The sequence below is a fragment of the Ahaetulla prasina genome, chromosome 1, assembly GCF_028640845.1.
Source record: "Ahaetulla prasina isolate Xishuangbanna chromosome 1, ASM2864084v1, whole genome shotgun sequence".
NCBI lineage: Eukaryota > Metazoa > Chordata > Lepidosauria > Squamata > Colubridae > Ahaetulla > Ahaetulla prasina.
The window spans coordinates 342,783,573-342,855,661 of NC_080539.1; the positions used below are offsets into that span (position 1 = coordinate 342,783,573).

The 72,089-nt window shown below is 39.6% G+C and overlaps 2 protein-coding genes across 8 annotated transcripts; both read right to left on the reverse strand.

The window, feature by feature from the left end:
* Positions 1 to 278: 278 nt before the first annotated feature.
* LOC131187978 (SERTA domain-containing protein 2-like) lies at positions 279 to 23,272 on the reverse strand. Of its 5 annotated transcripts, XM_058162864.1 has the most exons (5): positions 22,974 to 23,248; positions 12,051 to 12,132; positions 9,979 to 10,091; positions 8,388 to 8,458; positions 279 to 2,431 (listed from the first exon to the last, which is right to left on the reverse strand). In XM_058162864.1, exon 5 carries the CDS (start codon positions 2,425 to 2,427, stop codon positions 1,573 to 1,575), a length of 855 nt encoding a protein of 284 aa, XP_058018847.1. In that variant the 5' UTR covers positions 2,428 to 2,431; positions 8,388 to 8,458; positions 9,979 to 10,091; positions 12,051 to 12,132; positions 22,974 to 23,248; the 3' UTR covers positions 279 to 1,572. The 5 variants fall into 5 exon arrangements, with proteins under 5 accessions (XP_058018847.1, XP_058018845.1, XP_058018844.1 ...); XM_058162862.1 differs by lacking the exon at positions 8,388 to 8,458 and having other exon boundaries at positions 22,974 to 23,272; XM_058162861.1 differs by lacking the exons at positions 8,388 to 8,458; positions 12,051 to 12,132 and having other exon boundaries at positions 22,974 to 23,272.
* A 117-nt stretch (positions 23,273 to 23,389) lies between these two features.
* Positions 23,390 to 58,347, reverse strand: LOC131187980 (cell division cycle-associated protein 4-like). Of its 3 annotated transcripts, none has more exons than XM_058162868.1 (4): positions 58,199 to 58,347; positions 54,645 to 54,795; positions 44,788 to 45,484; positions 23,390 to 23,406 (listed from the first exon to the last, which is right to left on the reverse strand). In XM_058162868.1, coding segments are annotated over exons 2-4 (738 nt in total). In that variant the 5' UTR covers positions 54,684 to 54,795; positions 58,199 to 58,347; the 3' UTR covers positions 23,390 to 23,404. The 3 variants fall into 3 exon arrangements, with proteins under 3 accessions (XP_058018851.1, XP_058018850.1, XP_058018849.1); XM_058162867.1 differs by lacking the exon at positions 23,390 to 23,406 and adding an exon at positions 42,383 to 44,250; XM_058162866.1 differs by lacking the exon at positions 23,390 to 23,406 and having other exon boundaries at positions 42,383 to 45,484.
* Positions 58,348 to 72,089: the final 13,742 nt, after the last annotated feature.

A 72,089-nucleotide genomic window follows, 5' to 3' on the forward strand; every position in this document is an offset into this window, starting at 1 on the left:
TTTTCAAACTTAACTGGACTCCTCTGGGATGCAATGTAAGAACATAGAGTGGTCATGTCTTCAATAAGAAGTGAGCAGGTGCTACTTCTATGACCATAGAACAGTACAGGTTTGTGACTGGAATGTCAACATTTTGGCAATACAGAGCCATCCCCAAACGGTGCCAGCACTGAGACAACCTGCCAAGTAGCACCAAAGCTGGACTAGGACAGGCTTTGTACACAATGAACTGAACACTTCAGCATATTATATGCAAATGTCAAACCCATCTTGTGATATGGCAAAAAACACGATTTCTTTAATTTGAAGTGTAATTCTTATAGGCAGACTACTAACTCTCAAATGGCAGCATGATTTGCTGGACTTCTACTCAATTAGAACTTTATTTGGCCAAACCAAGATAAAAAACTGCCACTAAGAAGATACAATCCATTGCAAGCACTTTGGACAACTGAAGTTCCATTTTAAGAAAAAGAAATATACAAAATTAGAATGGTGCTTAGGCAAGCCATATTCAACTCTTACAAATCTCGCACAAAGCTGCCAGCAGACAGAATTGCATGGTATACCTCTGATAACACACTAATATAAATTTCCATCATCTAGATTTTATGTATTTTCTTATAATACAGGGTGTGCAAAAGTGGCCTGCGTGATATATTGCACATAAAATCTAAAATTCTGTTTCAGAAAATTGAAATAGCTCTAACTATACAGAAAATACTAAACTGTAAAAAGCCATATTACCTCCAAATTGATGCACGTAATACTGACAAAGTTTTAAAATTGGGACAATATACATATAAATTACAGTTAAATAGCATAAAATTTAACCAATCAGCAAATTGCTGTGTTTGCTTCTACCACCAGAAATATCATCCAAGAAAACTAAAAGATCTGCAGTGTTAGACAAAGCAAAGTATTAAAGCATTTCTGCTAACAGAGGTAGTGCCAGCCACATCCAACCAGAAATTCATCTCTGATCTAGAATATTGTAATAAAATGTAAAAAGACTATAAAATTTACAAAAATAAATAATTTTAAATGTTTTACAAAATGCAAGAGATTTTGCTGCCAAGTATCTAGTATCTTCAATAAAGGGGAAGAGATCTGTAATTTCTTAAATACTTTAAAAATATACTGTACTGAGGTTGCAAATCCATGTATGCAACTTTAGTGAATGCCAATAAAGAATGTAATTTAATACTAAAAATAAATCTTTAGACTTCAGGCAATGTTTCCCCTTATGAAAATCACTGTTCTGCAAATTCTTCACACAGATTGAAAATTGCACATTAAAAAGTTAGAAACACATGAGAAATACTCATGTATAGCCTAAAAGAGTTAAAAAGATTGCACAACTGATTTAATTAAATACTCCATTTTATATAACAGGCTGTCATTATTATTATTTTTTTTTTTGGTTTATAGGAATTCTAGGGAGGTTTTGAGAACCATTAAAGACAAATGTCTGTAGCTGCCCTTTCTGGCATAACACTTTGAAGTTCGCTCTCCTCTGGGACTTATCTTCAACCCAGCTTAGGAAAACGTATCTTTGGGCTAGCAAAGGTGTCAGGACCCTACAAGAATTTCCATAATATGGTCTAAATCAGTGATATCACTTCTGCATATTGGGATGTTGTTTGCTGAGGAAGAATTACAAGAAGGGAATGTCTTCAATGTGTCTTCTGTTGTTGCCACAGACAGTGTTCTTGGAGGAGTTGGTGAGGGGCAATCGAAGTCTGAATCATACATTGAAGTGTCAATATCTTCAAATATGTCATCAATAGCTAAGTCCTTCAAGTAACTAGTTGAATTTGAAATTTCAAAGGAACCAAATGCACATTCTACTCCTTTCAGGTCTTGTCTATCTTCTTCTAACTTAAGAACTGACATTTCAGAAGTCTTGAATTGATCATCTCCAGATCCAGCCAAGTAAGAAGGTGGACTCACATCTTCCATGAAGTCCAAATCTTTTAGAATAGAGGAAATGGCTGATGACATGTCATTATCTGAAACCATCAACAAGCTATTTTCAATTGGACTTTCCATAGACCGTGGTTCATAACCATATGATTCTGGTTGAATAATACCAGGCAAAAAGTGTGAAGGCATTCCAAAGAAATCAAAACCTAAATAATTGGAAGGGGTAGTACTTAAGCCATTGCACATGTTAACAAACTGTTGGCTAGTTTCTTGTCTCATCTCTTCTTGGATTTGTCTGACAGTATTGGCTATAAGCACAGAACGATGTAAATTTGGTTCCACCAGCATCTTATATGTCTGTAACTTGGCAAGGCAAACATTGAGCACCAACTGACGCTTGAGTGGATATGGCAGGTTTCGACTGGAATCAAAGGCACTTGACACACCAGCCATGTTCTCTTCATAATCACTCAACTTGCGTTTCAAACCTTTTCCCAACATGAACCTGGAAGGAAAAAAATGAACCAATGAGCATTTCTGACTTTATAGTATTTATTTTTATCCATTCATTTTCTATTCCTTCATTTACTATAACCTTAGGGATGGGTTCATATCATAGGTGGGTTTCAGCAGGTTCTGACCACTTCTGGAGAAGCGGTAGTGGAAATTTTGAGTAGTTCAGAGAACTGGTAGTAAAAATTCTGACTGGCCCCGCCCCCATCTATTCTCTGTCTCCCAAGTCCCAGCTGATTGGAAGAAAATGGGGATTTTGAGTGGGGTGGAAATGGAGATTTTACAGTATCCTTCCCCTCCCATGCCCATCAAGCCATACCCACAGGATCAGTAGTAAAAAAATTTGAAACCCACCACTGGTTCATATACTTTTTCAGAAGGCTTCCCCTTGACACATAACTTGGAATAGTTGTAACATTAATAAGCTGCATCTTCTTCATTTAGACTGATTAATCTTGGACAAGGGAAAGCATCTGACTTGTTCTAACCGATAATTTGGGTAAGACAGAATAGAATTTAAGGAATTTTAGATTATTTATACCAGAAAAAAGAATTATGAAAACTTCAATTAAAAAAAAACCCACCAGGAATTCTGGCCAGGATCATGTATTTAGCAGCATGTAGGCAAGAGCAACTGAAATCCTACAAACCTATGTCCCTGAAAAGTTAGTTTCTTTGTTCTTCCTTTGACAAGTAGAGAAAAAACTCCTCCATATTGTGTTAATAAAAATGCATATTGTTAATTTTCATTAAGAACTTAGGATGCAGGCTCATGATAAATAACCTCTTTCACAAGTTCTGATTTCAAAGCTAATATAAAAAGATTGAGAATTCCTTCTTCTTCCCCTCCACTTTACCAAAAGAGATAAAGCATCAATAATCACTTCCCCTTATTTGAATTAAAATAGTTGGGGTTTTGGAGAGAAGTTGGGCTCTTCAATGAATGCTTTTAATATTGATCATGCTGATAGTCTTGACCCCTCCCCAGCCAATTCAGAAGGTAGACTTTTTGAGTCTTGATGCACACCGGGGAAAAATGATTTGAGCAAAATTATTACTTGTTCTAATTCTTCTTATACATTTTAATTTAAATCCGCAGCTTGGTTAAAGGCTTTAATAGACAACAAATACAGCTAAACAGACAAATATTTTTCAAAGCAATAAGGTTTTCCTCATGATTATAATTACATAGTATTCAGAAGAGGGCTTTAAGCCACTCCTGGCATATAAAAAACACTTATGTTTAAGAAAAGAAAAAAGAAAAGAAACAGCATAGAAGCTACATACAAAATACAATTTCTGGAACTCTTACCAGCCCTTTAATAGGAACTCCATTTTGGATCATGTGCCTGAGAAGAAAGAAGGCCCCAGAATGGAAGAGTGGGCAACATTCCAGTCCACAATCAAACTGTTTTTCCAAAATGGATGGATATACGGTAATGGAGAATTTTTTTTTATTTACCCAGCCCATTTCTGTACCTGATCTTTCTGTTGTTATTGGCTTCTCCCCCTACACCAGCTTGAATTACCTTGCTGGCAGTCTTCAGCCCATTCAAATAATTGATTTTCAATATTCCATTGGACTAAACTGAAAAAAATGGGAATGAGTTGGAGTAGCAATCCTGCCAAAACATCTCAATGAAGGAGAGGAAATAAACTCTTGATAGCCTTCCTCTGAGCCAGATGCATAGGATTGTAATTACAATTGCCATCATCAGAAGCCAGAAGGCCTCTTACAACTGCTCCCAACCCCACCTCATCTTTAGCATATGATTTCTATGGATTTTATTATATGAACCACCATGGCTATATAGAATAGAATAGAATAGAATTTTATTGGCCAAGTGTGATTGGACACACAAGGAATTTGTCTTGGTGCATATGCTCTCAGTGTACATAAAAGAAAAGATACGTTCATCAAGGTACAACATTTACAACACAATTGATGATCAATATATCAATGTAAATCATAAGGATTGCCAGCAACAAGTTATAGTCATACAGTCATAAGTGGAAAGAGATTGGTGATGGGAACTATGAAACGATTAATAGTAGTGCAGATTCAGTAAATAGTCTGACAGTGTTGAGGGAATTATTTGTTTAGCAGAGTGATGGCCTTTGGGAAAAAACTGTTCTTGTGTCTAGTTGTTCTGGTGTGCAGTGCTCTATAGCGTCGTTTTGAGGGTAGGAGTTGAAACAGTTTATGTCCAGGATGCGAGGGATCTGCAAATATTTTCACGGCCCTCTTCTTGATTCGTGCAGTATACAGGTCCTCAATGGAAGGCAAGTTGGTAGCAATTATTTTTCTGCAGTTCTAATTATCCTCTGAAGTCTGTGTTTTTCTTGTTGGGTTGCAGAACCGAACCAGACAGTTATAGAGGTGCAAATGACAGACTCAATAATTCCTCTGTAGAATTGGATCAGCAGCTCCTTGGGCAGTTTGAGCTTACTGAGTTGGCGCAGAAAGAACATTCTTTGTTGTCCTTTTTAATGATGTTTTGATGTTAGCTGTCCATTTGAGATCTTGCGATATGATAGAACCCAGAAATTTGAAGGTTTCTACTGTTGATACTGTGTTGTCAAGTATTGTGAGAGGTGGAAGTATGGAAGGGTTTTTCCTAAAGTCTACCACCATTTCTACGGTTTTGAGTGTGTTCAGTTCCAGATTGTTTTGGTTGCACCACAAGGCTAGTCGTTCGACCTCTCGTCTATATGCGGATTCGTCATTGTCTCGAATGAGACCAATCACTGTTGTGTCATCTGCGAACTTCAGTAGCTTAACAAATGGATCATTGGAGATGCAGTCATTGGTATACAGAGAGAAGAGAAGTGGGGAGAGCACACAGCCTTGGGGGGGCCCTGTGCTAATTGTACAGGTATTTGATGTGATCTTGCTTAGCTTCACCTGCTGCTTCCTGTTTGTTAGGAAGCTTGTGATCCACTTACAAGTCTGTTCCGGTACCTGTAGCTGGTTTAGCTTAGTTAGAAGAATGTCTGGAATGATGGTATTGAATGCTGAACTAAGGTCTACATAAAGGACCCTTGCATAGGTCTTTGGAGACTCAAGATGTTGTAGGATGTAGTGCAGAGCCATATTAACAGCATCATCTGTTGATCTATTTGCTCGGTATGCAAATTGCAAGGGGTCTAAGAGCGGATTCGTGATGGTTTTCAGGTAGGAAAGCACTAGCCTTTCAAAGGTTTTCATGACTACAGATGTTAGACCAACTGGTCTGTAGTCATTCAGTTCCTTGATGGTGGGCTTCTTCGGCACTGGGATGATGGTAGAGCGTTTGAAGCAAGAAGGAACATAGCACATCTCTAGTGATTTATTGAAAATATGGGTGAAGATGGGGGCCAATTGGTCAGCACAGACTTTTAAGCAAGAAGGAGTTATCTTGTCTGGGCCTGGAGCTTTTCCTGGCTTTTGTCTGTGAAATAGGTCCTGCACTTCCTTTTCTGTGATCACTAGGGGTTGTGAACCCAATGAAATGGGGTCAGTTGTAGGAGGCTTGGCTGTTGTTGGTGTGTCTGAGATGGGGTTGTGGAGATAGGTGGCGGTAGTTTCCTTTCAAACCTGCAGTAAAACTCATTCAGGTCATCTGCCAGTTGTTGATTACCTTCAGCCTGGGAAGGAGGTTTGCCATAGCCGGTGATATTTTTAAGAGTTTTCCACATGTTTGCTGGTTCATTTGCTGAAAATTGATTCTTTAGCTTTTCAGAGTAGCTTCTTTTGCTGCTCTTATCTCCTTGTTAGTGCATTTCTGGCCTGATTGTACAGCATTTTATCACCTTTTCTGTAGGCTTCCTCTTTGGAATGTCGTAGCTGCTTAAGTTTAGGTGTAAACCAAGGTTTGTTATTACTGTGTATTCGCAAGTTCCTTGTAGGTACATAGGTCTTCACAGAAGCTGACATATGATGTTACAGTATCTGTGAGTTCATCCAGGTCTGCAGAGGTATCTTTAAAATATTCCAATCAGTGCAGTCAAAACATGCCTGTAGCTTTAATTCTGATTCCTCCGTCCAGGTTTTCACTGATTTAATTATTGGTTTTATGGCTTTAAGTCTTTGCCTGTAAGCAGGTACAAGGTGAATCATGCAATGATCAGAGTGTCCTACAGCTGCACGTGGTAAAGACCGATAGGCATCTTTTAGTGTTGTGTAGCAGTGGTCTAGAGTATTCTTGCCTCTGGTGGGACAATTGACATGCTGAAAGTATTTTGGTAGTTCTTTCCTTAAGTTTGCCTTGTTTAGATCTCCCAAAACAATGGCCAGTGAATCAGGGTGTTTGGCTTCAGCCTCCATGATTTGGTCAGCTAGAGTTCGTAATGCCTCATTTACACAGGCTTGTGGTGGGACATAAACAGCAATTAGAAGAAATGAGGAAAATTCACGAGGCGAATAGTAATACTGTATTTATGCTAGTTGTAGTGGAACGTTTTATCAAAATGGCTCATTTCATGCCTTGCAAATGTTTGCCCACTATTAAAGAAACAGCTCAACTCTTTTTGGATCACATGGTGTCTATACTGGTACCAGACTGGGACAGTCAATTTATTCCGAGTTCTGGAAAGCACTGTTACTACAATTTTTGAATCTCAAGGTTAGCTAGTTCTCAATCACCCTGCCATGAATGGTAAGGCTGAGAAAACTAAACAGATGCTCCAGCACACTAGTGGGTTGCCCCCGGTTTGCAAGAAGCAGTAGTAAAACTGGCGGGAGGCTCCACCAACTGACCCGAACATCATCAGGAAGTTTCTGCATATGCGCAGAAGTGGGCATGCGGCCCCATTGCGAACCAGTAGTAAAGGTAAGTAGAACCCACCCCTGCTTCTGCAATACTTAAAATGTTACTATACCTGCACTGAAGGTGACTGATCCTCATAGCTTCCCCTAGCAGAATTTTCCTACAATAATGATTTGCTCACATTGATTACTATGATCCCCCTTCAAGCTCTGCATCGTGGCTTCTGGGAATGGTAGGCAGTCAGGATGTGTGTGTTTGTATGTGCACGTGCACACACATATTCCTCCTAGCTCTCTGTGAGCCTTCTGTTGCTTTTGATAGCATCGATTATGATATCCTACTTAACTGAATGTGGAGGTTCAGGAAGGGAGGGGGTTTCTCCTTTCTCTGGGGATGATTCCACTTTGTGTTGGACAGGGGAGGAGAGGCCAAACATGGAAGCCTTTCACACTGGGGTGCCTCAAGGCCTGATGCTCTTGGCCCTTATGTTTATAATATGTAGAGAACCACTGAATGAGGTACAATTCGAGGTACTGGTTACCCACTTATAAAGCCCTTCACATGGCACATGGTCTGACTATCTGAAGTACTGTCTATCTTGCCTTTCAGATCCCTTCACTCAAACAATGCCATCTATTGGGACCTAGGAAGCGTGCCTTCTCTGTTATAGCACCTCCCCTCTGGAACTGCATCCCTCCCCACCCCATGGGTTTCCACCTTGATGACATTGAAAACCTGGCTATTCCCCCATCTGTACTGTACTTGCGGTACAGTAATGTTGAGCTCTTGTTTAAAATTGTTGAATGAAATAGCTATCTTTTTGTCAGACATGCATTAAATTTGTTCTCATTGTTTTATAGTGTCCCTTGCTTACATTGCCATAATATGTCCAGAGCTGGGTGGCATCTAATTTGAATGAAACTTTTAAGAGAATCTCAAATGGTATTAAACATAGTGTTACAATAACATCACAAGAAAGACTTATAACAGCTTACTCTGATTAATTGATGTGGAACTTGAACACTATTCAACACTTTAATTGTACTTTAATTGTACTTTAAACTAAACATTGTATCTTGCATCTACTGTACTATTCTATGTTTATATGAATCCCAAACTACAATAGGAGAGACTAAAATGTTTACATACAATTATATATGTGCCCCTTAGCTCTTCTAATATGTTTCATTCATCCTTTACCTAAAAAAGTGATCGGAGAACTTGTGTTGTAAGGGTCCATTTGTAGCTTCTAAAAATCTTTTTTTCAGGCTCTATAAAACATGATGCAGAAATTCAGCAGCAAATCAAACAACTATGGTGCAATACTTCTGTTTTTGGTAAGAAACAAAAAATGGGAATACAAGCACTCAAATAAGCTATTTTTTAACCATTCCTTTAACAAACACAATCCTTACTGGGACATGTCAAATTAGTGCATCACCATATGACCCACTATCGGTCTTGCTTCAACCTGCAATTGGTTGATTAGGATACTTAAAATTCTTAATTATGTAATTTATGAAATGATCCATTCAGAAGTTTAACCACTTGAAACAAATTAACCAAAAAGTTGTCCTTTGGATTGAAAAATAAATTTTGAACTGCTCTGAAATTTTTATGTATGTTCATATTATGGCAAGCTACAATTCAAGTCAGCTGTGAAAAGAAAAAAACTGTTGATTCTGAAGCACCCAAAAATGTACAGCTGTTAGCACAGGGCAACTGTCAGAAATGTCCATCCTTGTGAACTTTTCAGTTTTATCTTATTACAATTGGTGACCTGGATTTGGAAAAACAGATCACATTCTAAATCAGTGATCCCCAACCTCTCTGGCTTTGTGGAATGGCAGGGGGCGGGGGGTGGGAGAGGGAATGGATATACGCGAGTGGTGGGCAAGCACATGTGTGCACTCCATTTGCATGAGCAGCGGGCACATACACCTGCTGCTTGCACAAATGGAGATGCACATGCATGCTCATCCGCTGCTTGCGTAAGTGAAGCTTCGCACGCCTGTGCGCGTTCCCCTGCCGCTTCCGTGGCCCAGTTCCAAACGAGCTGCAGCTCGGGTGTGTGTGTGTTGGGGACCCCTGTTCTAAATAGTGATGGGGGAAAAGAGAACCAGAATTAAGACCAAAACCAAGATGAATGATATTTCAAATGGAAAAAAAATGGAATTTGGAAACAGATAATCTCTTATTACTATCTGCTTTATGCAGGAGAGTACAGGTCCATCAGCAAGAAAGCATTACTGATATATCTTAACTAAAAGGCCAATTCCCACCTTAGTCAATATAAACTGTCAAAAGGATAAGACATGTTGTACCATGAGTCATGCTTAAGGAACCTTTTCTGTTCCCAAAATTTGAAGACTTGCCCCAAGCGAGAAGAACGCAGATAAAAAATTGCAAATAAATTACTGATGAAGAAGAATACATTGGTAAGAACCTTAAAAACCAATTAATAAATATATTTAAAATCAATATGCTCCAGTGCAACACATAAACATTTGTGCATCTTTTGTAGGAAGTTACGGTTATTCCTACCATTAATTGCCTCCCATGATAGGAAAGGAAATTTTTTTGGGTTCTGTTCTCTCCACTGACACAATAACTTCACTAGGTTTCCAGCAGCTGAAAAGGTGAGGGTGCCAATTTGAACTCTTCTGAAAACACTGGCAAGACTAATCTCATCAAAAGTTATTTCACCTATGATAATAGACAACAATAAACTCTTCCAGCTTTGCAGCACTAGAGAAAGCTAAATAGGACTTAAATTCCAAGTATAACTTACTTCAGTTGGGCTGTGTAGAAGTCAGAACAGGCCTGTATCATGGAAGCGGCCTTGAAATTTTGAGCAAATCCTGAGCTACTCCTGACCAAGAAGCTCAGATCCAATACTAGCTCCTGCAGAATAGAGAATCCCCAAGATGCCATGAAAACCCAAGGGCAGGTTCATACAAAGTTTGTCAAATATTCAAATATGCTTTTGATCAGTAAAACATTTCTGCTACTCTACTATCATGATACACAGGCTACTGTACCCAATGAGCAAACGTGAGTGAGAAAAGTTCACCTTCATCCCATAGGCAAATATTTTGCAACTCAGGATAAGCCCTGATTTTCAATCAATCCTAGATGAATAAAATTACAGTAAAATGTGGGTTTTTAAACTGACTTGATCCGTCTCTCAAAACATTTTTAATTTTTTAAAACAATTGTTTCCCTGGGACAAAATAATTACTAGTTTATTGAAGCATGTTTATATATTATTATATTTCATAATTGTTATACATTACATAATTGTAGCAGCATTATTTGGAATACATAATATCAACATTTTATGAACCAGTAATTATTTTAGTAATTCTTGCTATTATCTTCTCTTTTGTAAAATGCATCAATTAGAACATATTCCAGGGAATACTGTGAAAAAAAAAGCAACTCCAGAAATTAAAGAGTTCCCATTAGTGATGTTCTGACTTCCATAACCTGAATTATGTATTTGATTTATCCGAGCTATTTAAAACATAATAAATGGGAAATTAATGTGTTTTTGAAAGAAGCCAGAGATGTTATCTTTTATGTTTATTGTTGATGTAAAGACAGAAGACATAGATAGAATATAATTACTATTAAATAATTTGAGCTGTAAAATAAATGAAATAGCTGGTACAGTCAAAGTAATCTCACAACTACAGAGGAATTTGCCTATGTTTTATATTGTTACTATTGCTCATTTAATCTGAAAATTAAATATATTTGCACTGATATTAAATTTGGTTAATAAAAATCAATTACATGTTTACTTAAAAGTGAGCATTATGCTCAAAACCTATGAGTCACATAAATAGTATTTTAATTTCTAAATGAAAAGAGAAATAAACAAGATGAGTGTAGTTAGTCATGGCTCAAGAACAGCTTGAAAGCACACAATATAGACTGTAGGAACCAAGCAAGTTTGATTCTGACTAGCGTCTACATTAGAGCTCACCAAAGAACTACATGTATGCCAGTTTGTCTCTTTGTCTGAAAACTGACAGAGACAAAGAACCTTGACAGAAAGATTCAAAGCTTTCTTTTCCAATGGAGTTAGTCAGTAAAACAATAAAATGCTAACTCATTTTTTGCAATAAGCAAATAAGTATCAATATACATATATACATACAAAGAACTAGGTCAGTGATGACTAACCTTTTTGTCATGGTGTGCCAAGTGCAAGTGCACATGTGTGCATGACCCCCCACGCTCTGCTGCCCTCCCCGCACATGTGCTCCCCTGCCGCCCATTTTGAGCCTAATAGATCTCCCTGCAGCCTCCTGGGACCAAAAACGGGACACGCCACCCCCGTGCTCCCCCTACACATGCCCGCACGACCCCCATCCCCCCACGCATGTGTGCATGACTCCTCATGCATGCGCATTCCTATATGCGCCTCGCCAACTGCACATCCCGGAAATCAGCTGGCTGGCGGGAGGCACATGTGTGTGTGATGGAGCTGAGCTGGGCGACGGCTCGCATGCTTGCAGAGAGGGCTCTGGGTACCAGTTGTGCCACGCATGCCATAGGTTCACTATCAGTTCTTGCTTGTTGACTACTTTGTGCAGCAACCATTCAAGGTTACAGTGGTGTTAAAAAAACTAACTTTGTGACCAATCTTTGCATTTTCAACTGTTGCAATGTTCAATGTCCATGGTCACATGATCACCACTGCAACACTTTGCAACTTGGCTTGCAACAATCCTACAATCACATGGTTTTCCATTTAGCAACTTCAGGCCATAGCAATCAAATTACGGGTCCCAATTATGTAGCCTAAGCAAGGGCTACATGTAAACAAAATTTCAGTGCACTTAAGACATTCACCTGAACACACGAAGGCTTGAAAGTACATAAAAAGATGTCCCTGTCCAAACTCTCTTTAACTTCCACAGGTTCATTGGAAGATCTGAAAGAAAACAGTATTCCCCATTGTTTGACTATGAAAACAGCTTTCCATCTTTATAGAATATTTTATTAATGTGAATATACAAGTTGTTTATTTTATTAAACTTGTATGCTTCTCATCTTGCCAGAAGTGACTCTAGTGGCTTATAAACATTCTGTTAAAACACACTATAAAACGATAAAGGATCATAAGTTTAAAATTTAATTAAAACTAATCAGGATGAAGAGGGAGGGAGCAAAGTGAGGTGAGGTGCTATCTACTCCATTACCCATCTCCAAAGTTGTTAATAAGAAAATATAGCTCCTCATGTAATCTGGGACTTGAAAGAATAAAGGACAGGGTAATCTAGTAGTAACTCATTTTCAAGGAATCTTGCATTCAGCAAACACCTGAATAAATTTTTCAGTGTTTTTGTCTGTGCACTTAAAGTAAGATTGGTTAAAAAGAAACTCCAGTCAGCACTCCTTGAATTGTTTCAAATGAGGAGTTCAGCTGCTCTTTAATGGCCACATGAAAGGATGTCAAAAGTGCTGCACGTGCAAAAATTGTTATGAATCAATGTAACAACACTGACTTATTTCAAATGTGTATTACAACAGAAAAACAAAAGGCAGTGTCTGAAGTGGTGGAAGCAAGGACAAATGCAAGAATATTTTGTTTAATGCCTAAATTTCTGTGGCCTACTAATTTTTCTAGGACTGTATATACCTGTGTTTTCCCGAAAATAAGCCCTAACCAGAAAATAAGCCCTAGCTTGATTTTTTAGCATGCCCCTAATATAAGCCCAACCCCAAAACAGTGCCTGGCAGCAGCTGCAGCCCGCGCAGTGCAGGTGATGAGCCTCCCACGGCCACTGGGAGCAACCAACTCTCAGCTTTCTCCATGGCCCACATGTCTGGATTGTGTGCCTCCCTCACGCCTCTGCCTCCATCTGCTGCTTGGACAAGTAATCCACTCACCTGCGCTGTAGGGGCTGCGCAACCCCCAAGTGTATCAACCAAGGGGCCAACAAGCTGCAGCTGCTGCCAGACACCATCGGCCCTATATGCTCGCCATCTCTTGTGTGCGCACCTGAGACTGGGGTGCCCAGCCAGGCTGATCATCCTGATATTGTGTTTCCCTGAAAATAAGCCCTAATATGTCTTTTTTGAAGCAAAAAATATATATAAGACTGGGTCTTATTTTTGGGGAAACACAGTATGTATGATAGCACAAAGTTAAAATTACAAGTTAGAATTACATTATGATCCAAAACGATCCTAGTAAGGTATATTAACAATAACTTGATCCAGTTATTTGGTCTGTACAGTGATCCAAATTCAAAGAACAAAAAGCAATTCAGAACTAAATCATATGTACGTTCATGCACTATAGACCAAATTGCCAACTATTTGTCTGATAAATCCAGAGTTGCTCCAGACAGCAAGATGGGTAGCATCTATGAAATTTTGGCTGTAACATTATATATTGACTGTGGCTCAGATCATGAGATTCTTCTTGCAAAATTTAGGCTTAAACTAAAGAAAGTAGGGAAAAAGATACACCCAGTTGAATGCAGAATTCCAGAGACTAGCTAGAAGAGATAAGAATGCATTCTTAAATGGACAGTGCAAAGAAATAGAAGAAAACAATAGAATAGGGAGGACCAGAGATCTATTCAAGAAAACTGGAGATATGAAGGGAACGTTTCATGCAACGATGGATATGATAAAGGACCAAAATGGCAGGGACCTAATAGAGGCAGAAGAGATTAAGAAGAGGTGGCAAAATTACAGAACTATACAAGAATGAGCTTAACATCCCTGATAACCACGATGGGGTGGTCACTGACCTTGAGCCAGACATCCTAGAATGTGAAGTCAAATGGGCCTTAGGAAATCTGAGCAACAACAAAGCTAGTGGAGGAGACAGTATTCCAGCTGAGCTATTCAAAATCTTAAAAGACGACGCAGTAAAAGTGCTACACCCAATTTGCCAGCAAATTTGAAAAACTCAACAATGGCCACAGGATTGGAAAAGGTCAATTTACGTTCCAATTCTAAAGAAAGACAATGCCAAAGACTGTTCAAACTATTGCATCATTGCACTCATTTCACATGCTAGTAAGGTTATGCTTAAAATCCTACAAGCTAGGCTCTAGCAAATATGTGGATCGAGAACTACCAGAAGTACAGGCAGGATTTCGTAGAGGCAGAGGAACTAGAGATCAAATTGCCAACATACGCTGGATCATGGAGAAAGCTAGGGAGTTCCAGAAAAACATCTACTTCTGCTTCATTGACTATGCTAAAGCCTTTGATTGTGTGGCTCACAACAAATTGTGGCAAGTTCTTAAAGAGATGGGAGTACCAGACCATCTTATTTGTCTCTTGAGAAACCTGTATGCGGGTCAAGAAGCAACAGTGAGAACTGGATACGGAACCACTGATTGGTTCAAAATTGGGAAAGGAGTCCGGCAATGGGCTCTGTGGCTCAGGCTGCTAATGCAGTCTGTTATTAACAGCAGCTGCCTGCAATTACTGCAGGTTCTAGTCCCACCAGGCCCAAGGTTGACTCAGCCTTCCATCCTTTATAAGGTAGGTAAAATGAGGACCCAGACTGTTGGGGGCAATAAGTTGACTTTGTATATAAATATACAAATAGAATGAAGACTATTGCTAACATAGTGTAAGCCGCCCTGAGTCTTCGGAGAAGGGCGGGATATAAATGCAAATTTAAAAAGAAAAAGGCTGTATACTATCACCCTGTCTATTTAACTTATATGCAGAGCACATCATGAGAAAGGCGGGGCTAGATGAATCAAAAATTGGAATTAAGATTGCCGGAAGAAATATCAACAACCTCAGATATGCAGATGATACCACTCTAATGGCAGAAAGCGAAGAGGAACTAAAGAGCCTCTTGATGCGGGTGAAGGAGAGTGCAAAAGTTGGCTTGAAACTCAACATTAAGAAAACTAAAATCATGGCATCTGGCCCTCTCAATTCCTGGCAGATAGATGGAGAAGAAATGGAGGTAGTGACAGATTTTATTTTCCTGGGCTTCAAGATCACCGCAGATCGGGACTGCAGCAAGAAATTAAAAGACGCTTACTCCTGGGGAGGAAAGCTATGGCAAATTTAGACATCGTACTAAAAAGCAGAGACATCACCCTGCCAACAAAAGTGCGTACAGTCAAGGCTATGGTTTTCCCAGTTGCAATGTATAGCTGTGAAACCATATGGTTTCACAGCCTTTCTTATGGTTGGACCATAAGAAAGGCTGAGCGCCAAAGAATTGAGGCCTTTGAACTCTGGTGCTGGAGAAGATTCCTGCGAGCCCCTTGGACTGCAAGGCGAACAAACAAGTCAGTCCTAGAAGAGATCAACCCTGACTGCTCTTTAGAAGGCCAGATCCTGAAGATGAAACTGAAATACTTAGGCCACCTAATGAGAAGGAAGGACTCACTGGAGAAGAGCCTAATGCTGGGAAAGATTGAGGGCAAAAGAAGAAGGGGACGACAGAGAATGAGGTGGCTGGATGGAGTCACTGAAGCAGTAGGCATGAGTTTAAATGGACTCCAGAGGATGGTAGAGGACAGGAAGGCTTGGAGGAACGTTGTCCATGGGGTCACGATGGGTCGGACACGACTTCGCAACTAACAACAACTATTATATTATGATTCATTTTGTTCTTAACAAAACAAATTTATATATAATTTTAGTTTAAGATACACTATCATTGATATAAATACTTCAGTTACTGTGTATTTGTGACAGATATCATGAAAACATTCATAAATTCCAGGAGTACTTTAACACATTAATTTATATATGATTTTACAAGAAGTACCTTCACCAATGCAACTTTTTCTGTTGAAAGTAAACTGACAGTTAATTTGAACTGGATAACCAATATTGATTTGTCAGCTTACGAATATGTTTTATCTATAAAGTTTTTAATGTAAATTACACTGAATGGGAGCAATTGCAAGATGATTTGTATACTGGTAAACAGAAAACTCAATGGAAGATTATTTCAATATATATTTACAGTACTAAGATTACTGTATGGACAGAGATGGAAAGATTTGATATTACCCACTAAGGAGGAATGACAGATTTTGCTGCAAGTTACATTGATTTCTTTGATTATAGAAAAGACATCTATATTTATTGTCTACTTTTTGCATAAAAATGAAAAAAGTGAATTTGTGATATACAGTGTTGATTAGACAGGATAGATTATAGAAAAAGCAATATAATGTAACTTTAGAGAGTTCAAAATATCTTTGTACTTATAACTGATGTGAACAATATAGAATAGAATAAAATAGAATAGAATTTTTTATTGGCCAAGTGTGATTGGACACACAAGGAATTTGTCTTGGTGCATATGCTCTCAGTGTACATAAAAGAAAAGATACGTTCATCAAGGTACAACATTTACAACACAATTGATGATCAATATATCAATATAAATCATAAGGATTGCCAGCAACAAGTTATAGTCATACAGTCATAAGTGGAAAGAGATTGGTGATGGGAACTATGAAACGATTAATAGTAGTGCAGATTCAGTAAATAGTCTGACAGTGTTGAGGGAATTATTTGTTTAGCAGAGTGATGGCCTTTGGGGAAAAACTGTTCTTGTGTCTAGTTGTTCTGGTGTGCAGTGCTCTATAGCGTCGTTTTGAGGGTAGGAGTTGAAACAATTTATGTCCAGGATGCGAGGGATCTGCAAATATTTTCACGGCCCTCTTCTTGATTCGTGCAGTATACAGGTCCTCAATGGAAGGCAAATTGGTAGCAATTATTTTTTCTGCAGTTCTAATTATCCTCTGAAGTCTGTGTTTTTCTTGTTGGGTTGCAGAACCGAACCAGACAGTTATAGAGGTGCAAATGACAGACTCAATAATTCCTCTGTAGAACTGAATCAGCAGCTCCTTGGGCAGTTTGAGCTTACTGAGTTGGCGCAGAAAGAACATTCTTTGTTGTCCTTTTTTAATGATGTTTTTGATGTTAGCTGTCCATTTGAGATCTTGCGATATGATAGAACCCAGAAATTTGAAGGTTTCTACTGTTGATACCGTGTTGTCAAGTATTGTGAGAGGTGGAAGTATGGAAGGGTTTTTCCTAAAGTCTACCACCATTTCTACGGTTTTGAGTGTGTTCAGTTCCAGATTGTTTTGGTTGCACCACAAGGCTAGTCGTTCGACCTCTCGTCTATATGCGGATTCGTCATTGTCTCGAATGAGACCAATCACTGTTGTGTCATCTGCGAACTTCAGTAACTTAACTGATGGATCATTGGAGATGCAGTCATTGGTATACAGAGAGAAGAGAAGTGGGGAGAGCACACAGCCTTGGGGGGCCCCTGTGCTAATTGTACAGGTATTTGATGTGATCTTGCTTAGCTTCACCTGCTGCTTCCTGTTTGTTAGGAAGCTTGTGATCCACTTACAAGTCTGTTCCGGTACCTGTAGCTGGTTTAGCTTAGTTAGAAGAATGTCTGGAATGATGGTATTGAATGCTGAACTAAAGTCTACAAAAAGGACCCTTGCATAGGTCTTTGGAGACTCAAGATGTTGTAGGATGTAGTGCAGAGCCATATTAACAGCATCATCTGTTGATCTATTTGCTCGGTATGCAAATTGCAAGGGGTCTAAGAGCGGATTCGTGATGGTTTTCAGGTAGGAAAGCACTAGCCTTTCAAAGGTTTTCAGGTAGGAAGCCACCTGTTGCATTTTTTTTCTTTTTTTTCTTTTATTGTACTTTATTACTTCCTCCTTTACTTTATAATAGCTTATTAGATTTATTTTCATGTTTAAAAGTTTTAATAAAAATTTATATAGATTTGTAAACAGTTTTTTAAACTGCAACCCTAAGTATACTCATTAGGAATAAAGTCTCACTGAGACTTAAGAATTACACTTGTAATTAAGAATTGGGAATTACTCTTAAGTAAACACATTTAGGATTCTACTTGTAGAATCTGCTGAATCTATTCTCATTCCTACAATTTAGTTCTCTTAGATTTTAGGATCTCATTCATTTTTAAAGGTAAATTAAAGAGGAAGAATAAGCTCAAATCAAGAATATATTCATTCATGTAACTATAGGTAGCCCTGACCTATGATCGAGCATTTAACAACCATTTGAAGTTTTAATGGTACTGAAATATGTGACATTTGACCAGTCCTCACACTTATAACCGTCACAGTGTCCCTGCAGTCATATGATCAAAATGTGGGTGCTTGGCAACCAGCATGTATTTACCACAGTCGCAGTGTCTCAGGCTCATGTCATCACCATTTATCACATTCCTAGGGAGCTGTCAACAAGCAAATAAATGGAGGAAACTGGATTTGCTTAATGACAGCAGCAACCAAGTCGTAAAACCGCATCACACCTGATTTTTTTAACCTTCGGTCCCAACTGTGCTTGTAAATCAAGAACTACCGGTAGTGGCTTAGAGTACTATCAACCGAAGTACAGCAGCAAGAGAGAGTGTTTTGTTCTTTATAACTTTATATTTTCTTAGTTTTCAAAATCTTTTTACATAAAGCAGGGGTAAAATCCAGCAGGTTCTGACAGATTCTAGAGAACTGGTAGCGGAAATTTTGAATAGTTTGGAGAACTGGTAGCAGAAATTTTGAGTAGTTTGGAGAACTGGCAAATGTCACCTCTGGCTGGCCCAAGAGTGGGGTGGGAATGGAGATTTTGCAATATCCTTCCCCCAGGAGTAGGGAGGGAATGGAGATTTTGCAGTATCCTTCCCCAGCCACACTCACCAAGCCACACCATGCCCACAAAGCCATGCCTACAGAACCGGTAGTAAAAAAATTTGGATTTCACTACCGACAAAGATTTGAGGGGTCTTTGGAGCCCTCAGAGCTTGGTTGTTTTCTTGCAGACATTTCAATACCCAAACTAGGTAACATCAACAGTGCTAGTCTAGCACTGATTAGGTTTACCTAGTTTGGGTAATGAAATATCTGCAAGAACCAAGCTCAGAGAGCACCAAGGACCCCTCATTTTAACCCTGAGCCACAAATACTTCTTTATTGGTACAAAGAGATTTTGCTACCTTTTCCCTGAATCATAATTCTATCTAAAAGAAGTAAGATAGCAGTAGTGGAGTGGCTGATGGATGGGAGATCTGTATGAGGGTTACGAATAATAGACGAATAGCAGATTAAAATTCTAATTCTATCTATTACGACGTTTAAGGAAGCCTGCAGGCAGCAACCCTGTGAAATCATTAAGCAATCTCAAGAAACTGCACTTTGAAAAAGAACGAAGCTTTAAACTTAAAAATAGTTTCACCCAGAATAGTTCAGATAGGGTGCAGTTTGTCCAAAATACTTGTGTAAACACAGTTTTGATAAGTCAACAGTGCTTTTCAAATGATACAATTTTAAAGAAAAATTAAATATTTGGTTACTGTGAAAGTATTTTAGAATAGAATAGAATAGAATAGAATTTTTATTGGCCAAGTGTGATTGGACACACAAGGAATTTGTCTTGGTGCATATGCTCTCAGTGTACATAAAAGAAAAGATACCTTCATCAAGGTACAACATTTACAAAGATTAATACAAAAATTAAATTGGTGGCTAATAAGAATATTCTAATTCATATTTACTGCCTTGTCGATATTTTTAGCACTGTGTAAATAAATGTATTTAATAATTGATAGCTATACAGTATAGCAAATAATTATATATCAATGTTCCTTACTAGGTAACTACCACCACTGCTATTCATCACACATAGGGCTGAAAAAAGCCCTAATAGCACAGTTCAAAAGTCTCAGATTAACTTGATATGCTTTTAAGTGTATAAAATCTCACACTTAGGCATCATGCATATCCTTCTACAAAACCACACTGAGGCCAAAATAAAAAATGTAGCACTGATTTATTCCCTATACGTGGATCCTCCCCTCCAAAAATATAGGAAGACCCAGGCAAGCAATATCTCCAAAATTATGTACTGTACTGCATAAAATGCTACGAGAGTTACATAGGCCATACTTTCAGATTTTATTATTCTCTGCTTTAATTTTTTTAGAGTCTTTAATTTGGAATCTAATTTTTTCTCAAATATAACATCTACAAGTAAAACAAATACTATAGGACAGAAATATGTGTCCTATATTTTTGCTATTAGAAATTGCCAGTTATGTTTACTACCAGCAAATAGACAAAGAATATAAATGATTAATTTCAGATCAAAGTACTGCTTATTGTAAAAAACTCAATAATTTAAAGAAATGTAACAAACTTAAAGCAGAGTAGCCCTTAATACATTATTTTGAACTTAGTATTAATGAACTGTTTTTAATTGCTGAAATAAGGAACTAAACCAGTGAGAAATTGTCCTCTTTTTGCATTTCATTTTCTATTAAAGTTAAGACACAAGGGGCAGTGTATTCAAAATGAAAGTAGACAGAAGTTCCTGGAAGCTGTTGCATGCACCTCCCACAGTAGCAAGATTTAGTTTACAGGACTCTGATTTTCTGGATGATGAAAAATAACTTTCCACTCTAGACTGACAACTATTTAAAACAAAACAGACAACCTCATTACAATTCTGCTCTTAAGGATAAAGCTACACCTCTGTAGCTTTACAAATTTGCAAACTTATTTAAACTGCCTCATTTCTTAAATGAAAACATTTCTCCTTAAAACTTCTGTTGATAGCAAGCTTGTTCCTAAATCTTTCATCCAATTATATAATTACAGTTTTATTTCAGTCCATACGATAGCTAGGCTCACCTTAAAGTTAATCACAAGATAGTTTCCAGCAAAAGATGAAAATCTTTATCCTAACCCTAGCCCAAGAACTTTTTCCTATTGACATTTTCTATCTCTGATCTAACCATTCTTGAGGAGTACTTCAATGTTTTTTCATTCATATGCAGCCAATGTTCTAAGTCTCAAATAATTTCCACATCTGCTTTCTGGCCATCCAGTTTCTAGTCTGTGCCCAATCCTCCCACAATTTCTTTTAATAAGCCCCACACAAATTTAATGTATCTTACAGAACTGGACTTCTATTCTCTTCAAATACGCAGAATTAACTAGATTTTTAATCAGTTTTTACATACTTGTCGATATATCCTTCATTTTGAGACCTCATGAATCCCTATTTGCGTGACACTTCTTCAGAGCAATGAAAATATTAAGTATTCTTAAATACTCAACTAGAAACTTTTTGCATATTTTGCATATTACTTTAAAATTTACTTTTCTGTCAAAAGCAGAATTTAAAGCAGCCACCCCCAAAATAAAAAAAACCAAGAATAATAGGAACATTGGTATTTTATCATTCACCTACAAAGAAACTACTAGGCTGTTTCAAATCACCTGAATACAACTTTATTCTAAGTTGGCCAACCTTGCATAAGTTTGGAAGTTATGCTAGGTGTGGTCAGTTTAATACTTGGATGGTGACCATCGGAGAATAGGACAGTTATAGCTCTTTGGTTAAAGCTCACTTGAAGGAGACCCCACACCTTTTATACAGCTCTAGGTTTATTTCCTGGCAGTAACTTAAAAACTCCCTGTTTTTAATCAATCTTTATCTTACATGGGATCTTATTCAGCTACGTTATTTAAATGTTTCCAAAAACATATCTAGATATCAATACTCTAAGCCTATTCTACAATCCCAATGTTTTATCCATTATACTGCAATACCAAGAAAAGAATGTTTCCTGAAAATATACTATCTAAACTCAATCTCTTTGCCAAGGTACACCTCTCCAAACATTGCAACAGAACATTTGTGAAGTATCCCTCCTTGATTGCTGGATTCAGCTTTCACACTCCCCCTTCGTACTGTATTGGTAACACTGATTGGTTGAACAAAACGGCCTCAAAAGTAACATATATTATCTACATATCTTTTATACATGACCCTACCTAGCTAAACCAAAGCACCACTCTTCAGAAACAAACCTCAGATGATTCTCAACTGCTTTCAGTCAAATAAATCTACCCAGTTCATGCCCCACCCACTTTTCCTAAAGCCTTCATTCAGCCCCACAAGCCTGCCACAAAATTGTTTCCCACATTCAAATACCACCCAGGGCACCAGCAGTTTCTTCCTTGCCATCTCTTCAGTGGGCTCCTCAATTCCTCCCACTAATTTTACTTGGCTTTTTCTCCTCTTTTAGCAGCAGACTCTTTGACTTCCCCTCCAACACCCCCCCCCATTTCCTCTTATTGGCAGCTTTTGTGAATCTCCGTCTGATACCCACCATCATCTTGCTCTTATCCATCATTCCCTCCCAGTCTTCCTTATACAACTGTAGTTCTTTCCCCAAATGCAAGCCCTCCAAATGTGATTTGCAACCCCTATTATCGCAACCAAAAAGATGGCAATTATCATTCCAAACATCTGAAAAATATATGGGGGGGGATTACCCCAGCTCACGGTGCCTGTGTACATGGGGGGGGGATAACGACGACTTGCTCAACGTAGTTATTTTCTAACCCAAGCAAGCTTCTCTCAAACGATTCACACCGTCGTTTGTAAGGTGCCCCTCCCAGGCCCCCAATTCTTTAGTTTTTCTGGCCGAGATACCCCCAATCTTAAGTTTTCCCCGCCACATTCGCCAGCCTCTATTGCCTTACCAACTCCCCGAGATACCCAAAATGCAGGTCTCTTTTTAGTTGTAACTCCTGACTTCCACCTCTCAATTTAGCTCAGTACCGTCTTTTCCTCGCCCTGCACTGTCGCGACCAGCCCGCACTTGGCTTCCCGGAGCACCTTCCCGGACGCCTGTCCCCGTGTCCATCGTTCCCGCGACCTAGACCTGAGTTCAGCCAACCAGCCCAGAGTCTCACTTACCTGCTAGGGCTCCAGAGAGAGTCGAGGGACACACGGGATCCCCTCTCCCTCGGCTGGGCGGCGCGGCGCGGCGCTGGCTCCCAACCCAGCCAGCCGGGATCCCTTAGAGGGGCTGGGATGGCCAAATGCTTGCGTGCTGAGATGAGGAAGGAGGAGACGAGGCGGGGGGAAGAGAAGGAGGAGGAGAGGGCGGTGGCAGCAGCAAATGAGCCCCACCCCCTCCCCGCCAGATCTCGGCGACAACAAGAGCCGTTACTCCTCCCCTGTGCAGGAATAGCCCTGGACTCAGAGGAAGGAGGGGCGTGTGCGCGCCCACTCTTCCTCGTCCTTCTCGAGCGCTCCTCGCTATTGGCCTGCCACGCCTCATCTTGCCCAGCAACCGATTTTTACTGGCTTTCTCTTCGCGGGGTCGGCTTCGTCTCGGAGAGCAGCTCTGAGTTAAAAGAGGGCGGAGCTAGACTTGGGCGGCCGTCCAATGAAATATTCACCCGCTACTTCTTCCTCCCTCCTTTTCCCTCCCCCTTTTGCTCAGCCGCGGCTTCTTCCAGAAGGTCTTTGCCTCCCTCGGGGAGGACGGGAGCGGTTTTTTTGATGGTGGAAAAGGGGCAAGTGAGGCCTTTCGGTAGCCGGATGCGGACGCGTTTATTTACAGACAGGCCTTACTTACTCATTTCGGTGGGAGCTCCTCCCTAATAAGCACGTTTAGGACTACCATACACGTTAAAACACCCACTTGTGAAGCGGCCTTTTACACGAGTTCACCAGGAAGGAACAGTGGGGACGCTGCCTTTGAGCTAACGTGGCAATCCGGGAGTAACTCAGTCATTGAGTTACTTTTAATCACATGAAGAAATCAAAAAACGTAGCGGGCCTGCAATATTTGCCCAGGCCTAAACTCAAAATAGCTCACCTCTCCTCTTGGGTCTAAGGGGGTCATGGTTTCCCTGAAGCTTTGGCATTCCGCAAGAATTCATCTTGAGCAGAGTTAAACGCCTCAGGCTGACGCTTCAAGGATCCCATTTCAACACAGGCGCTGAGGAAAACTTAGTAGTACCAGTAATGGCGCTGGTAAGGGCACACATCCCCAAGTTAAATGGAACTTATTTATACAGGAGGACTCACTGCAGGTGGCGGTTCATTGTATTTAGTTCCATAATTATAAAATGCTTTGGGGTGTGGGTAGAACCGGATTTGGATTGTATAACATAATTATTGGCATTGTGGGAATACGTTTCTCCTATGAAACAATCCCATCAGAGTTACTATATTTTACATGACGATGTTTATTTGCAGATAAACCTGTTTTATATATTACTGAAACGTTGAAACTAGACAAAAGTGTGGCCCACAGAGATTTGCTGCCTAAATTTCAGGTCAAACAGCAGCTGTGATGTCAAGAGAGCTGAAGAGAGGTAATCTTTAAAAAATAGCCTATAAATCATTGTACACTTCAAGTGATGGAATGTGAGTTTCTATAAATGAAGTTGATCTGTGGGGACAAATTGAGGATTTTTTTAACTGTACCCCCATTGTTCATTTTCTTTTGTTACGCTACATTATGCATAGGAATCATTCATATGCGTAATGTAGGAGAAAACATGGCGTTGGTTAGGATAAGCAAAACATTCCTCTCCCTAAATTACCTTCCCAAACATTAGGCCATGTCAGCTCAGTGATAAAAGAACTTGGAAGGCCAAGCAATGTTGATAAAGCTCAGAAAATGTACTGGGAGACAAGCAAAGGCTTTGGGAAACAAAGCCAATATAAGATAAGCCTCAAAAAACAATTCTTTAGAAAGGAACTATATACTAAAATACTCTTGTCAATACATTATTGTTTTTGTAGTTCTACAGTTATTACATAAAAACTGTCCCATATATGCACCCATCACATGAACCATTCACACACACACACCACACATACATATTGTCACACAGTATATATAAGCATAAGCATGAAATAACTATACAATATATAAGCATATATATAAGTATGAGTATGTAATAACTATATTAATTGGATATAACCTACTAACACCCAAAACTAGGTATGCACGCCCCTTACCTCTTCAACACCAATCATATCAGATCTCAAATGCAAATTGATAAATGCAAGAAGCATAGTCAACAAATTACCTGAATTTATCCTCTTATTAAACAGTGGCACATTTGATATCATTTTTGTTTGCGAAACATGGCTGAATTCATCCCTTCCTGACTCCATTATCTCAAACAAAGAATATCAAGTCTATCGATCAGATCGGGAAAACCGAAGAGGTGGTGGAGTGGCTATCTTTTACAAAAAGACACTGAATCTAAAAATATCCAAGTAGCACATAAACTCTCTCTTCCTGAAACCATAGTATGCGACCTATCCCTTGACACTACTCTTGATTCTTACTATGCTACAGAGCCCCCGACTATGACATTACCCACGCAAATATGCTAACCTCAATGCTAACATGGACTACCTCTTGCCCATACCCTCTTATCTTCCTTGGTGACTTAAATCTACCTCTCATTAACTGGACAACCAATGAATGTTCAACTGACCCAATCCATACTACACTATACAACGCTGTTACAAACCTAGGTCTTGAACAACTTGTAACTAACAATACAAGACTCAACAACTGCCTTGACCTCATCTTCTGCAACAATCCAAACTCAATTTACGGACTACAAATTAAAGAACCTTTTTCAAACAGTGACCACTGCATGATTGATTTTCGTCTCAATATACCTCCATACTTAATCGTCATAACACCAGAACTCCCAACTACAACTTCAAGAAAGCCAATTACGACCTTATAAACAACGATCTTTCACTTCTGAACTGGCAAAATCTGTTTGCAACCTGCATAACCGCTGATGACCTCTATAGAATCTTCCTACTTGAAATCAATAGAGTCATTAAATTATATGTACCACGAATGACTACCATGTCCAAGAAAAACAAACTACCCATATCAATAAAAAAGCTTCAATCAAAAAAAATCCTCTGGAAAAGAAACAAAAAAGGCTATGTTACAAACTTCAGAAACCGTTACAGAAACATATGCAACCAAATTAAAACTGAATGCACAAATTACCACACCAAGCAAGAAGAAAACCTTCTACGCACAAATTCCAATCGTGCCTTTTATAATTTTGTCAACAGTAAACTTAAAGATTCAAGATCCATCCCACCACTAAAAGATTCTAACAACAAAGAATGCAATGACGAAACAGTCAAAGCAAACCTCTTCAACATTTTCTTTGGCTCAGTTTTTGTTAACTCCGATAACACATATCCAACATTCCACAAACGAACCAGCAATGACTATGATGATTTAACTCATATAGATTTCACAGAAGACAACGTTGGTAAAGCTCTTCACAACTTAAAACCATCGCTTTCTATTGGACCTGATGGTCTATGTGCATATTTCTTAAAAAAACTTTCCATTAATATAGCTGAACCCCTAAGTATTATCTTTGATAAAGCTTTCACTACCAGTTCTCTTCCCAAACTTTGGTCACTAGCCACAGTCATCCCCATCTTCAAAAAGGAGACCCCAGCTTAGTCGAAAACTACAGACCGATCTCCCTTTGCTCGTCACCTGCAAAGTCATGGAATCTATCATCAATCAATCCATTACCTCACACTTAGAAACTAACAACCTACTCTCCAACAAACAATTTGGTTTCAGGAAAAGTTATCATGTAACTTACAACTTCTCCACTGCAAAACATATGGACTTCAAATCTAGATCAAGGCAAATCAATAGATGCAATCTACATAGACTTCTGCAAAGCTTTTGACTCAGTAGTACACGATAAACTTCTCCTTAAACTAACATCCTATGGCATCTCAGGACCCCTCCACAAATGGATATCTGCTTTTCTGTCTAACAGACAACAAGTGGTCAAAATTGGCAATGCTTTATCAAATCCTGTTCCTGTCAAGAGTGGCGTTCCTCAAGGCAGCGTCCTTGGACCAACACTCTTTATTCTATACATTAATGATCTTTGTGACCATATCTCAAGTAATTGTGTTCTCTTTGCTGACGATGTCAAACTATTTAACACCACAGACAACACTTCTATCATTCAAAACGACCTTGACCATCTAACCGCTTGGTCTAAAATTGGCAGCTCCAAATTTCAACCAGCAAATGCTCAGTCTTACATATAGGAAAAAGAACTCTAAAACTAAGTACATACTAGATGGACATTACCTTACAGACGACCCCATCCCGTTAAAGACCTTGGAGTTTTCATGTCAAATGATCTAAGTGCCAAAGCCCACTGCAACTACATAGCAAAAAAGCTCTAAGAGTTGTAAACCTAATTTTGTAGCTTCTTTTCCAAAACACCACACTACTAACCAGAGCATATAAAACATTTGCTAGACCAATTCTAGAATACAGCTCACCTGTTTGGAACCCTCACCACATCTCTGATATCAATACAATTGAACGTGTCCAGAAATATTTTACAAGAAGAGTTCTCCATTCCTCTGAAAACAACAAAATACCTTATCCCACCAGACTTGAAATCCTAGGCTTAGAAAACTTGGAACTCCGTCGCCTTCGACAAGACCTAAGTTTAGCTCACAGAATCATCTATTGTAATGTCCTTCCTGTCAAAGACTACTTCAGCTTTAATTGCAATAATACAAGGGCAACCAATAGATTTAAACTTAATGTAAACCGCTTTAATCTAGATTGCAGAAAATACGACTTCTGCAACAGAATCATCAGTGCTTGGAATACTTTACCTGACTCTGTGGTCTCTTCCCATAATCCTAACAGCTTTAACCAAAAACTTTCTACTATTGACCTCACCCCATTCCTAAGAGGACCATAAGGGGCGTGCATAAGCGCACAAACGTGCCTACCGTTCCTGTCCTATTGTTTTTCTTTTCTTCTTCCTATATATGTTTATATGTGTATATACTATATAATCTTTTTGTATGATGTTGTGACAAAATAAATAAATAAATAAAAATAAATAAAAATAACGAAAGGAAACAATAGGACAGGAACGGTAGGCACGCTTGTGCTCTTATGCACGCCCCTTTAAATGTTTAAATCATGTTGGTTAATCATGTTTATTTTTATTTGCATAACCCTATATAAATTGGTTTCATCTCAAGCTCTTTTTAGGTTTCATTTAGTTGAGTAAAGAAAAAGAGAAATCTTGTGTCTACTTGAGGGAAATCTCTGTTTCTTCCAAAATAAAAGGTTTTCTTGGATCCATAGTCCCTTCACTCAAATGGAACGTTCAGATATCATGAAATATTCAGATATTAAGAATATTCCCACATGTTGTTTTACCACCCATTTGGTTCTGTTAAATAAATGCACACACAAATCGGGAAAAGAAAAAAAGGGTTAAGAAATGCAGATTAACATTAGTGATTCATACCCTGAAAATTCTGTGATACCAAAGCTTTTCAAGTACTGATAATAGATGGCTTCCATTTAACATTTCTATTGTTTCATAATGCATACAGTTAGTCCTTGATTAACAACAATTAGGACCAATAACTCTGTTCCTAAGCACAAAATCACATGACTGTGATAGACTTACAACTTAGAGTTAGGGGTTAGGGATGTTAAGAGGTAGGATTAGGGTTAGGGTTTGCTAAACACTTAGTGTTTGCTAAATGCAAAATCGTGATCATGTATTATTATTATTATTATTATTATTATTATTATTATTATTATTATTATTATTATTATTATTATTATTATTATTATTATTTAGATTTTTAAACCGCCCTTCTCTCGAAGGACTCAGGGCGGTTCACAGCCAATATAAAACAATGACAATTTACAACTAAAACAAAAATTAAAAAACTTATTATATAATTGGCAAAAATTTAAAACATTTAGACCTAAAAACCCCTAAAATTTATATTAAATATAAATTAAAATTCAATCCCTATTAAAATATTAAAATTTAAGCCAGTCCCGCACGAATAAACAAATACGTCTTCAGCTCGCGGCGAAAGGTCCGGAGGTCAGGCAATTGACGCAAGCTAGGGGGAAGTTCGTTCCAGAGGGTAGGAGCCCCCACAGAGAAGGACCTTCCCCTGGGGGCTGCCAGCCGACATTGCTTGGTGGACGGCACCCTGAGAAGTCCCTCTCTGTGTAAGCGTACAGGTCGGTGGGAGGCGTGGGGTAGCAGTAGGCGGTCCCGTAAGTATGATTGTATTTCTGCCTTATGTATTAATAACTCTGCTCTTTGCAAGCTGGTTCTGAAGCGTACAATAGTGATCAGGTGACAGGATGCTGTAGTGGTCTTAAATGCAAGGATTGGTCACAAAGCTATTTGTTTAGCATCATCATAAGTTCAAATGTTGCTGTACAAGGCTGTTGGTAGGCAAGGATTATTGATGATAACCAGCAGATTTTACTCCCAAATATATCTCCTGCCAATTGCAAACGATCAAGAAGAGTACAAAGCCAACAGTCGTTTAATACAAGTATATGTGAAAGAATTCCAGCCAACAAGCATTTAATACAAGTAGATGTGAAAGAATTTCAGAGCAGAAACAGTATAATGCTGGAGCAGAGGCTTTCAGAGTACACTGCTCAAAGTTCATATTGTCCAGTAATGATGATCATTGTTAACCTGTATTTCAACTGGTTTTTCTTCACTTCTCTTTTGGAGGAGTGGTAGTAAACTACTTGTTAGAAAGCATATCCTCCAAATGAGTTACTTTCCAGCAATGGGATGTTTGTGTTCAGGTCGTTTAATCTTTGCATTTAAAAGCAATGTGAATTTTCTAAACATTTTATAGTGTGGTCCTGTCTCTTATAATGACAGACAATTATTTTCCCAGTTTTCATGCAGGAGGATACTGCTAAGTTAGGAGATGAGGATGCTAGTTTCACCATGGTGGAAATAAAAATCATTTAGTAAGGGACAGAAAGATCCAGACTAGCAAGGTTTTCTTTTGAATAAGCCAGTTGGAGCTCTTGCCGATTATAAATCCCTTCCCCTTCCAAAGAGTAAAGCTGTAAATGGATGCACTTGGATGCACAACTTCCAAATGGAAACACAGATGTTGCAGAATTCTGACATCAGAAGTGTTGTTGAGGGAACCAGAACTCCTTGATAGATTTTGTATAGGTTGCCATTTTTGCAGATATTTAATGGCCCCAAAGCCATAAATATATTGTATAAGTTCAAATGGAATTTCACTGGCAAGATCTGTAGCTGGGATATGATCTGAAATGTTGGAATCAGGTAATAAAGAATCAGGTAATTCCTCTTGCATTTAGAATGTTTCCTGTTTAAAAGCTGATGCTGCTTACTGTACCTGTACTCAATATAAATCTTGACTCAGTGTTTCCAATGGTCAAGACTTTCACATAAATAGAAACATTTAGGAAAGAATCAATGATTCGGGCTGTGCTTTATCTCTGCTGATTGCCCACCAAGAAACCATACCTCAATGACGTGTCTAATAACTTGTCACAGGCATATTGCCAACACCAATTTGTAGGAGAACTTTTTCTGAACAGTTTCAGCCAAGAATTGTTTATAATGGAGACCAGTACACATTTTGGTCAAAGCACAAATTGTTTATTATGGTAGTAGAGGCAGAAAAAGCAAATTTAAATGGGGTGGGAATGCAAACTCCATCATATAATTATGCAAATTAGAATACATATGATTTACCAATACCACAAGGTTAAGTACACTACATGTGAACAATGCATGTGGTTGGCAAAATCAGGAATAGAGCAGTGTCTATGTCAGGGGTGTCCAAACTTTTTTGAGTGAGGGGGGGAATGGGCGTGGCTTATTTTGGGGTGTGGCTTGGTGGTCATGTGACTGGTGGGCATGGCTAACTGCTCATGTGACTGAGTGGATGTGGCTATGGGCATAGAAACTACTCAGAGGGCTAAAAAAAGTAATTTTTGACCAGTCCTCACACTTATGACCATCCTCACATTTATGCCCATTGCAGCATTTTTAACAACCATATCACTCATTTCACAACTGCTTCTCTTCACCACGGTTACAAGATAGGGTGCAAAATGTAAAGACAGTTGTACGTGTGAGGACCAGTCAAAAGTGTGAGAACCTGTCAGAAATCACTTTTTTCAGCCGTCTGGGTAGTCCCTATGCACAGTTTAGGCTTAAGTATACTATATGTGTGTGAGTTATATATATGTGCATGTGTATCTCTATGTTTGTGTACGTGTGTGTTTGTGTTATGTTGATTTTTAATGTAATATTTTTAAATATAATTATTCAGAAAGGCATGCGGCCTGAAAACCTGGGACATTACAATACAGATGGATACAGTCAGTCTACTAAAAAGCAACAATATGTGGATATCATCTTCATTTAAGGGGGGAAAATGTTTCATATTCATTCATCTTGGCCAGGGTGTCAAACTTGGTCCCTTAAGACTTGTGGACTTCAACTCCCAGAGTCCCTCAGCCAGCAAAGCTGGCTGAGGAACTCTGGGAACTGAAGTCCACAAGTCTTAAAGACAAGTTTGGACACCAATCTTAACTTTGTTTTGTATTTGGTATGAACTTGAAACTCCTTCGTTATTCCCTGCCCAAGGGGTGGAGGCGCGAGGAGCCTCACCAGGCGGCCCGAGGAAGGCGAGATAGAACTGCTGGGCCGGGCACGCCAGCAGCCTCTTCGCGCTTGCCGCGCCTCCTCCCCTCCTTCATTATTCCCTGCCCGAGGAAGGCGAGATAGAACTGCTGGGCCGGGCACGCCAGCAGCCTCTTCGCGCTTGCCGCGCCTCCTCCCCTCGCGTTATTCCCTGCCCGAGGAAGGCGAGGATAGAACCGCTGGGCCGGGCACGGCCAGCAGCCTCTTCGCTTGCCGCCGCCTCCTCCCCTCGCCGTTATTCCTGCCCGAGGCGAGATAGAACCGCTGGGCGGGCACGGCCAGCAGCCTCTTCGCGCTTGCCGCGCCTCCTCCCCTCGCCGTTATTCCCTGCCCGAGGAAGGCGAGGATAGAACCGCTGGGCGGGCACGGCCAGCAGCCTCTTCGCGCTTGCCGCGCCTCCTCCCCTCCTTCGTTATTCCCTGCCCGAGGAAGGCGAGGATAGAACTGCTGGGTCGGGCACGGCCAGCAGCCTCTTTCGCGCTTGCCGCCTCCTCACCTGTTTCTCGATGGCTGTCACTGCCGCCACGCGTGTCCGACATGGGGAGGCGCGAGGAGCCTCGCCAGGCGGCCCGAGGAAGGCGAGGGTAGAACTGCTGGGGGCAGGCACGGCCAGCAGCCTCTTTCCCGCTCGCCGCCTCCTCTGCCCCCTCCCTTCATTATTCCCCGCCCATGGGGAGGAGCCGCGAGCCTCGCAGCACGAAAAGGGCCATATTAAATTATACTTCCAGGATTTGCTGCGGGCCAATAAAAACTGACCCGCGGGCCGCAGTTGGCCCGCGGGCTGTAGTTTGGACACCCCTGGTCTATGTGGTAACCTTGGAATTAGAAAAATAACTGTATTTAGACAAGAAACAGTATTTTAGTAGTGCAGTTGTTTCTAAAGAGATAATTTTATGGGTTTTATCTTATAGTGGCCTTGCTTCCCAGCACCTTTGCTTCTAGTATCTTTTCTCAGCTTAATCAACATTGCTTGGCCTTCTAAATGTTAAGGTTTACATGGTCTATTGTTTGGAAAGATAACTTAAGGAGGGGGGCCACTTGGTTTGTACTAATCAACACCTAATTTTCTCCTATGATACTATACCTATACCTCAATAAAGCTTTCACCAAAGTGCTTCATGATATCTCCTTCATACAATGATAAAATATAGACTAGATTATACTGTTATGATGGGCTCAAAGATGGATAAATGATCTACACTTATTAGCCTAAATTGCAGCACGATTGCTGGTAGACCAGCAGGTTTCTTTATGCAGTTGGTTGGCCACGATGAGAACAGACTACTGGACTAGATAGGGTGCAGGTCCAATAAAGCAAGGCATTGCTTATGTTTTTATGTTACAGTTTTATAATCGCACTGGAAGGAAACATCAAATGGAATGCCACTGGGCAGACCTCATTTAGAGTTCTCTGTTCAGTTCTGGATACCACAGTTCAAAAGGAACAGTGAGAAATTGGAGCAAATTCAAACTTGGTTGCCAAGATAGTAAAGGTTTTGGAAACCAAGTTCTGGGAGGAACAGTTAAAGGTTTGGGGCATATTTAACCTACAGAAAACAGACCTAGGTGACCTCTAACATCCTTTCAACCTCTTTCATTCTATGAATGCACTTATGATTTTTGAAGATCTAGTGTTTTTTTTTACCTGGTTGATTTTTATAACTGTTGGGGGAAAGTGCTAAAAATACAGATAATCCTTGTTTAGCAACCATGGCAAACTTGGTCATTAAGTAAAGCTGTCACTAAGCAAAAATGCAACTGTGCTTATGACCTTCCTTCAGCTTTCCTTTACAGACCTGTAAAAGTCATATATTCAGATATTAAGAATGTTCCCACATGTTGTTTTACCACCCATTTGGTTCTTTGGGGGAAATTGGTCACAAAGTTATTTTTAATTACATTTGTATCTGCAAAAGTTCCCTATACAAGGCAATAGCTAAACAAGGACTACCTGTTATTCAAGTTGGGCTTTGTGGACAGTGAGATACCAGGTCAGTGCAGAAATTATTTGGAAGAAGCACTTCAAACGAAGTATGAGCATAGCATCTTCCTGTATTCATTAAAGCAGCTCCACCCTATTTTCAGGTTTCTGAACAAGGCTAAAAGCAAATGAGGATGCTTAAAAATTTACTTTAATGACACTCAGCAAAGCAGTTTTTCAGTTTCCTTTAAAGCTTGCATGAAAACTGAAAAACACATGGTTGTCCTAATTGGTAGTAGTGATACTATGGTCATAGTGCAAAGTCCAAAGCACTTCTTCTAAATCTTTTTTGAAATTGCACAACCCTATTTGATATTTGCAAATAGCATAGATCTCTATGACTTGTACACATAATCATAGGCACTGGAGGTAAAAAAGGCAAGATAGCAATCACAGTACAGTAGCACAGTTGAAGCCTGCCTATTTGAACATGAATGTTAATTGTTAACAAGAGTCAGAGTTTTGATAATGCTATTGAACCTGCTGTCTTGTCTTTTTTTGACAATTCTTCCCTATCCCATGACTGTTTATATTCAAGCCAAATAGCCATATTTTATGTAAAACATGTAAAAACATATCAGCCAGTTAATCAATCATCTACTCAAGCCATCCTGAACCAAAATAAAAAAGTTGCAATCAATGTAGGAACCTCAACACTGTCCAGTATGTGCCTTGAAATCTGTATGTTTATATGACAGAAGTACATAATTTTTAAAGGGCAGTTTGCTGGGCTTTTGCATCATAAGTCAGGATTGCTAAGCTTTTTCAGGCAGAAAAGCAGAAATTAGTATGCTTTGCTATATTGATATGTTTTAAGAAATTACAGTATATAAATTCTGCTGTGAAAACAATCTTCTTTGAGACGAGCTCAGTTCCTGATGAAATCAGGAATATGCCCATGTACTTGTCCTTGCAATGATAAAAAAATAGTTTGCCATTGCATTCATTTCTAGGCACAATAAAATAGCATATCAAGGATATTGCGCTGAACAAACTCTATAGCCCTCTCTTCTTGCCTCAGTCTATTCAGCAAAAAATAAAGCCCAGTAAAACTTTACTGTTTATTTCTGCTAAAAGTTTAAATCTGTACACCACATGTAAAGTGTTTTGTATGAGTTTTGTAGAATATAGCTCATGGCTTATTTTTATGAAGTCTGTGAATTCTATCTTATTCAATGACTTTTGTGCCATGTTCACACTAGGCCCAAAGTATTACTTTTGTATTGTTTCTGAAGCTTGAACCACCCCATATTTTATCCCATTTGCAACACTAACAATCCTTTTTTTCTCATATATACGTTCCTAAACAGTGACTTATATTTTTAAAAAGATTTTCCAGACTCCACTTATATGCATCACTTATATTTGGTTTTTAAAAAGAATAATCTTCAAAAAGGTGACATAAGAACACATTTGTATATATATTTGCAAATTTGTATAAGGAAGAGGATTGGGTTTATGTAATTTGAAATCACACTTTGCAGTAAAATTATACTTTGCAATTTATTTGATCTGGGAGAAAGAATAAATGTTGTTGAGAACAGAAGGCTTTTGGAGTTAGAAATGTATGACCTTGAGTTTAGGAGACAACTGTGGTGTGATAAAGCCAAGGTAACTGTAGATTTTAAAAATGGTTAAGCCTGCCATACTGAGAATATGGAACAGATATAAAACTAGGTTGTTCTCAAAAAAGGCCTTGGTATTTTCAGATCAGGAAGTGTTTTACAAAAAACAAATGATTACTAAAGATAAATAGTGGACTTCCAAAAACATTTTAGAATTTTGTTAAGGAGAATGTAGAATAAAAATGAGAAGTGCTGGGAGTAGAAAGATATACATGCCAGTTTTCTTGTCTACAGTTATGAGGAAGATTTAAAGTAGCTACAAAAGCTTTTGGTTTTGAGTAATTAAGACTGAATTTGAAATGGAATTGTGTACAAATGGTCAACATATTGTTAAAATGTATAAATCTTTTGCTCAAGTATGAAACAAGAACAAATGGAAGTTTGTAGTAAAAAGTCTAAAATGTGGGTTATACAAATAGTATATAAATAGATCAGTAGGAAAATATGTCATTGGAAGGATAGAAATGTACACTAAAGAGAATTTTTATAAAATGTATTGCTGGTATATATCGGGGGAAAAACTGTTTTAATATATAAAGGTTCTTCAGAGTTATGCTGGAAATGTAACCACCAACAGTCTTGGTTGGATGTGTGAAATCAGAAAATTTTGGACACAATCACATTTACTAATACAGAAGTTTTTAAAGATTCATATATAATTGAAAACAGAAACTTTATTTTGGGATTGATGGATAAGCAGCTAGAAAAAAATCATGCAACTTTGGTTTTATAAATAACTGCAGCTATTATATGCACAAAGGTGGAAGGATTTGACTTTAACTGCAATGCAGGAATGGATGGTGAAATGATGGCATTTAAAATGTCCAAATTGATTACTTTAGAGATAAGACATTGTCTAAATTCAATGATTGGAAACCATTTATTTTTTACAGGAAAAAAAAATAAAGTTATGATATATGCTTTTGACTAAAACAAAAACATTATAAAATACAAGCAATGCTCTAACCATAGAACAATAGGTTAATGTTTATTTATATTTATAACTGCTATAAATGAAAATTGAAACTCATTTTTTATAATGAGTAAAGGAGAATATTTGTAGCTCAGGATTGAAATGAGAGGTTCTTGATGATCTTGGAGCTTGGTCTTAGCACTGACGATGTTACCTAGTTTGTTTGAGTAATGAAAGTCTGCAAGAAAACAACTATGCTCAAGAGAGCACTAAGGACCCCTCATTTTTTATAATCTCCCTTTTTCTTTTGTTTTTCTGCCCTTGTCTTTGCTTTTTTTCCTCTTTTTCATTCTAAATATAAGTTCCTGTTTACTTTTTATTGTTTTCAAAAGTTTAATAAAGTTCATTTTAAAAAAGTGAAATCATTCACGTTTTAAAGCACTTATTGTCTAGCTTTGCAGCATAGAAAATAATTTGTATTTCATAAGTATTGTACAAATATTCAATACCCCTCCCGCTTTCTAAGATAAGTACTGTGCCATTCCTGTAATGATATTGCACCTGCATCCATTTAAAAAGCTTGCACCATCAGTGTATCTTGGCACAATTGTCTATGGCAAGCAAAACGTGTGTGCACTTTTGAAATCATTTGTAGAGAGCAATTCAAGTAAATAATTAAACAATGCTATGACTCAGAATAAATCATTGCTAAGCAACAGCCTTCATAGTTTTATATACTTGTAGGAAAATGTTCAAGATAACCTTTTGTGTATGTATGTATATGAAAATGTTCAAGATAACCTTTTGTGTATGTATGTGTAGGTGTATGTGTGTGTGTGTATATATGTGTGTGTGTGTATGTATGTATGTATGTATGTATGTATGTATGTATGTATGTATGTATGTATATATATATGTAGGTCTTTGGTTATTCGGGTTTTCTCCCACGTAAAATTGGAAGTGTCTTGGCCAAGACGCCAAGACACTTCCAATTTTACATGGGAGAAAACCCGAATAACCAAAGACCTACATACAAACACCCGCGAAAACCTCAGAAAACAAATATATATATACACACACACATACATATACATACACACACACACATACACACACACTATTATGGAACTTTAATTTCCAATTTCATACGATCAAGAAAAAACTACTTTTCTTATATAGTATTATGTCAAGTTATGAAGTGTGCTGTCATGTATTCCTTATCTTTAAGGTACTTATTGCAGTGCTGCATATATACCCCGTGCCCAAAGGCACAGATGATGGAGATGGTACAATTCAGGAAAATTTTTATCACTCAGTTTGCTGACTTGAGCTAAGAATCTAATTGTATGTCACAAAGTTATGTAACCAAGGTCCAAGGTACTTTTGTAGGGGAGGGGTTGTGGGCATTTTGAAATAGAGCAGCCTCACTGCCTAGGTCAGAGAGGCCTGATCATAGAATAATTTTGCTGTGTATAGTTTAAGAGAATGAGTTTAATCAGTTGGTATTCCATGAAACTGCTGAGTGTTTATGGGTTAATAAGAGAGGTGGATGAGAGTATACGAGAGCTTTCTCTTCCCGAGAACCAATTTCATTTCCAATTATTATTTATTCAACTTCTATAGCCACCCATCTCAATCAATGGACAACTATAGTTTTAAAATTATAAAAACAATTAAAACAATGTTTTAAAACAACAAAAACATCCAAAAGAGAATTATGTAGCAACTGAGATAATTAACCAGTTAACAGTAAAGCCAAGAAACAAGGCCCTTAGCATATTAAGAGCCCCAGTCTCCATTACAATTATCATACATTTCCTACTAGTTCTCAGTTGATCTATTTTTCCCCCTGTAAAAAAGTATTACAAAGACGACTGTTTTGGAGAAATACTCATGGATAAGTGATACTGCACTTAATTTGCTTCAAGGTGGTAAAAATGGTCTGTGTAGATCAGGGGTAGTCAACCTTTTTATACCTACCGCCCACTTTTGTATCTCTGTTAGTAGTAAAATTTTCTAACTGCCCACCGGTTCCAAAGTAATGCGCCATGTATTGTCATCTGCGCATGCCTCTCGCACATCGTGGATTGGGTTTTGGGGGGGCGCCGGCTACCAGCTCTGCTTGTCTGTTACAGCTAGGTGGTGTGGGGGGAGATGCGTGAGCTATTCTGTGACCAGGCTCTTTTGTTTGCGGTCGCACTATAGCGCCATTTAGATTCACTTAGGTAACGTGAACTAAACTTATGTGCAGGTGATACAAATAGTATATTTTCAGAAATTTAAATTGTCATGGGGAATTTTATGAAAACCTGATGAAAATGTTTTTAAATGATGCTATGAATTTTTTTAAAAAACTCAATTAAATTAAAAAAAAGGAAAGTGCTTCAGTATTGGACAAAACCCCTTCCGTCCAGTGAAAGCTGGAACGCCCACTAGTGGGTGGTAGGGACCAGGTTGACTACCACTGGTGTAGATTGAATGCTGTCTTTCATTATGCAGCTTTTCTCTTCTTTTTTTCAGGCTTCTGTTGTATCCCACAGAAAGACTGCAAGAGAATTCCCCCCCCCCCCCAGTAGCTTGGGAGACTTCAGTATTGGAAAGATGGGTAACAGAAAGCAGTGCCTGCACCCTCCATTGCTTCCAATGGTAGAATAACAAAAGTATCACCATGGAAGTATAAGATAGGGAAATGTACTAATAAAGGAGAATATTTGTAGCTAAGGGTTGACATGAACGGTCTTTAGTGCTCTCCGAGTTTGTTTTCTTCCAGACATTTCATTATCCAAACTATGTAACATTATCAGTGCTAGACTAGCACTGATGTTACCTAGTTTGGGTAATCAAAACAGCTGCCAGAGAGCACCAAGGCCCCCTCATTGGGAAATGTACTATTGATTGCTTGTTCCATTATGGTTGATAGGTGATCCTAACAGAGAAGCTATCTACCATGTCATTAAGCGAGTGCTGCAATCATTAAGCAAACTCATTCATTTGAATGAACATTTATTTGCTAGAAACTGGCAAAAACATGAATTGTGGTTCAGTGACCATAGAAGATTGCAATGGGTCATAAACCTGACCCATTTGATATGCAGTCAAATTGTGGGTGGGCGGGAGGAATGATGCAACTATACACAATGGCCAAGGGGTGCTTTACAGACTATAAAACATCCATTCAATGGCTGTAGTAACATGACTGGTCTTAAGTCAAGGACTTCCTGTAGTAAACAAAATAGATTGCCTTCACTATTCTTTTGGATACAACCAGGGTCAAACTCACCTGTTGCTTTCTTTGGCTAACCCTATCGGACCCAAACTGACCCTAACCCTAATCCTTCCAACCTTCAGAGAAAGCTCCCTGCAGTCAGAAGGAAGCAAATAGAAGCCTCACTCACCTGCTAATAGTACAACCTGAAGTTAGCCTTAATAAGGGAACTGCAACAATAATAAGTTAGTTAGCCCAGTTAGGCATATGAATTTTGCATGACGGCAATAGATTGTCAGCATAAAAATCTTTCTAATAGCCAATGAAGCACACACTGACTTCTTTTGGGTATCTCTTGGCTTTCACAATTTCCCAGTGTTCATTAGCAGTAACACATTGTTCCTTAACTTTTTCTAAACCCAAGTTAGAACATACATCATCTAAATTAATTTTTTTCAGCAATGTTTTTATGTTGTTAGTTTTTAATTAGTCATATACCTGGCACTTGGCATGTAGTATGACTGCAGCATCCTGCGGTCACATGATCAACATTTGCAACCTTTTCTGCTGACTTCTGCCAGCAGTCACTGGGGAAGCTGACTGGAAGTTGCAAGTCATGGTCACATGATGTCATACTTTACACCCACACAATTCGCTTAATGACCACAACTGGAACTTATTGTCATTACTTTTTTGCTTTATGCCTGTGTTGCTGGTCCCAATTTTGGTCATTAACTAAGGACTACCTGTAGTTCCTTTCTGTATAGAAAATATTGTTTGGACTGTGTAGTAACTGGTTTCGTAGCCATTTATGTCCTTTTTATATGATAGTGTTACCATTAGAAATGTGATTTATGACCTCTTTGGGACTGATATAATGCAGTACTGGTCTACAACTTCAGACTGTCCAGTTTGCAATATATATATATATACATACATATATGTATATATATATATATATATATATATATATATATATATATATATATATATATATATATATATATATATCATTCGTCATCTTCAGGCTTCAGCTTCGTGCTTCTGGGAGCAATGTGTGATTGCAGCTGTTTCTTCCTTTTTAACTGCTAGTGGGGGTTTGAACTGATTGGGTGGGAGCTTGGCTGTGCTCTGATTGGATGAGGGTTTTTTTGTGCTCTGATTGGATGAGGGTTTTTTTGTGCTCTGATTGGCTGGGGGTTTTGTGCTCTGATTGGATGTGGGTTTTGTGCTCTGATTGGATGTGGGTTTTGTGCTCTGATTGGATGTGGGTTTTGTGCTCTGATTGGATGTGGGTTTTGTGCTCTGATTGGATGTGGGTTTTGTGCTCTGATTGGCTGGGGTGTGTCCTGTTTGGGTGGGGGCTTGGTTGTGCTCAAATTAGTCTGTGTTGCAGGGGATCTGAGCTGGTGAGCTGCACTGCTACTGGTGCTACATCTTAGTGGGTGTCAGTCTGCTGCATGTATGGATTGGAGGGTTTGAAATGGCTAATGTTGCAGCTGCAACATTAGCCATTTCAAACCCTCCAATCCATACATGCAGCAGACTGACACCCACTACGAAGATGTAGCACGACCACGAACACGGCAGTAGCAGTGCAGCTCACCAGCTCAGATCCTGCAACACAGACTAATTTGAGCACAACCAAGCCCCCACCCAAACAGGACACACCCCAGCCAATCAGAGCACAGCCAAGCTCCCACCCAATCAGTTCAAACCCCACTAGCAGTTAAAAGGAAGAAACAGCTGCAATCACACATTGCTCCCAGAAGCACGGTTGAAGCCTGAAGATGACGAATGAGACTTCGAAACGCCGCCAAGACACTTCCAATTTTACACGGAGAAAACCCGAACAACCAAAGACCTACATACAAACACCGTGAAAACCTCAGAAAACAAATATATATATACATACATATATATATATATATATATATATATATATATATATATATATATATATATATACATATATATATATATATATATATATATATACATGTATATATATATACATATATATATATATATATATATACATATATATATATATATGTATATATATATACATATATACATATATACATATAGAAGCACGAAGCTGAAGCCTGAAGATGACGAATGAGACTTCGTCGAAACGTCGCCAAGACACTTCCAATTTTACACGGGAGAAAACCCGAACAACCAAAGACCTATATACAAACACCCGTGAAAACCTCAGAAAACAAATATACATATATGTATATATATGCAGGTTTTGGTATGTTTGGGTCTTTTCCTGTGTAAGATCGTAAGTATTTAGGCAAGTATTTAGCAACACAGCCAACCAATCAGCTTGCAACAACTAGGCCTGCAATTCAGAAAACACCCCCCCACCAGTATTTATAGAGAAACAGCAGTTAAAATCCACACTTTGCTCACATAAGAACAAAGCCAAAGCCTGAAGATGATGAGTGAGATCTCATCAAAATGTTGCCTAAATACTTCCAATCTTACACGGGAAAAGACCCGAACATACCAAAACCTGCATACATATACCCGTGAAAACCTACAAAAAAAAAACATCTATAGCTATAGCTATCTCTATATCTATCTATCTATCTATCTATTTTCTATCTATCTGTAGAGAGAAGCATTTTTGCATTATCCAGTTAGAATTATCCATTTTTCTGTTTACTCTTTCGGATTTTGCTATGGAAAAATCCACAGTTTGTGAATATTTTACAGAACAAAGTAGGGTGAAGATCCCAAAAACTGAAACTAGATATTGAGGAACCTCCCCACAAGAAATCAAGCTTCGCTTATGTATCTGGAAGATGAACATTAAGGATATATCGAAGAATAAGCATAAAATTCTGTAAACCTTGGAAAGGTTCCAATGGATTTTTTTCTAAATCCTGTTTGGGTAAATTTAACCCTAAAAAAAGCAAGAATACTTAACAATATTTTCTACTTTAAAACAGTTAATTAAGCTACTACACAGAAAGGAATTTCATCAGTCCTGTTCTCATAAAACCAAAATTAGTACACAAAAATTACTAATATCAGAATAGTCATTTCATATTCAACTTTAATATAAAAAGATATTAGTCACTTCCAAATGTTTAAGAAAAGATCTCCTTACAAATTGTGTGGTCTGGCACAAAACTGAATTACAAAATTAGACAGTACTTGCCAAGATTAAAAAACATACAGTGCTATTTTCAAATTAGCTGTTTCAAAAGCACTTAAATTATTAAGGCCACAGTCATGAAGCTACTTTCTTATAAGCTGCCCCATTAAATCTCATGAAGGGATAATCATGCAAAATGGTCTTAGGTTCTAATATATAAACCAAGACAAAAACATTTAATGATGTACACAGAAGACATGGATCTTTATGCATAGAGCACTTGCTTTAATTGTGCATAATGAACCTTACTGGTTTAAAGAGTTAGGGTTAACTCCCTTTACACAAAGATATACTGCATCTATGACATGCTGGGAGAAAATGTGTCCAATATTTTGAAATCTATATTGATCTCAGCGTCACCAGAGAAACCATTTTCAAAGAATTTATTTTAAACAAGCAACCAATCTGATTTTAATCACAGGGAACAAATGCAAAATAGCTAAAATTGCCTGTGATGGGAATAGTTATATTGAGATTGAAGCAAATGTTTATCTTTGCAATTGTTTTACCTATAACTCCAGTTAACAAGGAAAAAAAATTGGCAATTTATTATAAATGGTATGCACTAGGATTTTTAGTAGATAATTATATGCATGTGAATGCATGGTTCTTTTAAATAATAATTTGCTGAGATAATATGTTTATAAGGACTCACAGGAATGCACATTTACAGACTGGCAAATAGAACAGTTTTAAGTTTGGAGAACTCGAAGGCCTCTGTAACAGTTGGTTAGTAATTAGTGCAATAAACGGGTGTTTTCCCCTAAATATAAAAGTAAATGGTAAACTTCAGCCAATAATTTGTTTGATGGCATAGTTATATAAATATTTATAAATAAAACCCATATAATTTATGCTTGAAGATAACAAAAACATGGCTTGAACTGAAGTTTAAATGCATCAAGAGTTCCTGAAGCCTATTGGAAGCTCTTCCTCAGATGTTTAGGTTTCAAGAATAACTTGATCTCTAATACTCTGTCTACTTCAAGGCTGAATGCTGATAACAGCTCGTACTTAACAATTACACATACTTCTACTGTACTGCACTATGCAGGGGAAGTCAGTTATAAGGGAGAAAAGTCCCTTTTTCAAAACAATTAAAAAATACAACTGCAAATATTTCAAGATATTAAATAAGCAGTTTTGAGACAGAATTCATAGCAAAAATATATCTTCAGAAAATAGCTATAATATTCTGAACACTGATACTTTTTCTTAAAAAAACCTATTTTAAAAAGAAAAAACAGAAAAGACTAAGAAAATGAGAAATAGCTGCTTTACAATTTTTCAACAGCTCGTGTGGTAAATAAACTTACAGAACACAGCATTAAGTATTTATTTGAAACTAAGGAGGGAAAAACAAAGCATTTTGTCTTTATACCAAATTAATTCCATAAAAAATAAAACAGCAGGCACTAATGCCAGGGGTAGTTGAAAATTTCTTAATTTGAATTAAGTTGAAATTATTCTTAATGAATAATTTTTGTTGGACTAGGCTGCAACTTAGTCCCTTGAGTAAGGTGATATCACTAGAAGCGATGCACTGAAATTTTCAGTTCTGCCCCTTTCTCTGGGGTGGTTAAGGAAATACTTCTGGGAAATAAGTTAACTCAAGTTGATCACTTTGCTTCTGAATTTCAGTGGTATAATCTCAAGGTTCTGGTAGGCTGCGGGAAACACTCCTAAGCTTGACATTATATCTTCATTTGTGGTATTTTAAGGACTGGAGTGGCTTTAACAGTTGCACCCTGCAGTGATGAAATAGGCAAGAAAGAAGAATCCTGATATACTAATTAGTCCCTTAATGTTAGAAAGGCCTTCTAGCATGTTAGGCCTCAAAAATAGAAAAATGCATGGTCAGAATACAGAGTACATGATTACACCTAGAGATCTTTTGACATGCCAGTGTGCTGCTGAAAATTAGGGAGTTTCCAAAGTAAATTGCGATATAGAATGGATTGTACTAGATTTAAATTACTTTTTAAAAAGCTTAGGCTCTTGACAATTTAAATGTATGCTTATCTCTGAACTGTGGCCACTAAAATATATACTTAACAAGACTGAACACTACAAATTGTGGGCTAATTTTATAAATTAACTCAATTTTGCAAAATGATGTGAATTGGGGGCAAGTCGGTAAGGGAAGATCATATCCAGGTTTAAGAGAACAAAATATCTCAAAAGTTTTATTGTTTACAACCTAGCTTCTTCAAGGGATTTTTCTTAGTTTCAAGATTCAACCAGAATCTCTACAAAATGATCAAGCTCATTAAGATCAGACTTACAGTTAGAATTAGAATTTGTGGCTCCTTGAGGAAAGGTTTCAAGAACATCACAGTGTCCCATTTTTGTATTGCCCATCATTCCTGTTAATACAGTATCAAGATTGTAATAAGAACTGTCAACTTCTGAAAAAAGATCTTCAACAGCGTCAGAAGTTTTAGTTTCTAAGGTTTCAAATATTTGATCTAATGACGACTTATGGAAGTTTACTCTATTTTCTGGAATGCTATCCATCTCCCACATGTTTCCCTGCAAGCTTCTGGATGCTTGTAGTACAGCAGGCCTTAAGATGTCTACATTCTCTTGTGATTGTGTGTCCTCAAAATTCTTAGAGAAACCACTATATTCTTGAGCAAGCTTTTCTTCAGTTTGCTCTTTGGAAGAACGACAGAGAATATCTGTTGAAACAAGACGGTCCAGAGAGGCTGGTCCTGTACTCTGAGGATTTATCATCTGCCAACTTCCATCTTGAGTCATTTCTTCTTGGATCTGCCGTACTGTGTTGGCTATAAGCACTGAACGATACAGATTAGGTTCAACAAGCATGTGGCAGAGCTGAAGTTTTACCAATGACATGTCTAGCAGTGACTGGCGCTGAAGGTTATACGAAGGAATAGCTTTAAAGCCAGTAAAACTTCCTTCAATATCATCTTCACCTTCAATACATTTCCTCTTCAGTCCACGTACAAACATTGTGTCCTAGTGAAAACAGAAAAAATATTTTTAATTTTCATCTTCTAAAAAGGCTTTGCATATTAAATGAAAGCTGTTTAACATAATGAAAAAATTTTACTAATCATTTTAGATAAGAAAGCTTTTGACAATTTGAATTGGCAATTTTGTTTAAAGTTCTGAAAGATATGAATTTTTTTAAAGGAATCAAGTTAATATATACATTTCTAAAGGCCTTTTTTTTTTTTGTTTACATGTATATCCCGCCCTTCTCCGAAGACTCAGGACGGCTTACAGTGTATAAGGCAATAGTCTCATTCTATTTGTATATTTTTTACAAAGTCAACTTATTGCCCCCCCAACAATCTGGGTCCTCATTTTACCTATCTTATAAAGGATGGAAGGCTGAGTCAACCTTGGGCCGGGCTTGAACCTGCAGTAATTGCAGGCTACTGTGTTCTAATAACAGGCTTCTTAACAGCCTGAGCTATTCCGGCCCCTAATCATAGTTAATGGTGTTTTGACTAAGTCATGTGACATATACTATATCTAATGTGAATGTAGAAATATTGTCAACAAAAGTTAATTTTGAAGTAAGAGTTTTGATATAGTTTTATTCATAACCATACTAAACAAAGTCAGAAATCATTCTTTTTCTGACTTTTCTATTTTCTTTTTTTTTTTTGCACCTTTATCTTTCTTTCTTGATCTTTTTTCTTTTAAAAACATTTTCTTTCTTGTCTCTATATTTTAACTTTCTGTGTCTGAAAATCAATAAAGTTAAAATGAAAGCAGTTTATTTATTTATTTATTCATACTTTTATACCGCCCTATCTCCCTAGGGACTCAGGGCGGTGTACAGCCATATAAAAAACACATAAATATACAAAGTAAAACATTCATCTAAAAAACTTATTATATAGGCCAAAATTTAAAATAGACATATAAACAATAAAACCCAATTTAAAACCAAATCTAAAATTTAGACATTTAAAAATTTAAAAAAATCTAGTCCAGTCCTGCGCAAATGAATAGATGTGTCTTAAGCTCCCGGCGGAAGGTCCGAAGGTCAGGAAGTTGACGAAGTCCTGGGGGAAGCTCGTTCCAGAGGGTGGGAGCCCCCACAGAAAAGGCCCTTCCCCTGGGCGTCGCCAGTCGGCACTGCCTGGCCGACGGCACCCTGAGGACTCCCTTCCTGTGAGAGCGCACGGGCTGGTGGGAGGCATTCGGTGGCAGTAGACGGTCCCGTAAGTAACCTGGACCTATGCCATGGAGCGCTTTGAAGATCATTACCAAAACCTTGAAGCGCACCCGGAAAACCACAGGCAGCCAGTGCAGTCTGCGCAGGAGGGGTGTTACATGGGAGCCATGAGGGGCTCCCTCTATCACCCGCGCAGCCGCATTCTGAACTACCTGGAGTCTCCGGGTGCTCCTCAAGGGGAGCCCCATGTAGAGAGCATTGCAGTAGTCCAGGCGAGATGTCACGAGAGCATGAGTGACCGTGCATAAGGCATCCCGGTTTAGAAAGGGACGCAACTAGCGAACCAGGAGAACCTGGTGAAAGGCTCTCCTGGAGACGGCCGTCAAGTGGTCTTCAAAAGACAGCCGTCCATCCAGGAGAACGCCCAAGTTGCGTACCCTCTCCATTGGGGCCAATGACTCGCCCCCAACAGTCAGCCGAGGCTGCAGCTGACTGTACCGGGATGCCGGCATCCACAGCCACTCCGTCTTGGAGGGATTGAGCTTGAGCCTGTTTCTCCCCATCCAGACCCGTACGGCTTCCAGACACCGGGACAACACCTCGATAGCTTCGTTGGGGTGCTCCGGTGTGGAAAAGTACAGCTGAGTGTCGTCAGCGTACAGCTGGTACCTCACACTGAAACCACTGATGATCTCACCCAGCGGCTTCATATAGATGTTGAACAAGAGGGGCGAGAGAATCGACCCCTGAGGCACCCCACAAGTGAGGTGTCTCGAGGCCGACCTCTGCCCCCCCGTCAACACCGTCTGCGACCGATCGGAGAGATAGGAGGAGAACCACCGATAAACGGTGCCTCCCACTCCCAATCCCTCCAACCGGTGCAGCAGGATACCATGGTCGATGGTATCAAAAGCCGCTGAGAGGTCTAATAGGACCAAGGCAGAGGAATAACCCCTATCCCTGGCCCTCCAGAGATCATCCACCAACGCGACCAAAGCCGTCTCAGTGCTGTAACCGGGCCGGAAACCGGACTGGAATGGGTCTAGATAGACGGTTTCCTCCAGGTACCGGGGAAGCTGACATGCCACCACACTCTCTACAACCTTCGCCGCGAAGCGAAGGTTGGAGACCGGACGATAATTACCTAACACAGCTGGGTCCAGGGAAGGCTTCTTGAGGAGAGGCCTCACCACCGCCTCTTTCAAGGCGGCCGGAAAGACCCCCTCCAACAAAGAAGAATTTGTAAGCCCCTGGAGCCAGCCTCGTGTCACATCCTGTGCGGCCAGCACCAACCAGGAGGGACACGGGTCCAGTAAACATGTGGTGGCATTCAACCTACCCAGTAACCTGTCCATGTCCTCGGGAGCCACAGGGTCAAATTCATCCCAAACAACCTCAACAAGACGGCTCTCAGACATCCCACCCGGATCTACCCAATTTTGATCCAGACCGTCCCGAAGCTGAACGATTTTGTTGTATAGATAACCACTAAACTCCTCAGCACGTCCCTGCAACGGGTCATCCCGCTCTCCCTGTTGAAGGAGAGAGCGAGTTACCTGAAACAGGGCGGCTGGGCGGTTATCTGCCAACGCAATGAGGGAGGAGACGTAGCAACGTCTCGCTTCCCCCATTGCCACTAGGTAGGTCCTAGTATAGGACCTAACTAGTGTCCGATCAGCCTCCGAACGACTGGACCTCCAGGAACTCTCTAGGCGTCTTCTCCGGTGTTTCATCTCCCTCAGCTCCTCTGAATACCAGGGAGCTGGTTGAGACCTACGCCGGGTCAGAGGCCGCAAAGGCACGACACGATCCAAGGCCCCCGCCGCGGCTCGTTCCCAAGCCGCGACAAGTTCCTCGGCCGAGCCGTGAGCCAGACCCTCAGGAAACGGCCCAAGCTCCGTCTGGAACCTCTCCGGGTCCATCAGGCGCCTGGGACGGAACCAACGTATTGGTTCCGTCTCCCTGCAGTGTTGAGTGGCAGTCTGAAAGTCTAGGCGAAGGAGGAAGTGATCTGACCATGACAAAGGCTCAATGACTAAATCCCTCAAGTCCAGATCCTTCAACCACTGACCGTGAGCTGAAAACGCACTTATTTATTCAAGCGGGACTGGCCTAAAATTTTATTGGGTTAAAATTTTAGTGGGTTATTTATATTTTAATATTTTAATTCGTTTTAAATCTGGCCACTTTATAATATGTTTGTTTTAATCTTTTAATATTGATACTGTGATTTTTTACTTGGCTGTGCACCGCCCTGAGTCCTTCGGGAGAAGGGCGGTATAAAAATTGAATAAAATAAATAAATAAATAAATAAATAAATTCAAATCCAGGGTGCCACCCCCACTGTGAGTAGGGCCATCAACTACTTGAGTCAGGTCCAAGGCCGTCATGGAAGCCGTGAACTCCCGAGCAGCTGAAGATGACAAGCCGGTCGATGGCAAGTTAAAGTCCCCCATGACAATAAGTCTGGGGGTCTCCACCGCCACTCCAGCAAGCACCTCCAGGAGCTCGGGCAGGGCTGCTGCCACGCCGCAAGGAGCCAGGTACGTGACAAACAAGCCCATCTGACATCTATGACCCCACCTCACAAAGAGGGATTCACACCCAGCAATCTGAGGTACAGTGGTCTCACTCGGCTCCAGACTCTCTCTAATCACAACCGCCACCCCTCCACCCCTACCCTGGGCCCTCGGCTGATGGAATGCTCGGAAACCCGGCAGGCACATTTGAACAAGGGGCACGCCCCCTTCTGCGCCCAACCAGGTCTCCGTAACGCCCATAAGGTCCGTGGCACCCCCCTGGATAAGGTCATAAATTAGGGGGGCCTTATTGGCCACGGACCGTGTGTTGCACAACATCAGCCGAAGGCCCAGGCTCTGAGGGTCTTGACCATCCGGGGAACGGGGGAAGTCTGAGGGCTCGGGGCGCGCAACCGCCTGCAAATATCGAGCGCCCCCCCCATAGAACGATATGAGCCCCCACTTCCGCCATATCTGCCCCTCCCCCTTACCGTGGAAATAGGACCACCCTCAACCGGTGGAACACAAACTCCCCCCGTGACCTTCGGACCTATTAACTTACCGCCACAAATATACGCAGGAACTGGACCCCCACCCGACGGGTTTCCCCCAACACCCGCCCTTTCCCTCCCACCCCTTAAAAATACCCTATCTAAAAAACCCCAAAGGTTCTTCCTCTTCGCATGCCACCTCTGTGGGTCCCAAGACCCGTCATTGAGGCCGGCCCTCGGTAACGAAGCGGGCCATTCCTGCGAGGCGGGGGCACCTCGCAGACGCAAAAGTTTGGATATACAATCCATAGATAAATACCTTAACTCTGAAGTAGAATGTCTACAGGTATAAATATTTTATCTTAGTTAGCAATAGTATATAGCAGAGGTGTCAAACTTGATTTTGTTGAGGGCCGCATCAGGGTTGTGTTTGACTCCCTGGGGAGGGGGGGCTGGGGGCCGTGGCCAGGGTAGAGGTGCCAGTGATGGCCTGAATGTTCTGCCAGTGAAAACAGGCTCCCAAGCTCCATTTTCAGCTGCATCGGCCTCCTGCAACCTTCTGGCAGCGAAAACAGAGCTTAGGAGGGTCGCACACGGCCCTCCCCAGCTCAGTTTTTGCTGACAGAGGCACTGCGGGCTGGTCCTTCACTGTTTCCAGGGTGGCCCCATGGGCCAGATCTAACCACCCCATGCACCTGAGTTTGACACCCCTGGTCTATAGGTAAGAGGCTATATTGCAGTACCTCAGGGGAGGGGAATAACCTTTTATGACTTGTGGACTTCAACTCCAGAATTCCTGAGCCAGCTGTGCTGAGTTGACATCCCCAAGTCATAAAGGGGCCATCATTCCGCACCTCTGCCCTAGCCAAAAAAGGTCTCCAGAAAAAAAAAATCTGAAACCATAGATCTGCTTCCAGTTATTCATAAGAGTTCCTTCAATTCTTCTTACCATTGTACCATTAGTACAATTCTGATTGATGGAATGTGGAGATGCAGGATCATTTCATTTTGTCTGTCTTTCTGCTCAGCTTGTTTTGTTTCCTCCATAAACAAACCCTCTTTTCCAGTCTCTTTTACTTCCCATTCCAGCACTATCTTTTTCAAGCAGTTGTTACTTAGAGTAATACTTTTTGAGCAATAGCCAGTTTGATGTAGTGGTTAAGGCACCAGGCTTGAAATTGGGAGACTGAAAGTTCTAATTCCACCTTAGATATGAAGCCAGATGGGTAACTTTGGCAAGTCCCTCAGTCAGTCATAAAAAAAAAAGGCAACAGCAATGGCAAACCACTTCCAAAATCTTGCCAAAAAACCTGCATGGTCATGACAAGGCAGATGCCAGTAGTCAGCCCTGACGTGAAAGCTCCAAAAAAAAGTAAAAAAAAAGTAAAAAAAGTTGTCATTTATGAATTCATTCATGCAAATTCTTATTCCTGCATAGAACTCCATTCCAAACCTTCAATACTTAAGATATTGGTGATACCCCAACTTTAGGCAATTTTTTTTTAACCTAAAGATGTGTGATCACTTTTCCCCATGACAATTGATTTCCATCAAAAACCAATATCTTATTCAGGATTTAGGCAAGAAAAACAAAATGCACAGGTACAGTATATGTGGTACCTCGCTCAATAGTAGTAATTGTGAGAGGGATCTTGGGAGTCCTAGTGGACAACCATTTAAATGAGCCAACAATGTGCAGCCAAAAAAGCCAACACAGTTCTAGGCTGCATAAAGAGAGGGATAGAATCAAGATTACGTGAAGTGTTAATACCACTTTATAATGCCTTGGTAAGGCCACACTTGGAATATTGTATCCAATTTTGGTCACCACAATGTAAAAAAGATGTTGAGACTCTAGAAAGAGTGCAGAGAACAGTAACGAAGTTGATTAGGCGACTGGAGGCTAAAACATGAAGAACGGCTGCAGGAACTGGGTATGTCTAGTTTAATGAAAAGAAGGATTAGGGGAGACATGATAGCAGTGTTCCAATATCTCAGGGTTTGCCACAAAGAAGAGGGAGTCAAACTATTCTGCAAAGCACCTGAGTGTAAAACAAGAAGTGGAAACTAATCAAGGAGAGAAGCAATTTAGAACTAAGGAGAAATTTCCTGACAGTTAGAACAATCAATAAATGGAACAACTTGCCTGCAGAAGTTGTGAATGCTCCAACACTGGGAATTTTTAAGAAAATGTTGGATAACTATTTGTCTGAAATGGTGTAGGGTCTCCTGCCTGGGCAGGGGGTTGGACTAGAAGACCTCCCAGATCCCTTCCAACTGTTATTCTGTTCTGAGTACATATGGTTTTTTTCACCTTAGTACTCTCGTAGAATAGTACCAAGTATAGGTAGTTTTTGATTGATGACCACAATTGAGCAAAACGTTTCTGTTGATAAGGGAGACAGTTGTTAAGTGAATTTTGCCCCGTTTTAGGACCTTTCTTGCCAGTTGTGAAGTGAACCACTGTAATTTTTAAGTGAATCTGGCTGCCCCATTGAGTTGTTTGTCAGAAGGTCACAAAAGGTCATCACACGACCCAGGGACCTTGCAATATCATAAGTCAATTGACAAGCATCTGAATTTTGATCACATGACCACGGGGATGCTGTAAGGATCATAAATCACTTTTTCAGTGCTGTTGTAACTTTGAATGGTCAACTGTTCGAGGTCAAAGACTACTTGTACTTGAATGTCAGAGCAGCATCTACATTCTCAAGCAAAAGCACTGTATTCACATTGTAGATAACTTCCTTTTATAATGGTATCTTTGAATGAATTATTTAGGATGCTATAAGGATGTCCAACAGATAAATGCTTTTTAGTGGGAGTGCTTCTGTATTTTATTTATTTTTCAGATTTATATAGCTGCCTATCTCACGAAGTGATTCTGGGTAGTGTAGTAGTATGGGCTCAATAACTTCAGAATTGCTGGTTTTTGTACTATTATCAAACTGGAACTATTTTGATAGGCCTGATCTGTAGATGTGATCTATAGGCAATGTTTACATGAGTTCACAACTGTAACATTCCCCTATTATATAAGCATTCCAGAATATTATATGCTGCATGATGCACTGTAAATTTTTAATTAATGCACGATACTTTTTTTAAATAAATAGACTACAATGAGTGTCATCTCTGAGAAAGCTATCTGTCTTACTTCAATGATAATGAGAACAGTTTATGAAAGGAAAAATATACTCTTCTTAAGGTACACTGGACCAAAGCTCTTTAACGTAGCATTTTTCCACTGTCCCACCAGAAAAATCGGATATAAAATTCCAAGATGTTCACAGCCAATATCACCTATAGGTGATAGATCCTAGAAACTGTAGGTCCTAGAAACTGCCCCCAATAATGATTAGATTAGATTATTGAAGACAAGAATCAGCATATGTAATTGCCATTAGAGGAATAAATAATTGATTAGAAGGAAAGAATTCTGAACAGTGCAGTTCAAATACTGAACTAGGATAGGGAAGACCAGGTTCAAATCTATATTCATGGAAATGTACTCTGATTTCTCAGCTAGTCAAGTCCAACCTTCCTCAGAGTTATTACTTATATATAATGGTCCTTCTTCCTCCTCATCACTAAGGGGAGGGGGTCTATGATGTAGAAATATTTGATGACAGAAAAAATATTTTAGCATTCTAATATAGATAATTCTGACTTAACAACTATTCATGCAGCAACTGTTCAAAGTTACAATAGCACTGAATGAATAGCATTTGTGACCAGTCACCAAAATTATGGCTGTTGCAGCACCCCTGTGGTCATGTGATCAAAATTTAGGCTCTTAGCAGTCTCTCTGCATTTATGATCAGAGTGCAGTTCATGCTATAGGGGATGGATGGCCCAGTGTAGACTATGAGCAAGTGAAGGGGGATGGAGAGAGGAAATGCAGGCTATGTACAGAAGTGAAGTAGGGAAAGAAGGGTGCAGCTTAATGCAAGTGCATAGAAGCTTGGGAAAGCAGGCCACACGGAAGTGCAGGGAGACGGGGCTTACCGGAATGACTTGGGACCTTCCCTGCTGGCTTCCTGATTGGTTTTGCTAGTGGGTAGCTGACAGGGAAGGTCTTAAATGATGAGCATGTGACTCTGGGGGGCTGCAACAGCCAGAACTTCAAGGACTGTTCATAAGCCTTATTCACTCATCACCCATGTAATTTTGAACAGGCACTGATCTAACAGATCTTAATATCAGAAAGCTTTGTAATATAGAGACAAAGTCATTTTTGCATTAAATTTAAAGACAAGAAAATCAACAAAATTCATTAGTGGGTTGCGGCCCACTAGTGAGCAGTGAACTATATGCAACTGGGACTCAGAAATGGCAAGCGCATGCATTCCCATTTGGACAAGCAGCGGGCATGAGCAGTGGGCACGCGTGCATGTTGTTCACACAGAACCATCCCCTCTCCCCAAAGCCAGAAAGGTTGGGGGAACTCTGAATTAACATATTTTTTGGATTGCAGAAGGAACCAGTCAGGATTTTTAAAACTGTTGAAATGAACTTTTGTATGTGCAAAATACAAAATGTAACCCTATAAATGAAAAACATACATTATATCAATGAGAAATTGACATATTGTGATATGCAAGTTTAGAAGATCACAACTTCTGCTCCTAAGGGAGAGATCCAACAATCATTGCTAAATGTTTAATTGTTGGCTTCCTGTGCTAATTGGGTGTGGAACTGTTACTCCGCTCTTTTCCAATGTACAGAAAAATATACCATTGTTTCTATTGGTGATATACAGAACAAAAATTAGGATCTAGCATGAGTAACAGAATGAAAACTAAACTTTCTGCTTTATGATGCTCCGAGAACTAAGTCTATGTAGGCAGGAAAACATGGCACCAGTGAGAGAGTAACAAGTAATTGTTTAATCCATTTTCCTTTCATTTTCCTTCAGCTTTTATACTCGTTCATTTTATGAAAAACTTTTATCCCCTACATTATTACTTACCAATAATGGTGCTTGATGTAGTCCTTCCTCTTCTCCCATTTTATAGAAGATTCCATACAGCAGGTGGTCTAGCACCACCTACCTGAGATCAGTAAGAAGTGTCTTCAGTAATTAAAGTATCTGGCATACATTGTGAGGACTTCCGCTGTTCCTATGAACAAAATAATATAAATAAAGTATGATAACTATTCCCTTTATTTATATATTTATATATATTTAGTTATATTATGTGTTTTCTGGAACATTTACATTCAAAACTTTCTTACAACTATGGAATAAGAGAGGTCAGTATTATTCCCAAATTGCGGATTGGGAGTGGAAGTCAATATAGCAAGAGGAAAGCCACCTAGTAACTTCTGTGGAAAGATGCTAACAGACTTTCTAGTTTAAAACTCAAATCCAACACAACACTGCATAGGTTTCCTGCAAGAAATTCATTGTGATAACTGAAAACGTCTTCTATACATCTATATGTACATGTACACCCACACACAGTTGAATCATGTTTTACGTTGCTACTCATTAGTTGTATACAGGGTGGATTTGATTTAAATCAAGTTGATTTAAATCACTAGTAAAAAGGCTTGATTTAAATCAACTCAATTTAAATACTCTGTAAAGAGCAACTGTCATCTCTGCCCTGCAGCACTCATGACCTGTTGTTGATTCACCAACAGTCCCATTCACTTTTGCAGCAGCTCCTCATGACCTGCTGTTGATTCACCGACAGTCCCATTCACTTTAATGGGAGGGCTGGTGATGCAGCAGTGACACAGCAAGGTGAGGGATGTGGCAGGCAGCAGGTGAGTGGATGCCCACTAACAGGCGCTGCCATGATGGATCTGAAATGACAGGTGCTCTTTAATATTATATTTATAAGCTGCTTAGAAGGTTTCACTTTCATTTTTACTACTTGCCTTTCTTCCTCACACTTAAGAGCCTGGTGGTACAGATGTATTTCTCTTCAAACAATCATACCATTTGTAATGCACATAGATTTGCAAACAATGGGATAAAGGAATATTCCTGAACTTTGCTTTATGATTTATCTCATGGTTACTGTGAAATTGTGTAAATGCATCAATGCAGCTTGCAGAGCTTGGATTCACGGAGTTTACAAAAAATGTAAATATTGCTTAATATACAGCCTCATGCTACATAATTTAGCTCCATTTCATGCTGAATAAACTAAATTATTAATTTACCTTAAATAGAAAACTAGCTTTAGATTTTTACTCCAAAAGCATTTTATTAAAATAAATTTGATAAAAATAAAAAAATATGATTTAAATTTTAAAAATTTATTTTATTTTAAAAAATCAATTTTTATTCACCCTGTTTGTATACTCTTAAATGAACTGAAAAATATTACCAACATTTCCAAATTATATTACTGCACCACTAAAAGACATTTAAATCTTAAAACTTTAGGGATATTGATATTACCAGTTCCTCTTAGAAAATATACTATAGTTACTATGGACTGGGTTCAAAGTGTATTTAGCAAATAACTGAAGTGAAAAAGCATATTTAAAAGTAGTTGAGGGAAAAAAATTGAAAATGATTTTTTTTGAGCAAAACCATGATGAAAATACAAGATAAATTTTATTGACCTGGTCATCTAAAGTTTTATAAGGAACTGAGAAATATTAGTCATAGATGATTATGAAAATTGGCTTTTTGAAAATCAGTAGAATATCTAGGGATATATAGTATCTAGTGATTAAAAAAAGTGGGATGAAATGAAGATTATGAAATAACAATGGATTACATGAAAATAAATCTTATCCCATAAATGCAATGAAAAAAGATGAGCTGGAAGGTAACATAAAAAGCTAAGAAGTTACCAAATTATTGAGCAGTGAGTCGACTAGTTACAAAATTGATATGTTAAGAGCTATTGCAAAAGGGGTATTTTAAGGAATTTAAAGTATTGCTTAGAATTACCAGGGTTATTATTGCTGGATCCCAGAACAATGTTGTTGGCTGTGATTTTTTTATTCCTAAATTATACAATGTAAACCACAATAGAAGGAAAATATTTAAAGAGGCATTTTATTATTAAAAAGATGATGAGCAGTGAAAGGCTTAATTAACAATTATGGCTGGTACAGAAAAATGAATACAGTAATAAAACTAATGGTTGTAACACAGGCAAAATTACTACCTGATTATTTTTCCCTTTAACATAAAAATAGCACAGTATATTACTTAGAACAGCTTTATTAAACGTTGGCAATTCAGATGTAACATTATAAACCTAACATCCTTTTTTCCCTCAGTTCATATACTTCCTGTTGTATGCAGGAATTCTGTCTGGCAGATTTCTATTTCTGATTAATAAGTTAGGCTATCCTGTTCTGTGAAGCTATTGAGCTTAACTACATTTTCTGAAAGGCAACTAAATCCAAAGCATTTTTGTGGCCTGTTTTCTAACTTTACAGTTTGGGAGCTGAAAATATTAAATAATGCCAAACATATGCAAAAGCTAATTTTCTCAAAACAGCTCCAATAATGTTCAACCAGACATGAGTTTGTTTCAACACAGATGGGAGACAAAGGATACCTAAGCCTCTTGACAAATAAAGCAAACCCATGAACTCCACTTTTTGTTAAAATCCACCTTGTCCTTGTAAAAACTATAAAAAGGTGAACCATATTGCACAAGAATATTTTGGCATGAACGTGACTTAAAACTTCAAACCATCAATCATAGAGGGGAAATACACGTGCCACATTTCCTTGTGTGAAATGTTTGTTGGGATAAAAAAAAGTTACGACCAAGAAAAAGTACTTCCAAATTTTAATGGGAACGAATAAGGAAAAAAAAATGTAACTAGGCAACACAAAACAGATGAAAAAAAACCTTTTTCTATCAAGAGGCAGAAGAAAATAATTGTAGAAAACAATGTGACAAATTGCTTGTGTGAAAGCATAGGAAAGTTGCCTGTGAAAGACCAGATGGTGAAAGTTTTGAAAGTGGATGGGATGGAGGAGCAGAATCTGAAAGCGCTTTAAGCGTCGGGGAAGCAAAGAGATAACAAATCGGAAGAAAGATAATTCGGCAGGGACCCTAAAAAAAGTAGCCGAGAAGAAAACATTATACAACAGCCTTCCTCAAAACACACCCAGCCGAGTAGTAACTTTTTTATTTCCTAGTGAGCATAATAACCGCACTGGTTGGGAATGATGGGGCCTGTAGTCCCACATTTAGAGAATTTCAAGTAGATAAAAGGAATTGAAAGAGGAAACCGGAGGGAGCCAGAGGCGTATGGAGGAGCTCCTGAGGAAAAGTAGCCGACTGAAAAAAGTGACTTGAAACAAGAAGAAAACTCGCTAAAGGCTGCTAAGGAGCGCCGGGAACGAGGGAATGATTCATCCCCTCTCCATCTCCACGGCCGCCATTTTGGAGCCACGGCTCAGCGATCCCGCGCGGGTCCTTCTTCCTCGCCTAGCACAACCACGTTAATTTCCTCCTTTTGCCTCTCGGATTTCGAAACTGGCGGCTCCCTCCTTCCTTTCCCACCGCGACCGTTTCTCCCGTACCCGCTTACCCCGCTGACTAAAGCCGACTGCCGCGCGGAGAGCCCGCTCCTGCTTCAATGATGTCGGCGCCTGAGAAAAAGGGGAGGGACCAACGGCTGCGGAAGCTCCTCCCCCTTTCTTCCAGCTCCCTACTCTGGCCATCTTTTGTAAGACTCCACAAAGAAAGGAAAGTCCCGCCCTAAATATCGTCTCGGACTTCCTATTGGGAGAGAGAAGGCATCTGGCCAACTTGTGAGGCCGCCCAGCCCAACTTTAGCTTCCCATTGGGCAGTAAGCGAGGGAAATCCTTTCTTCTGAGATCAAATGTTCTATTAACCGGAGGGGTGCTGGGCTGCTTACCCTCCCTTTGGCCCCTCCTTCTCCTCGTTGTTTTATAGAGGGCTCAAAGTTACTATGGTATTCAGCCTCGCCTCCCCGCGGTTAGGGGCCGGGTCTGTACAGGCGAAATTTAAAAAAAATCTGCCAAAGGCTGGCGGGGCCTTGGGCGCGAGTCTTCTGAACTCGGCGGGACTGATGGCCTAATAGTACTACTAATAGACACCTCAATAAGCATGCTTTGGTGCCTCCGTGTAAAACCATTATGTGGGAGAAGAATTACCCATGAGCTGCTAAATGCAGATAGTAGAAGTCAATCCGTGCTTCTCTTATGAAAATCCGGGGTGGGTGGGTGGTTCTTGGTTCTCTCTGAGCTTGGTTGTTTTCTTGCAGACGTTTATTACCCAGACTACTTAATATCACCACTCCGATTGACCCAGCGCTCGTTTCGGTAATGAAAGTTCTGCAAGAAAACAATCAAGTTCAGAGAGCACAAAGGGCCCCTCATTTCAACCCTGGGCTAAAAATATTCTTTATTGGTAAAACAATGGATACCCAGCATGCCAGAGTCTAAAATGGGAATCTAGAGCAGGGGTCTCCAACCTTGGCAATTTGAAGCCTGGCGGACTTCAACTCCCAGAATTCCCCAGCTGGGGAATTCTGGGAGTTGAAGTCCGCCAGGCTTAAAGTTGCCAAGGTTGGAGACCCCTGATCTAGAGCAATGTTTCTCCACCTTCACAATTTAAAGATGTATGAACTCAGAAGATATAAAGATGTATGGCCATGGGTGGCCTAAGGCCATCCCATGCTTTATTTGCTGCTTCTTATGTGGGTGGCACTTCCCATTCCTGAATCCTGTTGTGATTCCCTTGGTTCCCCCATGTGGCTTTTGACCTTTGGCCGCTGATGCCTCCATTGATTCTCACAGGACTGTGTGCTCCATCTGTGGTGTTAAAACTTTAATTTATAAACACATGAAAGGGAAGCTGGTATGATCTTTGTGACCACATCTCAAGTAATTGTGTTCTCTTTGCTGATGATGTCAAACTATTTAACACCACAGACAATACTTCTATCATTCAAAACGACCTTGATCATCTATCCGCTTGGTCTAAAAATTGGCAGCTCCAAATTTCAACCAGCAAATGCTCAGTCTTACATATAGGAAAAAAGAACCCAAAAACTAAGTACATACTAGATGGACATTACCTTACAGATGACCCCCATCCCGTTAAAGACCTTGGAGTTTTCATGTCAAATGATCTAAGTGCCAAAGCCCACTGCAACTACATAGCAAAAAAAGCTCTAAGAGTTGTAAACCTAATCTTGCGTAGCTTCTTTTCCAAAAACACCACACTACTAACCAGAGCATATAAAACATTTGCTAGACCAATTCTAGAATACAGCTCACCTGTTTGGAACCCTCACCACATCTCTGACATCAATACAATTGAACGTGTCCAGAAATATTTTACAAGAAGAGTTCTCCATTCCTCTGAAAACAACAAAATACCTTATCCCACCAGACTTGAAATCCTAGGCTTAGAAAACTTGGAACTCCGTCGCCTTGACAAGACCTAAGTTTAACTCACAGAATCATCTATTGTAATGTCCTTCCTGTTAAAGACTACTTCAGCTTTAATTGCAATAATACTAGAGCAACTAATAGATTTAAACTTAATGTCAACCGCTTTAATCTAGATTGCAGAAAATATGACTTCTGTAACAGAATCATCAGTGCTTGGAATACTTTACCTGACTCTGTGGTCTCTTCCCATAATCCTAAAAGCTTTAACCAAAAACTTTCTACTATTGACCTCACCCCATTCCTAAGAGGACCATAAGGGGCGTGCATAAGCGCACAAACATGCCTACCGTTCCTGTCCTATTGTTTTTTTCTTTTCTTCTTCCTATATATATGCTTATACCTCCTTATATTTACTCATATATGTGTTTATATACTATATAATCTTTTTGTATGATACCTACATATATTGTTGTGACAAAATAAATAAATAAATAAATAAACAAACAAACAAACAAACAAACAAACAAACAAACACTAACCTCCAGCATTATCCGGACCCATCAGACAGTCTTTTCCTACTGCTGAGTGAACTGTTTTCCCCCCATGCTTGAATTGACCAAAAACAATAAAGGTAGTCCTCATTTAGCGACCACAATTAGGACAGACCACTCGGTTGTTTAGTAAAATGGTAGCTAAGTGAAAAAGTACATGACTATGACTGTACTTAGGATTTTACTTCAGAGTTTTCCTTTACAATGTCAGAAGACCCCAAACATTTGGGGGATGACAAAAGAAACTTGTCTCACAAGAAATCAGGTGAGAGGACAAATCTTATATTCCTTTTCCCCTTTCCTCCACTCTGGTGGAATGCTTACTGGGATAATTAATAAGAGGGGAATTGTTTATATTTGCATTTTTTTTGAGAGGAAGGGATTACAAGAGAATAGGCAGGCACACAACAGGGAATAGACATCAAAAGGAATGCCCAACTGCCAGTTCTTTGCCTAGCACAGTCATAGCTGCAAACTAGAGGCAAACAAAAGCCTTTAGTGTGAAACTGATTAGGGTCTTGTCAGTGTTAGGCAGAAGCCGCAAGGTAATTTAAGCTAAAGGAGCTGAGTATATTAATTTGCAGTTAGCACTTTTTAGAGCTATCCTGTGCTGAGGAAAAAAGCAGCTCACGAAGAGATAGCTTGTTTAAATAATCTCTCCGCTCTGGGAGGAAGAGAAAAAATTAAAACTAGGTCAGGCACAGGTCACTAGTTCACAAAAACTTGTACTAATGGGCTGTAAAATGATGAATACATTGGTTGCAAAGTTACTTTTTTATCACCATTGTGACTGCAAACTGTTCAAGGCAGTTGCTAAATGATGACTACCTGTACTCACATGAGAGTTTCTGTCTGATTATTGATTCCCATCCTACCTCTATTGTGTCTATTTAAATACATTAACTATCTAGGCAATTTTAAGAAAATAGAGGAATATAGAACATCATGGTTACACAGTAGAAGAGAGATTTTTTTTTAAATTTGCATTTATATCCCGCCCTTCTCCGAAGACTCAGGGCGGCTTACACTATGTCATATTTGAGCCCTGATTAGAGCCAAATGTGGAAAGGCCCATAGATACCATGATGTTGGGACAACCCCGGGTTTTGTTTAGAAGTGTGCCACTTCCCAAGGGCCAGGGGGAACATCCATTAAAGGATGCAGATCAGTAGTGGGTTTCAAATCCCGTCGCTAACAATTCACTCATGGGTGCATGCTCTTGTGCGCGATGCTTCTGCGCATGCGCAGAGATGTCTGGGTGGGTGGGCAGAGCCTCCCGCTGCCACCGCTACCATTTCGACTGACCCAGGGCAAACCGGTAGCAACCCACCACTGATGCAGATATGGTAGGCCTCAGAGAGCAAGAGGGGGTGCTGGAGACCAATCATACTAGTTTTGCTTTATAGTAGATGACCACTTTCACTATGCTAGCCATTTTTGAGAATTACAGAAACATGCCAACTGTTCCAGTCAATGTATGTATTTTTGGAGTGTATGAAATATTATTATTGTTTATTAAATAGCTGTCCATTTCATATACATGACTGAATGGCATACAATAAAATGGTCTCAACTCTGGTTTCTATCCCTTGTTTCCTAGCCCCCCAGAGCTCCCTCTGTTTGCAGTGCAGAACTTTTGGGTTCCTTCCCTTTTCTCAAATATGAAATGCATGAAAAAAATAGTAACATAAGCTCAAAATACTCTTGGCACATTTCATGCATACAGATGAGAAAAGAACATCAGTATATTCTTTTTTGAAAAGCTCAGCTTTGCTCATGTGCGGGATGTGGCTCTGCCATCTGTGGCCTTCATCCTTTTGTCATGAAACACAGCATCTTCAGCACCTACCAAAATATTGCCCTTCTGGATCAAAAGGATATTATAATATATATAAATGCACCTAAAGACACTGCCAGTTCTTGTTTCTTTTGTCTCTTTCTTGCACATTGTGTAGTCTCAAGCTGCCAAAGCTGAAAACAAGAGTGTGATACCAACAAGGCTATTATTAAAATATGATGCAGGCATCTTCAACATTCAAGGCCAAGGAACAAGTAAAATTAATGGATTTATCTAGGAGAGACCAGCTAGCAGCAATAGGTAACAACAGGGCAAAAAGCCAGGAAGTCTATACTGTAGGCTTAAATGACAATTCGATGCAGCTATGTGGCCTCACTTTGATTATACTGTCTCCATCAAATAGTGCAATTGAAAATATTTAAAATACATGTTAGTGAGAAGCCATGGCTCAGAGGGAATCCTACATGCCTTCGTCAATGATAATTCTGGTTGAAAAAAAGCCAGGTAGCAACTGATAGGAAAAGTCTTGGGAAGCCAGCCTAGGACAAATAGCACTCTGGGCAACCAAAGCTAGCTTTTTCTGGACCAGAGTTTGCAGCAAATGCTCTCTCTCTCTCTCTCTCTCCTCTTCCTTCCCTCCCTCCCTCCCATTTTAATAATTATAACACTAGCAATGTTCCTTACACTGTCACCTCAAAATTGAAAAGTGAGCTGCTGATTCTTATCTGTAACAGTTTGGATAGTGGGAAGCAGTTCAAGGTAATCTTCTCTTTTTCCTTATCCTAGATCACTGTTGAAAGAACAATGAACAGGTGTTGTAACTGTGGCAGTGAAGACACAGATTTTGCAGAAATGGATCCCATTGCCTATACTTCCCCTGCAAGCCCAACCAGAGCCTATATTGCAACGCTGCATCCATTCTTGCCCTTTTTAATCCCTCTGCAAATGCTGCTGCATGCCAATAAATGTTTAAGCTAACTCAAGGATGGGTAACTGAGCCCTTCAATGCAACACTGGGGAAAGACTCTGAGTGAGGACTCTGTTCCCTGGAAGAATGTCATGGGGGCCAGCTCAGCTACAAAAGATTAGACATCTTGACTTGGGCATCCTCAAGCCAATTAAGTTCTTTATATAAACAGAAGGACCTATTGTTGTGATCTGCTAATGTATAGTGACCAGATGTCCCGCTTTTTAATAATTTGTCCTGCGTCCCGTGGCAATTCCAAAAAGTCCCAATTTTTTTTTGTTTCACTCCCATTCTGAAAATGGAAGGGGGCAACGCAAGAGGAGGAGGCGGAGAAGGGGGAGTGGCGGAGAAGGGGGCACGAGAGGGAAGAGAGACGCCGCTTGACTTCACCCGAGAGGAAGAGAAGAGCCGAGAGGAGAACCGAGCCTGCCTGGAAGAGCGGAGAAGCAGCAGCCCCTCCTCCTCCTTCAGGCAGGTGGCAAGACTCAGCGTGCATGCACAGCCCCCTCTCCCCCCCCCAATGGTGTCCCGCTTTGCCATCGCTGAAATCTGGTCACTTTACGCTAATGGCCTGCGGAACTGGCAGCAGAGTTGGACAGTGAGGCGGGTGGGAAGGAACATGGGCCAGTCCTGGAGTCTGGGGAAGGCTTGGACCAGGGCTCTGTGCTGGAGGAAGAGAGGGGGCCAGGGCCATCTGGGAGTTATGTGCTGCCTCCAAAGCAGGGGTGGGTTCCCAAATTTTTTACTACCGGTTCTGTGGGCGTGGCTTATTTGGTGGGTGTGGCTTGATGGTCATGTGACTGAGTGGGCGTGGCCAAGTTGAAGTCACTCAGGGCAAGGTGGGGCAGCACCTTGCTGTGAGTGACATCAAGTTGGCCTTGCCCACTCAGTCACATGACCAATGCTGCAGAGACAGGGCGATTTCTCCCGGAGGACAGCCAGAGCTTCGCCTCTTCCTCTTTTTCTCAGAGGAGCTGCCTCCAAGTCCTTGTGAAGGGACGCACACGCACACACAACACAACACAACTAACTCACACACAATGTAAAAGCAGCTGCACTTCATCCAAAATGGCCCCTGCAACAGTAGGAACCTCACACAGCCACACTTTACACACACACACAACACAACACAACTGACTCTCTCTCACACACACACAAAATGCCACATACAGCTTTGTGAGATTCTGTGTGTTTGTGTAGTTAGAGTGAAACACTACAGAAACACCCCAAATCTCAGAGCTGCACAAATATTTTATTATTTTATTTTATTTATATTTTTTAGATTAGGGATCTCCTACCTTAGTAACTTTAAGGTTTGTGGACTTCAACTCCCAGAGTTCCTCAGCCAGCAAAGGCACTGAGGAGATGGATTGCAAGCAGGCAGGCAGATTCAGTTGCTAGCTGATGCAACTGATTGCAGAAGCTGAAGCGAGGCTGAAAGGAGCATTAATTATGTAAGTGTGGAGGGGAGATTGGATGGGCCAGAGGAAAAAAAGATTTTAAAAGGCTCCTCTGACGATCCCAGCTGAAGTTGCCTAATAGCAGCCCAGAACCTCTTAACTCAGCTGGGATCGCCAGAGGAGCCTTTTAAAACTTTTTGTTTTAACAACCTCTTTGGCCGAAGAGGTTGTTAAAAAAAAAACTTTTAAAGGGTTCTGATGATCCCTGCTGAGCCACACGATCATCAGAGGTTTTTTTTTTAACTTTTAAAAGCCTTTTTTTGGCTGAAGAAAAGATGCCTTTAAAAGTAAAAAAACCCAAACCTCTGATGATTGGGGAACCGGATTGGGGGCGTGGCCAGCCAGCCATTACTACCAGTTGTCCGAACGCCAGCAGATTTTTACTACCGGCTCTCCAGAATCGGAGCGAACTGGGAGCAACCCACCACTGCTCTGAAGCCTCCAGAGTCAGACATCAGGGAGGCAGAGGAACAGTTAAAACAAAAGGGATAACTTGGGAGTAGCTTAGAGATGATTGGCTCCTCCCATAAGACATAAAGGAGGAGCAAAGGCACATGAGCCTTTGCAGGAAGCAACGTTGTTCGTCTGGTCGGTTTAAATTGTGAAGCTCCATTTTGACTCTGTGCTCTGTGTGGCCTTGCAAAGCTAATTGCCAATTAGGTCTTTGGCAGCGTGTCAAGGGAGATAAAGGTGGGTGCTTATCAGCCTTATCCCAAAGAAGTGTGGCAGATGTCTGTCGGATTCTTTACCAACTCTTTGTGACTCATTATAGGCTGTGAATGAACAATAATTCACAGCCGTTGAAATAAAAAAAGGGTTTTTGGGACTAATCGTGTGCTTTTTACGGTCTTAGGAAGCCTAGGTCAGAACACTTATTCCGATGCAAAGGACATAAAAGTAAAGGTAAAGGTTTCTCCTGTCCAATTATGTCCAACTCTAGAGGACGGTGCCCATTTCCGTCTCTTAGCCATGGGGGCCATGTCCGAAGACACTTCTGTGGTCATGTGGCCAGAGGGACTATACACTGAGACACATGGAACTCTGCTACCTTTCCACGCAAGTGGTACCCTTAACTATCTACTCATGTTTGCTTTAGTAGTGTGTTGCTACCAGTTCACTTCGGTTCGAGTGAACCAGTAGCAGTGGTGGCAGGAGTTTGCTTGTGCACGTGCGTGAGTGAACCGGTAGCAAAGGTAAGTGAAACCCACCACTGGTTTGCATATTTTCGAGCTGCTAGGTGGGCAGGATATTCCAGTGTATTTGAGTGTGCTTATATAATCCAAGTTTATGTAATCTAGTTTTAGGCTCAAAATTCCTTTCCAGAAAAAAATCAGAGTTATAGTTTCATAGGGGATTGTAGGAGGCGAACTATGTTAATCTATGGTAGCTAAAAATCAGGAATCTGGTAGTATCTTTTCTGACCATCACATTTTAATGAAAAGCATAAGCCTTGATGAACTTCACAGGAGCACAGAACATCAACAGCTTTAGGAAGTTGAAGAAGGCGTCTTTCTGTAAGATGCTGGATAAACAGTATCCAGATATTTCCGGTGCTGCCCCATCTCCCTTTTTCTTTCTCACTTGTTTTCCTTGGTTTGAGCTGTTGCAATTATCTCATCCTGTCCCCTTTGGGCACAGCCTTTGCTAAAAGTGTTGGGTGTTCCTTAGGCTGGCTTTGTCTCTTTCTCCAGATTAGGAAGAAGCGGGGTGGGGTGGAGGTCTGGGAAGGGGAAGGGGAAGAAATCTAATTTTTTGCTCCAGAGAAACAGGGAGGGGAAGAAAATGAAGCCAGCAGCAGCAGCAGCAAATAACTCTGAGCCTGCAGCTTTCCAAATTCTTCAGGAAAGAAGCAGAAGTGGGAAGGACCAGGGAAGGCAGCTTGGAAATTTGAAACAGAAGATGAAGAAAGGGGAATTAGAGTAGGAACAAAAGAAACAGCCCCTGAGTTGAGGGAGGAGAGACAAACCAGAACAAAGGCCCAGCTTTTTTGGGGTGTGTGGGGGGCAGGATCATGAGTTTAGACAACTAGGAATTATTTTTCGCACCAACTATGGATGCTGAGGTTAATGGAGGCATTATTTGTCACTACCCCCAGTGAAAACAAACAGGTTAAAAGCAAATCAGAGCAAGCACAGTGATTTGATCCAGATGCTAGGCAGAACAAAAATGAATTAATCAATGTGGCAGAATTCAACATAATAGCTAGTTAAAGAGGTTGGTGTGAAAGGACCAAGCCTTGAAATAATTTGGATGCAAATATACAGGAAAAAAGTTAACACTTTATATGAAAACATTTATGCATTCTTAATGAAAAGGGTAGAAGATTACGAAGGCAGACAAGTGCTCCTGCAGCAAATGGACCCTAGTATTTTCCTTCAATCTGTGCACGGACAGACAAATATGCTGTCATACCGGCATATATTGTGACGTGCTGTATTTGGACTGATGCAACATGCAAATAATTTTGAATAATTTTCATTTTTGCATAGCCATCAGATATTTTCTGGTAAAAACAGGGATGTGGTTTGCCACTACCTTCTGTGATTTTCCCCTTCCCCCCGAGTTTTTTAGTCTAGGTTACCACATACTATTTCCTGGTCCCCTTACACATTTTGACTGTTTAACTTTTCATATATAAGCAAAACTTTCAATAAGATAAAAACTAACACAAGCTAATATAAAGCGAGGAAGACAAAAGAAAAAGAAATCAAAGCAAAAGCAAAAAGTGAAAGAAAATTAGAAAAGAAAGAAAAAAGATAAAGAAATGGCTTCTGATATAATTATTAATATATTTTAACTTTTCTCTCTAAATGCCTTCAGAGATTCTCAGTCATTCAGGTCATGGTTGTCCAAAGGTGTGTTTTTTCAAGAGGCAACTGGACTTTCTGATTTTTCTTTGAAGTCGTTTCACTTCTCATCCAAGAAGCTTTTCCAGCTCTCTCTAAGCTTACATCATATTGCTCTTCTTTATATAATGTATCTGGTCTAATCATTAAAACAACCTTGTTTAACTTCAAGATCAACTAAGTGCTGCTGCCTGCACATTCCTGCTACAAAGACTGCAAGACAGGATTTCTTCCATATTATTTGTGACTCACCCACGGCCACCTCTTGGTTAGCCAGTTTGGTTTTATGGTTTCCAGGCTGGAAACCATGAGACTGTATTGCTATTTATATTGCCGCCAAGAGTTGTTTCTGGTGGGTTAGAAATAGAATTAAATAGAGAGACAGAAAGTTAGATAAATAGAAAGGAGCATGCTAATTTTCTTTGTACCAATGATAGGCCCTGTTAGTGAAATAAGATAGCTTTGGGTACCATCTGGTGACCACATCTATGCATTGCAGTTGAAATAGATTTTGTGAAAATAAAGCTTTATTTTCTCTTTTAGCACATGAACCAATATTATAGTTCAGGATTAGCATCCAGGCAGCTGGAATAATATTTTGAGGAACTGTGATTTCAGTGAACTTTCAGTGAACAATCTATCAACAAAGTGATTAATAATAAAGGAAATTTTCTGCATGGGAAAAACCCCAAAGCTACTTATCAGAGCAGTAGGTCACCGTTGTCATTTATACCTTGGCAACCAGAAATTAATAAATTAATTCCAAAGCAGAGTTTTATACAATTACTATGTGGTACAGTATTAGAGAAGAAAGAGTTGGGTTCAAATGCCATGACGCTTTCTGAGTGAAACTGGACCAATGGTGGTTCTAGCTGAATTGGTATATGTAATTATGCATTCTTAATGAAAAGGGTAGAAGATTACGAAGGCAGACAAGTGCTCCTGCAGCAAATGGACCCTAGTATTTTCCTTCAATCTGTGCACGGACAGACAAATATGCTGTCATACCGGCATACATTGTGACGTGCTGTATTTGGACTGATGCAACATGCAAAGTACTTTTGAATAATTTTCATTTTTGCATAGCCATCAGATATTTTCTGGTAAAAACAGGGATGTGGTTTGCCACTACCTTCTGTGATTCTCCCCTCCCCTCCCCAGTTTTTTAGTCTAGGTTACCACATACTATTTCCTGGTCCCCTTACACATTTTGACTGTTTAACTTTTCATATATAAGCAAAACTTTCAATAAGATAAAAACTAACACAAGCTAATATAAAGCGAGGAAGACAAAAGAAAAAGAAATCAAAGCAAAAGCAAAAAGTGAAAGAAAAGCAAAAAAGAAAGAAAATTAGAAAAGAAAGAAAAAAGATAAAGAAATGGCTTCTGATATAATTATTAATATATTTTAACTTTTCTCTCTAAATGCCTTCAGAGATTCTCAGTCATTCAGGTCATGGTTGTCCCAAAGGTGTGTTTTTTCAAGAGGCAACTGGACTTTCTGATTTTTCTTTGAAGTCGTTTCACTTCTCATCCAAGAAGCTTTTCCAGCTCTCTCTAAGCTTACATCATATTGCTCTTCTTTATATAATGTATCTGGTCTAATCATTAAAACAACCTTGTTTAACTTCAAGATCAACTAAGTGCTGCTGCCTGCACCTTCCTGCTACAAAGACTGCAAGACAGGATTTCTTCCATATTATTTGTGACTCACCCACGGCCACCTCTTGGTTAGCCAGTTTGGTTTTATGGTTTCCAGGCTGGAAACCATGAGACTGTATTGCTATTTATATTGCCGCCAAGAGTTGTTTCTGGTGGGTTAGAAATAGAATTAAATAGAGAGACAGAAAGTTAGATAAATAGAAAGGAGCATGCTAATTTTCTTTGTACCAATGATAGGCCCTGTTAGTGAAATAAGATAGCTTTGGGTACCATCTGGTGACCACATCTATGCATTGCAGTTGAAATAGATTTTGTGAAAATAAAGCTTTATTTTCTCTTTTAGCACATGAACCAATATTATAGTTCAGGATTAGCATCCAGGCAGCTGGAATAATATTTTGAGGAACTGTGATTTCAGTGAACTTTCAGTGAACAATCTATCAACAAAGTGATTAATAGTAAAGGAAATTTTCTGCATGGGAAAAACCCCAAAGCTACTTATCAGAGCAGTAGGTCACCGTTGTCATTTATACCTTGGCAACCAGAAATTAATAAATTAATTCCAAAGCAGAGTTTTATACAATTACTATGTGGTACAGTATTAGAGAAGAAAGAGTTGGGTTCAAATGCCATGACACTTTCTGAGTGAAACTGGACCAATGGTGGTTCTAGCTGAATTGGTATATGTAATTCTGCAATCGTAGAAATAAGGGTAGGATTAAAGTGTAGTTGCTGTAAATGGTTTAGGGTTTCAGTCTTGAGTCATCAGAGGCGCTTATAGAATAAAGGAAGACAGATCTGACATTTTGCATGATTCTTCTTGTAACTCTCAATGTCTCTAAATCAGATTTTGCAGGAGCACAGGAAACTATATGTTGAAGGAAGCCTGGAAAAAAAGACATCTTTACTTTTTTTTTTCATAGTGAGTGAACAAAATATGTGAAAATAGAATCCGGGCACAAACATTCCCAATTTGATACTCCTTTGCATATGTTGGGAAGTTGTGGTTTGGGTAAGATGTTGCATTATGAAGGCCTGATTTATAAATTTATGGCTATTTTTCTTAAATTGAGCACTGTGGCTTGAGGTAAGATAAGGAAGAAGGTAAGAAGAATAAGGTAATTAATTTCAATTAATTCAGGACTCCAAGGCCAGTGGTATACCTCAGTGTATCAAAGGAACTACTGAACATAAACCCACTCTTAATAATCTTTATGTACACTTGAAGAAGCATACTACAAATAACAGGGTGCAGATTATATCAAATTAATTTATTTGAAAGAGTCATTCATTTAGAATTTTGAGGACGGGCTGAAGACATAGTATATTGGGATATCAAGAAACCATATATATATATATGGCTGGGCTAATATTTTGGATGAAAGACAGAAGACTCAACAAAGCCTGTATAGTCTTGAGCACCACAATGAAATAAATAAGGTAGAATAGGTAGAGTGAAACATAATGTTTTATATCTGAATAAGAAAAGTGTAAAGCATATATAATATGCATCTTGGCAGTAGTATCTACGAAAAGGATCTAGATGTCCTTGTAGGCCATCGGTAAACATGAACTAAATGTGTCATGCAGCTGTTAAAAAAGCAAGTGCTATCTTAGAGTGCATTAACTGGGGAATAGAGACCAGATTGTGGAAATTACAGTAATTGTTCCACACTTCTCTGCCCTTGTTAGACCTCATATTGATTATTGCATCCATTTGGGGGCACCATAGTTCAAAATGATCAGTGAAAAATTGGAGTAAGTTCAGGAAAAGGTTACCATATGATAAAGGTTCTGGCAATCAAGATCTACTAAGAATGATTCAATAGCAAAAGCTGTTAGGCTTACATACTGCCCTATAGTATTTTACAGAGTTTTCTGGTGGCCTCCAATGTAAACATTATTTGCATATTGTCCCCAATAATTTGGGCCGTCACTTTTACCGCTCTCAGAAGGATGGAAAGCTGAGTCAAACTTGAGCCTCATCAGGATTTAATTCCAGGCTGTGGGCAGAGTTTGCCTGCAATACTGCATTTTAATCACTGTGCCAAGGCAATGTTCTGAGAATGTGTAAACCTACAGAAAAGATGTCTAAAGGGAAATATGCTAACAGTCTTGAATTATGTGAACAGTAGTTACTTAGAAGCAAATCTATTCATTACTGCATCCAGGGGCTACCAAGGTTAAGCAAAGCTGGTTTAGCCAAAGCCTTTTGAAGGAAGCACAAGAGAAGTTTGGAATTGATCTAAGCTCCAGCCAGCCAGCCTGGCTTGGCCCCTTCCATGTTTTATTTTTATTTTATTTATTAGTTAGGGTTGAGTATTTATCATTATATATTATTTAGTTTGAATTGTATATAGGTTTTGTAAAAAAAAAATTTTTTCTTAATATTGTAAACCACCCAGAGTTGCCCTGCGACAAGGTGGGTGATCAATAAAATTAATAATAAATAAATAAATTGCCTTAGAAGGTAGGATCAGAGCCAGTGGGTTAAAAATATAAGGGAGCATTTCAGCCAGGTTAGAATCAGGGGAAACTTCCTGAGTGTTCTGTTCTGTCAGCAAGTGGAACAAACTGCCTGACATTTTCACCAGCCAGCACGTAGATAAATGGATCTGATGAGTTCTTCTTCATTAGGAGATCTTCAAATGGAGGCTGGATGATCAAGGATGTTCTAATAGATCCTGCACTGGGCAAGGAGTTGAACTAGATCAGGGGTCTCCAACCTTGGCCCCTTTAAAACTTGTGGACTTCAATTCCCAGAGTCCCTCA

Bases quoted from the DNA above. Each gene is read 5' to 3' on its own strand.
- LOC131187978 (XM_058162861.1), bottom strand. From the start codon at position 10,019: ATGATACAGGCCTGTTCTGACTTCTACACAGCCCAACTGAA. The intron at 2,432-9,978 runs GTAAGTTATACT...TTTTCCTTCCAG, and splicing joins TTCTACACAGCCCAACTGAA to GTTCATGTTGGGAAAAGGTT.
- LOC131187980 (XM_058162866.1), bottom strand. From the start codon at position 54,683: ATGGGAGAAGAGGAAGGACTACATCAAGCACCATTATTG. The intron at 45,485-54,644 runs GTAAGTAATAAT...TGTTTTCACTAG, and splicing joins TACATCAAGCACCATTATTG to GACACAATGTTTGTACGTGG.